Source organism: Zootoca vivipara, chromosome 12, assembly GCF_965207765.1.
Source record: "Zootoca vivipara chromosome 12, rZooViv2.hap1.1, whole genome shotgun sequence".
In the NCBI taxonomy this organism is placed as follows: Eukaryota; Metazoa; Chordata; class Lepidosauria; order Squamata; family Lacertidae; genus Zootoca; species Zootoca vivipara.
Window position 1 is genome coordinate 46,310,526 of NC_142595.1, and position 60,948 is coordinate 46,371,473.

The 60,948-nt window shown below is 41.3% G+C and overlaps 6 protein-coding genes across 6 annotated transcripts in view; all 6 read right to left on the reverse strand.

Moving 5' to 3' along the window:
* Positions 1-1,522, reverse strand: part of LOC118078077 (vomeronasal type-2 receptor 26-like) — a 9,709-nt gene extending 8,187 nt beyond the window's left edge. The window contains exons 1-2 of the mRNA XM_088654849.1: positions 1,371-1,522; positions 647-938 (exon numbers count right to left, since the gene is read on the reverse strand). Coding sequence (XP_088510975.1) covers positions 647-938; positions 1,371-1,522 — 444 coding nt within the window. The remainder of the gene's footprint in view (positions 1-646; positions 939-1,370) is intronic.
* Positions 1,523-4,159: 2,637 nt separating this feature from the next.
* LOC118078109 (vomeronasal type-2 receptor 26-like) lies at positions 4,160-13,851 on the reverse strand. Its single transcript, XM_035101834.2, has 6 exons — positions 13,652-13,851; positions 12,561-12,852; positions 10,448-11,308; positions 9,257-9,484; positions 8,402-8,528; positions 4,160-5,061 (listed from the first exon to the last, which is right to left on the reverse strand). Exons 1-6 carry the CDS (start codon positions 13,849-13,851, stop codon positions 4,160-4,162), a joined length of 2,610 nt encoding a protein of 869 aa, XP_034957725.2.
* Positions 13,852-16,260: 2,409 nt separating this feature from the next.
* On the reverse strand, positions 16,261-25,113 carry LOC118078076 (vomeronasal type-2 receptor 26-like). The gene is made up of 5 exons (XM_035101805.2): positions 24,823-25,113; positions 23,195-24,058; positions 22,240-22,467; positions 20,398-20,524; positions 16,261-17,162 (listed from the first exon to the last, which is right to left on the reverse strand). The coding sequence occupies exons 1-5, from the start codon at positions 25,111-25,113 to the stop codon at positions 16,261-16,263; spliced, it is 2,412 nt and encodes an 803-aa protein (XP_034957696.2).
* Positions 25,114-31,963: 6,850 nt separating this feature from the next.
* LOC118078079 (vomeronasal type-2 receptor 26-like) lies at positions 31,964-35,141 on the reverse strand. The gene is made up of 2 exons (XM_088654850.1): positions 35,024-35,141; positions 31,964-32,868 (listed from the first exon to the last, which is right to left on the reverse strand). Exon 2 carries the CDS (start codon positions 32,864-32,866, stop codon positions 31,964-31,966), a length of 903 nt encoding a protein of 300 aa, XP_088510976.1. The 5' UTR covers positions 32,867-32,868; positions 35,024-35,141.
* Positions 35,142-35,981: 840 nt separating this feature from the next.
* Positions 35,982-36,893, reverse strand: LOC148684113 (vomeronasal type-2 receptor 26-like). Its single transcript, XM_088654851.1, has one exon. The coding sequence runs from the start codon at positions 36,891-36,893 to the stop codon at positions 35,982-35,984; it is 912 nt and encodes a 303-aa protein (XP_088510977.1).
* Positions 36,894-51,829: 14,936 nt separating this feature from the next.
* Positions 51,830-60,601, reverse strand: LOC118078080 (vomeronasal type-2 receptor 26-like). Its single transcript, XM_088654852.1, has 6 exons — positions 60,384-60,601; positions 57,615-57,906; positions 56,046-56,903; positions 55,373-55,600; positions 54,350-54,476; positions 51,830-52,728 (listed from the first exon to the last, which is right to left on the reverse strand). The coding sequence occupies exons 1-6, from the start codon at positions 60,599-60,601 to the stop codon at positions 51,830-51,832; spliced, it is 2,622 nt and encodes an 873-aa protein (XP_088510978.1).
* Positions 60,602-60,948: the final 347 nt, after the last annotated feature.

Below are 60,948 nucleotides of genomic sequence, written 5' to 3' on the forward strand. Positions count from 1 at the left end.
GTTTATACATACATAGAATCTCCCAACTTCACTAAAAGCATATAAATATTTTGAGGCTATAGAAGTATATAAAATTATGCATGGCATAGACAAGGTGGATGAAATAATGCCTTTCCACCTCCCTCATAACACGTCAAATCTAGAACATTGAATGAAGCGGGATGTTTAAAGATTAAGGATAGGCAATACCAGTTATTCTTTTCATAGCACATGGTCAAATTACAGAATTTGTTCCAACAAGAGGGAGTGATGGCCACAAATTGTGTGGCTTTAAATGAGATTTTGAAAAATCAATTGAAAGATAACTATTACATGACTGTTAGCCATGACAATTTTTTTATCTGTCACTAGGGTTGCCAGACTCAATAGAGGACAGGACTTCTGTGCCTTTAATTGCCCTGCTCCCTTTTGAGTCTGGAAACCTTAAAGAGAAACCAGCAGACCCTTTGTTTAATTTCCAAGCAAAGGGTCTGCTGGTTTCTCTTTAAGGTTTCCAGACTCAAAGGAGAGCAGGGAAATTAAAGGCACAGAAGTCCTGTCCTCTATTGAGTCTGGCAACCCTATCTGTCACTTCCTGAAGCACGAAATCACAGTGAGAATAGAGTTGTTTGTGGAAAATTTCCAAGACACTATTCCATGATCCTACCTGTGGAATCTTGAAGAGACCTAAGATGTCTGCCATAAGGGAAGATGTCTCAAAGCCAAGTCCTCCGATGACAGCTATGAGTTTTTTATGACTGTCACATCTGTAGTTGAGGACAAATGTATGCGATTTGAAGAGCAGGTCTAGAGTGGTTCGGTAGGTCATCATGGCATCATAGTAGCTGTCGTAGATGTGGAATCCAAGTGTCGTGTTAGGCAAGATCATGGGATTTTGGTTGATCTCATTTATGGCAAATGCCAAGGAAAGAGCATGCTGGTAGAATTTTGTCACAATACTGCCAAAAGATTTATTTTACTATTTTAAAAGAGAATCATACAATTGATTAACATTTTATACCTCTGTAGGTAATCTGAGAGTGTGATAATAGTTGTTGAATATGTTTCTGAATTCTACCTTAGTACTATGCAGAGTAGTTTGATAGTTTATCTCTTGTGATGTCTGGCACTTTTGCATTTGAATATTTCCTTTTCCTCCCCCCCCCTTCACTCCTCAGTGACTCTAATGCATGCAAATAGGTGCAGGGGTGCCAGAATCTGTCACCCACACTTTCCAAAATAGAAAGCACTGTTACAACAGAGTCCATGTCTATGTTAAATTTCATGGAACGTGCAAGATTTTGCACATCCTCTGTCACTACTCTCAATTTTTGTGTGTGTGTGATTAGAGCAGGCTCAAACAATAGAAAAACGGGGAGTAAAACTCTTACGCTGAGACCTCAAACAACTTCTGAGAAGGGTGTTCATGAAAGCGAACTTCTTGGGAAGCATAAATTATCTGAGAAGTCATCCCACCAATGAAGAGGCCACCTGGCTGGTACCACTCATTTGGAACAGGGAAGGGGTCATTCATAGAGCACATGCTAGCATATATGCCAAATGTCATTGAAGGCAGGAGATATATCACCACCAACCCCAGCATTCTTGCAGAAAAGGTCCACTCTAAGATACATCTCCTCTTTATCTGTTCACTTTCTTCATCCCCATCACTTAAACAGGCAAAATTGGGTTTTGTGCACCTCTGCTAAAGTACTAATGCTTTGAATAGGTGAGAGTGGCAATGTTCCTGTTTTAAGTCTGGATACTATGAATAAAGAGGTGAAATTAACAGAGCCCAGCCTGCCTCTTGCCTCTGCTCCCAGCTCTTACTTTTACCGGGGTTACTTATAGATACTTTTTGGCCTCCTCGTTCACTGTTGTTGTTGCTATCTCCTCGAAAACGTTTGGAGCTTTGGGCAGCTGGAAAAATTATATTAATTTGAATAATTACGGAATGAGAAAATTACTTCTTCAGAGCCTGGTCTCTAAAGTGGCATTTATTTATTTTTTGTAACAAACATGTTGGTTATCTTCTTTCCAGATTCAACCAAAAGTCCCTTCTCTCCTCCCTACTGGAATGTGATGTAGCAGGTTTATATTCCAAAAGCCATTATTATTATTATTATTATTATTATTATTATTATTATTATCCTGTCCTCCCCAGTAATGCCGGGCTCAGGGCAGGTAACATCAAAATATATAAAACATTAAAATATTAAGTCAAACAATCAATTAAAATACAGCTTAAAATTAGATTAAAATCAAAATAGAATAATAATAAATTTACCAAGAGGAAAGTTGGGGCCTAGGATGAAGACACCAGTTTGGTTGGGCACATCATGTTCTGTCCAATGCTGCAGTTTCGTTTGAACAACAGAGTTCCACTAGTACAATTAAATTTCCCACCTTTAACATTCCTTCCTTCAATGCCCAATCACAGAGGGTTGGCTGTAACCCATAAAATGGGGATGAATCCTGAAATGGTCAGTACACACCACCATACACACCACTAGTGAGAAAGTGAGTCAAAGTCCTAATACCAGGTAATTTAATGGAGTCCATGGGAGAACAGTTTCCAGAGTTCCCTATCAACAGAACACCGCCTTTTATTAGGGGCATATGCAAATATTGAGCCTGCTTCCTTCATAAAGCACTCACTGTCAAAATGAAATCCTACAGACTCCTAAAGTGTCAAGATTAGTACAGTATATGATCAGTGAGGTCTTTTCTTGAGCATAGCATGAAAATGTTCTCTTGGTATCAATGGGTTGTCCTTTTGGTGGTGTTAGAAGGTATGTATTCCTCTCCACATCCCATAGGCTGAGAAGTTATTGGCTTATGTTTTGAATTTCCAACAATTTTCAAATCACGATAACATAAATGGATGGAAATGACATTTCTATTCCCTGCATCTTCTTTCCTTCTTCCTGTAGTTGCCCAGCTTCAAGTTGTTATAATCCAGTCCATGGCTATGGTGAAGCAACCTGGAGAATCTGCCCGACTGACATGCACCATGGATATTGCTGACCAGTGGTGGATGTCTTGGCTTAGGCAGGAACCTGGGAAGGCCCCTGAGTGGCTGATCAGCTATTGGAAACCATCTGTGACAAACCACTATTCTCCCACCATCCAAGGTCGCTTTACAGTCTCAAAGGATGACAATAATTTCTACATGCAAATGAAAAACCTGAAGCCAGAAGACACTGCTGTGTATTACTGTACAAGAAGAGAGACCCACTGTGAGTAACCCAAAAGCAAAAAGGTCCTGGAATTGTAGGTGTCATCTTCTCATTTTGTCCACCAGGAGGCTTCAGTGGAACTACTTAGCATAATAATGCTTAGAAGATGGGGGGGGGGGAATTAAAGTTTATTTAGAAAAGAATTGTAAGATTAGCAGTTTTTATTAAAAGATTTGGAAGTAAAAGGAGGTTGTAGAAGAGTGTTAGTCAAGTTATTATTATATATTAAGATTTAGTTAAGTGTTGCTATTGTATTGAGTTTTAAGATTTAACTAGAATAGAATTGCATTTTGAGATAAGTATAAGAGATTTACAGTATTGATAAGCCATTAAGAGTATTAACAGGTTTAGATAATCATTAAAAAGATTGGAATCAAGATTTGGAAAGTACTAAGGAAGCAATATAATGAAACACAGTTGGGAGGGAATGGAGGAAGTCGATAAAGATTCATGATAGAAGCTTGATTTGTTATTTTTTTCTTATTGTAGTGTTTGTATTTTGTTTCGCTGTGTATAATTTGTTTGTTTTTTTGTGTTGTAAGATTTGTTTTATAAAACCAATATATATGCTTATCTGTTGTATGGAACATTTCAGCCATCTGTTGTATGGAACATTTCAGCCATTCACTTCTCCTATCCGTGCATCTCATACTGTACGTTGATTCGTACATTATATCATATCTCATATATTACCAGAGGCAGTATCTCTTCAGCATGGCTTTTCAGACCCACTACTTACATTTCATAGAATCATAGAATGGTAGAGTTGGAAGGGACACCAAGGGTCATCTAGTAAAACCCACATAATTCCTGTTAATTTTTTAAGGTGAAGCAAGTAATACTTAATTTCATTTCAGTCATAGATAGATAAATAGATAAATAAATAGATAGGAAGTGTTTTTTTAAAAAATATATAAAACTAAATCAGAAAGAAATGTGTTTCAGTTCATTTTCCTCATAATTTGCTCCTTCTTGTTCAACTCAGGCCTTAACAGAATAATGTAGCATTTAGGGGAAAAGATGCAACCCAGGAGCCCAGCACTGGAAGATAATATAGAGAAGATCTCCACAGCTACCATGTCTTTTCCTTTTGTGCTGAGGTAGGTTGGGACAAAGGACAACCAGACACTGCAAAAGAGCAACATGCTGAAGGTAATAAACTTGGCTTCATTAAAACTGTCAGGTAGTTTACGGACTAGGAATGCCGCAATGAAGCTGATGATTGCCAAGAGGCCCATATAGCCCAAGACAGCATAGAAAATGGCAACTGCCCCTTCATTACATTGCACAATGATCTTTTGAGGTACTGAATACTTATCTAAATCAGGGAATGGGGGTGTGCTTAGGAGCCACACAATGCAAACACTTGCTTGAATAAAAGAACAAGAAAGTACAATTGAATAGGCCTGTCTTTTCCCCACCCACTTCCTCACCCTAGAGCCAGGTTTTGTGGCTATAAACGCTAGCGAAACCATGGCAGTTTTGGCCAAAACACAAGAAACAGCCACAGAGAAGATGATGCCAAATGCTGGTTGTCGGAGGAGGCAGGTCGCTTTCCCAGGTTGTCCAATGAATAACAATGAAGAGAGGAAGCAGAGCATAAGAGAAATGAGGAGAATGTATGTGAGGTCCCTGTTGTTAGCTTTGACAATGGGGGTATCTTTGTGCTTAATAAAAATTTGTAACACGGAAGCTGTGATGAGGGAAAAAGAAACAACAACTGAGGCTAAACAGATCCCTAAAGGTTCTTCATAGGAAAGAAATGTTATAGTTTTCGGGAGGCATCCATTTCGGTCATTGCTTGGATACTGATCTTCTGGGCATTTGAAACAGTCAGTCATATCTGGGAAATAGAAATAAGGCCCATATCAGTCCCAATTTATGTTTGCTTGCAGACAATGGTTGCATGAAAACAATCAATTACATGTATGCCACTTATATGTATGGAAGGAACATCAAGCATTTCTGCTGTGTTTAAAGCCATATAAATTCTGCATTGAGATATCCTAAAATGTATAAGCAGCCGAAACACATTAGTTCAATCACTGCTGTTTCCAAGTGGGTATGCCAAGAAGTGCTACTTGATTTGTAATGAGAAAGTGCAACCCTATTTGTATTTACTCAGAAGTTAAAGCTTACACAAGGAATTTCAATACAGACAAATATAAGGTTCCATACTTAGGCAGAAATAAACAGATGCACAAATATAAGATGGGGGGACACCTGGCTTACTAATAGTACATGTGAAAAGGATCAAGGGGGTCTTAGTAGACCACAAGTTTAACATGAGTCAACAGTGTGATGCAGCAGTAAACAAAAACTAATGCTATTCTAGGCTGCATCAACAGAAATATATTGTCCAGATCAAGAGAAGGAATAAAAAGGTAAAGGGACCCCTGACCATTAGGTCCAGTCATGACCAACTCTGGGGTTGCGCTGCTCATCTCGTGTTATTGGCCGAGGGAGCCAGTGTACAGCTTCTGGGTCATGTGGCCAGCATGACAAAGCCGCTTCTGGCGAACCAGAGCAGCCCACGGAAATGTCGTTTACCTTCCCGCTGTAGTGGTACCTTTTACCTCCTTGCACTTCAACGTGCTTTCAAACTGCTAGGTTGGGGACTTCCGGTTTGGCACCATTAGCCATCGACGGGGGATTCCTCAGTCTCCGAGGACCCCAGCAACCCAGAAGAGGGGGGGAAGTTGTGAGGGCACCGCGACCCCCCAGAGAACCCCCGGATTGAGCTTTCCGGGTGCGGAGAACTCAGCTGAGCCCCGCAGAGTCCCGTTCGCTGCCCGGAAAGTACCTTTTTGAGGTGCGCCGAGAGCAGGCTGAGCGGGATGGAGCCTTGGGAGATCGCTACCTCTGGGACGCAAAGCCCCGCGCCGGCAGCAAACTGAGCGCTAAATACCTCCAAACGAAGGACTTGTAAGTAAATTTATTATTGGAACAATAAATTGGAATAAAGTTATGGTCCTGGGAGAGGGAATTTAAAAAGGAAACGGAGGTCGTTCCCTCCCCCACCGAGAAAATACAAGCAGTGACAGAACCCGCAGCCAATTGCTGGATCGGGACTTTAAAATTCTCTAAAAAATTAAGTTGGACCCCTTCCCTGTGGGGCAGAGCCAAGGGAAGGTGATTGGAGTTTGTGGATCTCTGCAAAAGACTTTTTATATCTGGAACGAGCCCTTCGAAACCTGGGGGCAAGAGCCTGGGAACAAAGACCAGCCGCCATTGTGTTGTCACCAACAAAGCAGTTACTTACCAAAAGAACTCTTAAACTTTTAAATTAGAAGTGGAAATAACAGGAGGAAAAAGAAAACTTGGATTATAGATCAAATAAAGGACAAATCATTAAATAAAAGGATTGAGGTTAATATTGCATCGCTTTTTAGAATTAACAATGCTTGCTCCCCAGTGAAATTTGATAGACAAAACAATGAGTCTCCAACCGGACAATAACTGTATGCAACATCTACTAGATTTTAGTTCAAGAACTGGGCAAAGACATAAAGGAATATAATAGATTGACACAAAGTCTCAAAGAAGAGGTACAATTGTTTCTCCAAAAGGATACTTTAGAATTACAAGATGAGAAGGAAGATGAGCTGCAAACCACAGAACCTGAGCAACTTGTGGGAGAAGCTGTAAAGGACATTGATTCTACACAGAAGACTTCAGCTCAAGAAAAGATTCAGGACGCTGGTCTCTCAGTGGGAGAGGGAGACCAGAACCTGATCAAGGTCAACCAAACAGAGACTGTGGACTGGTACAAGATTAGACTTGGGGGAGACAAGAAGAAGAAGAATGTTAGGAAAGGGAATTGGAGACAGAGATTGGAACAGCAGAAAGAGAAGGGAAGTGAGGGAGGAGGCATGGAGTGGGCAAGAGACGGAGTGGGGTGAATATTAAAAGGAATTTTAAATAGGGGATGGATTAACTGGTATGGACAACGAACTGGTACAAAGAACTGGTCAATGTTTGCAGGGAATTGCCAATCAGGGGAAGGAGGGGGGTGTTAAAAAGTAGGGGGAATTAAATTAAAGGTGATATCTTTATGCATAATTAACTGGGAATATTTTTTAGAGAAATTAGAGGCTAAGGGGTCTTTGTAGATGGAGTATATTTCTTATTTTTCCTTTCTTTCTTTTTTTCCTTTTATAGAAAGTAAGTAGGAGGGGATATTAATTAATTATGTAATTGTTTAGATCAGAAATATGCAAATTGGGAAAACTGCAGAAGTTGGGTTTAAAATGAATTCGGGAAGGGAGGGACGGGGAAGTCGACGCTATGTTAAGGAATATTAGATAAGATTGAATATTTTTGTGTTTTGTTTTTGTGGGGTTTTTTTCCTTGTTTGCTGTTTTTTTCTATTTTTTCTTCTTTTTCTTTTTTGTGCCTTTGTTTTTTTTGTCTTTTCTTCCTTGATTAATTGACTATGAATATTAATTTGTGATAAATGTTTAAATGGAAAATCTTTAATAAAAATCATTATAAAAAAACAACAAACTGCTAGGTTGGCAGGAGCTGGGACCGAGCAACGGGAGCTCACCCCGTCGTGGGGATTTGAACCGGCGACCTTCTGATCGGCAAGCCCTAGGCTCTGTGGTTTAACTCACAGCACCACCCGCATCCCTTGCAAGAGAAGGAATAGCACCACTCTTTTTTGCCTTAGTTAGACAACCTGGAATGTTGTATCCAGTTCTAAGTGCCATAATTTAAGAAGGATGTTGATAAGCTGGAATGTGTGCAGAGGAGGGTGACCAAGATGATCAAGGTCCTGGGAACCAAGTGCCTTATGAGGAAGGGTTAAAAGAGTCTGCTATTTTGGACTAGAGAAGAAAGGATTGAGAAATGATAATATAGTCATCTTCAAATATGTGAAGGACTATCACAAGGAAGATGGAACAAGCTCGTTTTCTACTGATCCAGAACCAGAAGCAACTGATTCAAATTACAGGAAATGAGATTCCAACAGTGGAACAAACTACCTGAGAAACTGGCAGCCCCTCCTTCAATTTAGAAAATTTGGTTCAAGTACTACGATTTATTCATTTTAAAGTGAATTCTGTTTTTGCATTCAAATGCAAACTGAATCAAATATCCCCTTCCATCCCTTTATCAGCTGATAGAACAATTTGAATTATGTTGCTATGGTGAAAGTGTTGCAGATATATATCACCTACCCATCTGGTTTGAAATCTTGCCTTCTGGGCAAAAAACACAATCATAGCAGCAAAAAAACCGCACTTCCTTCTTTTTCTTCTGATAACCAGGCTGGCAATGTTCATTACACAGAGAGATGGGAAGTACCTGTCCATAAATTAGAGTTTAGGGATGGACAAGCTGGAAATAATATTGGTCAATTTCTGACGTTCAGATTAGTAAATGGAATATTCAAAATATGGCCACTGAAATAGTGACAGCCAATTGCTAGACCATGATCTATGCTTCAAAACTGGGAGCAAAGCTATGGAGATAGTTGGTATTTCAATGCTATATTTATTTGATTTTAGCAAATATTAGTAAAAGGTAAAAGTAAAGGACCCCTGACTGTTAGGTCCAGTCACGGACGACTCTGGGGTTGTGGCACTCATCTCACTGTACTGGCCTAGGGTGCTGGTGTACAGTTTCCAGGTCATGTGGCCAGCATGACTAAGCCGCTTCTGGCGAACCAGAGCAGCGCACGGAAACGCCGTTTACCTTCCCGCCGGAGCAGTACTTGCACTTTGACATGCTTTTGAACTGCTAGGTTGGCAGGAGCTGAGACCGAGCAACAGGAGCTCACCCCGTCGCAGGGATTCAAACTGCTGACCTTCTGATCGACAAGCCATAAGTTTAACCACAGCACCACCCACGTCCCTGGGAAATATTAGTAATAGGTAGCAAATATTAGAGCAGTGTCCCCCAACTTGAGGAAGACTCTCTCACAATCTGATAAGCCATAGCTGTAAGCAGCTAATAAAAGAATCACCAATACCCCTTTGGTCCATTTGGAGAGCAGAGTTGACCCCCCACTAAGGATATCCAATGATTCACACCTGATTAAAACCACTGGGCCACTCAATCTGGTCTTCGTTAATGATGAATTCTTTTCCTTCATGACCATCAGGACCCACGCTTCCAATTTTCACTCTCTGGAAGGACTTATTTGGAAATGTGATTAAGTTGTTTATGTCAAATCCACCTCCCATTTCCCTTTTAGGATTAAAAGAGATTGTTTCTCCCACTGAATTATTAAATGATATACCATGAAGAAATGGGCAGAACTAATGGAGAGACCAACAGAAAAATAAAGGGGTCAAAGGATTGCCTGCAATTCAACCAAGAGCATGTATAGCACCAAGCTATATTTTACATACTCCCTGGAAAGGTCCCTGATGTTGGGAAAGATTGAGGGCACAAGGAGAAGGGGACGGCAGAGGACGAGATGGTTGGACAGTGTTCTCGAAGCTACGAACATGAGTTTGACCAAACTGCGGGAGGCAGTGCAAGACAGGAGTGCCTGGCGTGCTATGGTCCATGGGGTCACGAAGAGTCGGACACAACTAAATGACTAAACAACAACAACAAATTATTAACTTATTAATACCTACTATGGAAGGATGGCTATTGAAATTACTGGATTTGGCCTAGATGGCAAAGTTGACATGTTTAATTAGAGAAAATTCATTGTTCCTATATATTAATGATTAGAAACCCCTTTCAGACTTTTTTTTCACAAAAAGGGAAATTAATTTGTGATACCTGCGTTTGAAGACTGGGAAAAAAGTTGGTTTATGAAAAAATAGAAGAGTTTGACATTATTCTGGGGAATGTGTTTTGCATAAGTCTAAATATAGCTAATAGATGGATAATCAGAAGGCTTTCCTTTCCCTTTTCTTCCTACCTTTCTTTTCTCTCTTTGAGATTTTAATCTAAAAATACTTGGTACTTGATGTCAACTTTTACATATAGTTCCCCCCCCCTGTTTTTCAAGCTTTAATAAAAAAACATTTCAATTTGAAAAAATAAGCTATGTTTATTACATGGTAAATGGAGAGTTTGTTTTGCATTGTAGGTGATTTAAATTCTTTTAATTCTTCAGATCTAAGAGGCAACGTAATCCCACAAAAAATTACTAATTATTTAGGTATGCAACTCAATCCCATCAGCTATTTGTGGATGAGAAAACTGCTTCTGGTCAGATCTAGAAATAATAGGTTTAAATTACTTTGGTGTGGAGACATTACCAGCCATGACTTCAGATCCTGAAGTTCAAATCTTTTCCTAGTCACCATTCCTGGGTGCTTCATTGCAGCTGTGTAAACGCCATGCAAAGCATGAGCAACAGCATAAACTGCATTATAGATACTGTAGCTGTGGCCAGACATGTGCATTTCAAACTGAGGTGTAGGCAGACTCTCCAATTTCTCTTCCCCAGTACATGTTCCATTGCCATTTGTAGACTCTTCAGGATTTGTAAATGAACAGTCAAATGCTTGCTCCCACATGTCTTTAAGAAATTCATCTTCTTCTTCCCAGTGAGGCTTGACTGTCTGAACAAATTCCTTGAATCCTAGAATATCTTTTGAGTGAACTGTAAAGGCAATTGCACCATGGAACACCTGGAGGTCCGCACTCCTCTGATAGCCTGTTAATATGAAGTCAATCTGGCTTGTGGTGATCCACACCTTTTTTAATGCATCTCCCTTGTTTTCAGGATCTTGCATAAAAATAATGGTCCTCAGCCATGCAAGTGTCATAGAGTCTCCATAGATGATCAGTGCATTGACTTTGTCATCTGTTAAATCTATGACGATGCTGGAGATTATGTCATGGAGACTGTTCAAGTCATCTAAACGGGCTATTTGTTTGATTTTGTGTGTGAAAGCTAAACAGATTCCATGCTGGGAGAACAACGATTCCAGTTTCTTGGGGGGTAAATCTGCACTGCTATCATCTGCAGCAAAGAGCCCCACCCAGGTCCACTGAAAATGCTTAAGCAAGCTGACAAGCCCTGTGTACTGAAGGACTTCATTTGGGACCATGTAGTAAAAAGAATGGACTCTACAAGTATCACTCTCCTCGGGAGGAAAGGAGCCATAGGTGAGCTAAAAGAAAATGTACAGGTAGTTATTGTTGGAGTAAAGGTAGTAAAAATGCAGCTAAGACGCTCAAATGATATATATGACTGACACCCTCCTTTGGAAATTAAACCAATGTCCAGACTTTAATATTCAGGAACTTTACTTGCATGAACTTATATTCATAGATTAATTAAAATGTAATATGTGCAGTCACAAATTTTCTCCAAGCATGGGTTCACAGTCCCTTCTTCAAACTTCCAAACAATTGTATTTTCCTCTCTTTCCAGAACTCAGCACTTTCAGCCTCTGTATCTCAATTAGACCATGCCCAAAGACACAGGTGGCTCTGTAAGGCTAAACCACAAAGCCTAGGGCTGTTTCGAATCCCAGAGATGGGGTGAGCTCCCGTTGCTTGGTCCCTGCTCCTGCCAACCTAGCAGTTCAAAAGCACGTCAAAGTGCAAGTAGGTAAATACGTACTGCTCCGGCAGGAAGGTAAACAGCATTTCCGTGGGCTGCTCTGGTTTCGCCAGAAGCGGCTTAGTCATGCTGGCCATGTGACCTGGAAGCTGTATGCCGGCTCCCTCGGTCAATAACACGAGATGAGTGCCACAACCCCAGAGTCGGTCATGACTGGACCTAATGGTCAAGGGTCCCTTTACCTTTAAAGACTTTCCATACATGACAAATGTACTGGGTTGTTTGTTCGTTTTTAACATATGAATTGTATGTAAGTGTACCATGGTGATAAAGATAATTTAATGTATGCTATCAATATTCATACTTGTGGGAATCTTTGGGTTATGGCTGAACAAACTCTACTTTGCAGAATCAATGGTCCTATATTGTTCAATAAATATTATTCACCACTATTGTTCTCAGGAAAAGGCCTAGCTTGCATCCAACCAAAATACTTCAATAGCCACAATGTGTTGATGAGATTCATGGACCACCATTTGGAAAATTCAAAGAACTGTATCATAATCATTTAGTGGTAATGAATTATATATTAGCTTTTCTTTCTAAAATGTGCAGATATAGGATATGAAGGAAGCCAGCATTCTCTTTCAGCATGTGTCTCTTTATTCAACCATTATTTGTTTAATCATTTCATTGGTTCAGTGAGAGCTGCCACCAAGTACATTGGTGGAATTTTCTCAAGGCCTGGTAATGCAACTGGAATATACCCCTCTTCCTGAGACACAAAATCACAACGACCATAACAAGGGAAGAGAGCAGTTTGTGAAAATCCCCAACACTCCATTCACAGCTCCTACCTGTGGAATCTTGAAAAGACCTAAAATGTCTGCCATGAGGGAAGAGGTATCGGAGCCACGTCCACCAATGACAGCTATGAGGTTTTTCTGTGTGGCACAATGATAGTTGAGGACAAATCTGTGTGATTTGAAGAGCAGATCTAGAGTTGTCCGATAGGTCAGTCTTCCATCATAGTAGCTGTCATAGATATGGAATCCAAGTGTGACATTGGGCAAGATCTTGGAACTTTTGTTGATCTCCTTGACAGCAAATGCCAGGGAAAGGATGTCCTGGTAGAATTTTGTCAGCACTCTGCCAACAGAATTGACATTATTATTTTGAATTATGCAATTCATAAAGTTTTGAAACTACATTTTTTGTGATTTCTGTATGTAAATCATTTAGGTTAAAATACTATCCTTTTATACATTAATGATTTTTCTGAACCAATAAATACCTCCTCAGTCCATTGCTATTTCTACTCATTAACCCTGCAAAAGCTTAATACTGTAGAAAGTGGATCAGAGTGGATCAATCTGAAATATTATTGAGCATTCTGGACCCTTCACAGATTCCTTTTTGTAAGCATGCAAAATTTTGATGGCATTAGTTCCTTTTTTATTTTATTTTGGAGCTTTCCTGCACTTATGCACATTTTTTGAAACCTTCTATTGTTGGGTTTTAACATCTTACTTTCATTTAGCTTATTTTCCCCAACACCTTCCCTATTGGGTCTAAGTCAGAGCTATTCGATACATTAGTGCATGCATACCTAAATCTTTCACTCTGCTTTCCAATATCGAAAGGTCTCCCAGGAGAACAAAGTCTCTTCCCCCCCCCTTTATATTTAGTAGAATGTGTAAGGCTTATATGAGAAAGTAGGGTTCCCTTTCTAAAGACAATGGAGCAAATTTCATGGAAAACGTAAGGGATCTAAGAAGATTTCTTCAGGAATTTGAAAAGGACAACTCTTCTACAAGGTTAGGCCAAGTCTACAGACCCTTTCCTTGAGCATCGTCATTTGTCAATAAACTGTAATTGGGGTGTGTGATATGAGGGAAACAGCAAGATGGAGCAGGAACTAGGGGGTGAGATGGGGAGTTTTCCTTACTCTGGAAAGTCATATAACTCTTCCGAAGGATTTCCTCTGAAATCCGGTTCTTCAAAATGATACAGGATCTGAGAAGTGACCCCACCAATGAGGATGCCACCTTGCTGGTACCACTCATGTGGAACAGGGAGGGCATCATTCACGGGACACCGTCCAGTATCTAATTTGCATGTCTTAAGAAAGAGAAGATAGACCACCATTCTAGATGCAAGCTGTCTTTTGTTCATTCAAAGAAGCAGCCTGACTTAAACAGGCTGAACTGAGTCGTCACCAACTACAGCAAGCAGCAAGAGAGATAGTGATGCAAGTCACTGAAAAGCAATGCTCCTAATTTAAGTCTGGCTAATATAATATCAACAAAGGGGAAACTGGTAGAGGTAAAACTGACAGAGTCCAGGCTGCAGTTTGCTCCTATTCCCAGTTCTTACACACACTGGGAGTTATTTATTTATACCTACTTCAAGCTTGCATTTTCATGGCTAGCTTGTGTCTTCTGGAAAACACCTGCAGCTGTGAAAGATAGGCAAAATTATATTAATTATAATATTTGCAGAGGGAGATAATTACTTCTCGGGAGTTTGGGCTCCAGCTTAAGCAGGAAATTTTGAAACAAACACATAAGTTATTGTGTGTGTGTATTGCAAGATATGTGATTGAGGCGGTAGTTGGTCAAGGGAGCTGTGGACTCAAAAAGTTTGAAAGCCTCTGTCCTATACCAATAATTTAGGAACCTTCACCACTTCTGACTAAGCTAGGTTTTACTCCCTGTGCAATATTTATAAAGCACACAAACCTTACCTTTAAAGTGGTTGCAAATAAACTTACCAAATGTGTCATCTTTTCCCTATTCTGGGTTAAGGGAAACTTTGGAAAGAAACTTGTTGACATTTTGGAAGTCTCTTTGAAGGGCATATTTTGAAGATCTAATGATCTATATCCCCAAATCCCAAATATATTGAGCAATCAGTTCAATACAGTAGAATTCACACTTAACAGACACTAATATTTAGGCATTTTCTTTATTATTTATTTGTTTAATAAAATGTATGTACTGCTGGAAACCTCAAAGCGGTTTACAAAAAAGATAAAACAATAGAATTATCATGGAAAAAAATACAACTATAATTTAAAACATACTGAAGGTTAAAGCAATAATAGAATGCTGCTGCAAATTAAAATGCATACAAACTTTCTAAACATCTGGGTGGGCCTGTTTAAATAAGAATATCTTCAGCAAGCAAGCACCTACCTGGAATTATTATTAATAATGATTTTAATGACACTAATAATTTTTTATTTATATCCCGCCCTTCTCGGCGGCTAACATCAGATATATAACATTGGTATATAATTAAATTACTTCCTAAAAACAGGTCATATTAAAGTCTAATTAGATGGCTTTCCTCAGGGTTAGGGTTGGGAACAGTAAGTGCTCATCGGCCCAACTGTTTACGCTGATCTTATATGGGCCTGTGAGAATGCTGGGAGACCTCTTTCATATTAGTTCTTATACAAAAAGAAAAGGGGAATCAGGCTGGGCCCTGACCAAAGGCCTGGCAGAACAACTCTGTCTTGCAGGCCCTGCAGAAAGATGTCAAATCCCGCAGGGCCCTGATCTCTTGTGGCAGAGGGTTCCACCAGGCCAGGGCCAAGGCCAAAAACAGCATGGCCCTAGTCGAGGCCAGCCTAATCTCTCTGAGGCCCAGTATCTCCAAGGTGTTATTATTTGCAGACCGCAAGGCCCTCTGTGGGGTGTACCAGGAGAGGTGGTCCCGTAGGTACGAGGGTCCTGGACCATATTATTTATGATCTTATTATTTATACCCCACCCATCTGTTCTGGGGAAGCTCCAATAGGCAGGGAGCTCCAAAGTGTTGGTGCCGACACCCTAAATGATTGAGTTCTTACAGATATAGATCTACCAACTGAAGGGGTAAGGTGGGCACATAGAGAATCACAGATTTGGAAGGGTCCCCAAGAGTTATCTAGTTCAACCCCTGCAATGCAGGAATCTCCACTAAGGTATACATAGCAGATCCAACCTCAGCTTAAAAACATTCAAGGAACGAAACCCACAACCTCCCAAGGGAGTCTCCTCCACTGTTTATCTGACTATCTGAAGAAGTGTTCATGCACACGAAAGCTCACACCAATGACAAACTTAGATGGTCTCTAAGGTGCTACTGGAAGGAATTTTTTTGTTTGTTTCTTGTACTGTCAAACAGCTGTTATTTTCAGAATGTTCTTCCTGATGTTTAGTCAGAATCTCTTTTCTTGAAGCCATTACCTTGGGTCCTACCCTCCAGAGCAGGAGAAAATAAGCTGGCTCCATCTTCCAAGTTACAGCCCTTAAAATATTGGAAGATGGCCATCATATCTCCTCTTAGTCTCCTCTTTCTCAGGGATGGTGTTTTACAACAGCGTGGCCAATGGACCAGCAGCATCCCCAATCTGTCTTTCTGGTCCACCACCAAGTACAAAACCTCTAAGCCCATCCCATTTTCTTCTAAAAAGCTATTGAACAGTAGGACAAGACAAGGTCAGGACAATGTCTGGAATCCTTTCCGTTCACAGATACTATAATAAATAAATTGAAACATAAATATATTTTAATTCATTCTCCTTGCTAGTTTCTCCCTGCTGTTCAACTCAGGCCTGAACATAATAATGTAGCATTTGGGGGAAAAGATGCAACCCAGTAGTCCAGCACTGGATGCCAAAATAGAGAAGATCTCCACAGCAACCGTGTATTTTCCTCTTGTGCTCAGGTATGTTGGAACAAACGACAACCACACACTGCAAAACAGCAACATACTGAATGTAATGAATTTGGCTTCATTAAAACTGTCAGGTAGCTTGCGGGCTAGGAATGCCACAAGGAAGCTGATGATGGCTAAGAAGCCCATGTATCCCAGAACACAGTAAAACATGGCAACAGACCCTTCATTACATTTCACAATGATTTCTTCAGTTGCTGCGTGCATGTCTAAATCAGGATATGGGGGAGAGGTTGCCAACCACACAGTACAAGTACTTGCTTGAAAAAGAGAGCAGGAAAAGACAATCCCATTAGTCAGTCTTTTCCCCACCCACTTCCTCATGCTGGACCCTGGTTTGATGGCCATGAAAGCTACTACCACTGTGACAGTTTTGGCTAACACACAAGAAACAGCCACTGAGAAGATGATGCCAAAAGTGGGTTGGCGAAGAAGGCAGATCACTTTCCCAGGTTGTCCAAGGAATAGCAAAGAAGAGAGGAAGCAGAGCAGAAGGGAGACAAGGAGAGTGTAGGTGAGGTTGCGGTTGTTAGCTTTGACAATGGGGGTATCTTTGTGCTTAATAAAAATTCCTAGTATGAAGGCTGTGACCAGGGAAAAAGAAACAGCAATTGAGACTAAGCTGAACCCTAAAGGTTCTTCATGGGAGAGAAAGCTCATTGTTTTGGAGATGCATCCATTTTTGTCCTTGCTGGGATATTGATCCCTTGGGCAACTGAAGCAGTCAGACATATCTGGAAAATAGAAATTAGATCCATTTCAGTGTTGATTTCAATTGACGTTTGGATATTTATTACTTTACCTCTTGTCCAGCACTAACTTCTACATGCTGGTCCTAGCTATGCTTGTGGCATTTTTAATTTTTTACCTGTGAGGGGCAAGGGGTATCGCAAAGCCCCTCCCCTCCTGAGTTCCAGCCCAGCCCAGAGCACGACTGAGAGCAGGGAAAGCTCCAGCTCCAGTGGGGAAACAGGAAGTGGGGTCCAAGGCTCTGGCAGGGTAGAAGAGCCAGCGTCCCAGGTGGGACAGGAAGGAGGAAAGAGGGGGGGAGACCCATCCCCCCAACTCCGGAACTTCGCAGAAAGCGTCGGGGGAAGAGGATGGGGCTCCCCAAGTTGTTATGCTGGCGCAAGACGCGCCAAAAGCCATTCGGAGGTTCTGATGAAAGCTGAAAAGATGTGTCTCTGTAAATAGCTCTACCTTTAGCACTGTAAATACGCAGCACCAATAAAAAAGATAAAATGCAGAGCGGTGGAGAGTCGTTACTCTGAAGTAGTCCCATCCGACCACTGTGACATTACCCATTAAGTTTACGTTTATTATCACCATATCACTGTGGTATTTATGTTAGTTGCATTTTTAAGCTGTCTTAAAGCATGATACTACTCTAGATTCCCTACAGATTCTCTACAGGTAAGTAATATTCGATGTGAGAGTTTAATGTTGTATACAGTTGGGGGATAAGGATAAGGGACCCAGGTGGCGCTGTGGTTAAACTACTGAGCCTAGGGCTTGCCGATCAGAAGGTCGGCGGTTCGAATCCCTGTGACGGGGTGAGCTCCCGTTGCTTGGTCCCAGCTCCTGCCAACCCAGCAGGAGCACGCCAAAGTGCAAGTAGATAAATAGGAACCGCTACAGCGGGAAGGTAAATGGCGTTTCCATGTGCTGCTCTGGTTTGCCAGAAGTGGCTCTGTCATGCTGGCCACATGACCTGGAAGCTATACGCCGGCTCCCTCGGCCAATAATGTGAGATGAGCACGGCCAATAATGTGAGATGAGCACGCAACCCCAGAGTCGGTCACGACTGGACCTAATGGTCAGGGATCCCTTTACCTTTACAGTTGGGGGATAAGAGAGAGGGAGGGAGAGAAGGGGTGGTGGAAAACTTTCATCTTTTTTAAAAATAGTATATGTGTGAGGTTTAAGGATCAGGTAAGCTTTGTGACCTGCTTAGGCATTTTCAGGTTGACGGGTTTATGTCTGGGTTTGCAGTTTAGGATAATAGGACTTGGAGCATGATGCAAGCTATCTTTGGGTCCAACTTCAGCACCCTCAAGCGTTGGGGCAGTGGGGTGGTTGTAATGCTGAAATGCTTCCTTACTCACCTTCATTGCATGACTGTAGTAATGAGGTAGGCAGAATCACTCGTCCTTGCTCTGGCAAGTGTAGTTATTGCCTGGTGTTCTCTTAACCACATTCTGCACTAATAGTTTTTCGCTTAAGTTTTTTTGGTTAAATTTAACAATGTGGCTCATTGTTTCAACTCGGCTACATTTGTCAGCATCTTTATTCATCCATTAGTCACAAGCAGGGTGTAAACTTAAGTTTATCAGAATGGTGCTTACTTCAAAGTAAATATGCACAGATCAGAGCAGAATTTGAATTCAGCAAGGAAAGGTTCTCATCCCATTCCAAGAAGAATAGTTTAATAGGTCATAAACTCACCTTGACAAAGCAGGTCCTCCCTATAGAGGAGAACATGGGTTGCGGAAGGGTCAACAAGACATCCCAGGGTTGGAGAGGCGGGTCAGTTTGGATGGCCACATGTGTGATTGGTGGGTGTGCTTTTGCTGGGGAAATTTGCATGTAGCAAATGATTGACAGCCTTAACCCTATATATGCTTAGCGAGCAGCTTTCAGTTCCACTTTTGCTGCTCGCAACAAATCTCCCGCCTGCCCTCCTCTAATTTTAGGCGTTCTTGCATTGACCTTGCTGCGCCTTTCATGGGGTCGCCTGTTTTGGATCAGGGGCCTGGTAGGAATTTTGCCACTTGGCTGATTGGCTGGTGCCAGGTGGTTTTTGCCTACTACGCTGCAATAAGTCACAACTTGTAAGGTTGGTGGTTAGGCATTGGTTCAATTGGATGGTGGAGGGGTAGGGATTTTGGCTGGGCCTGCCCCTCATGGTTGCTGCTGCCTTTAGGGGTATTCCTTTACAGGAATCCTGGGGCTCTACATGTTTGTTCGTTTCTCCCCGTTAGGGGCCAGGGCTGCGCATGAGCCTCGGGGAGAATCTGAGGGAAGAGGTAAAGGGCGTGGGCCCCTGCCCCGATCTCTCCCAGAGGGTGCTTACCTACTGGCTCCCCTACTAGGCTAGTGGGAGTCAGATCTGTCCCAGGCGGGGGACAGATGGCAAGAACCAATGCCTAAGCAACCACTCATATTCAGTTGTATTTAAATAAAGTTGTGGCCAAATTAATGCCAAAAACCTTAAACTTAAAATATTGTGTGAAGTGTGAGTTATTGGGGTGATGTCTTGGTACCTCGGCATGCAATCACTTCTGAATTTAGTCAGCTAAGGATTGATGCTTTTATTATAAGATAAGATAAGATATCTTTATTGTCATTGTCCCCTTGCGGGAACAACGAAATTACTCGGTTGCTACATCCACTCAGATAAAGCATTCCGCATAATCCAAAATTACAAAAAGCTAATTAAAAACAGTAATTATACTACAAAATGACAAGTAAAATAAGATGACTTCAAAGTCCGGGCTTTCCATTTAAGGCCAAAATTGCTCTAGAGAAGAAACTGTTCCTGAGACGGCTCGTTCTTGCCTGCATTGTTCTATATCTCCGTCCTGATGGCAGGAGCTGAAAGAAATGGTGACCAGGGTGCGTTGGATCTCTTGATATATCTAGTGCTTTTCTATGGCACCTGGTGGTGTAAATTTGTTCTAAGGTGGTTCTATTATGTTCTATTATGTTTTTAGATATGTTGTAAGCCACCCAGAGTGGCCATAGCTGCCAAGTTTTCCCTTTTCTCACGAGGAAGCCTATTCAGCATAAGGGAATTTCCCTTTAAAAAAGGGAGAACTTGGCAGCTATGAGAGTGGCTGGGGAAACCCACCCAGATGGACGGGATATAAATGATAAATTTATTATTATTATTATTATTATTATTATTATTATTATTATTATTATTATTAAGGCTGGACAATGAAAGAAATGGAATATTGCAGTACCCACCTGTCTGGTTTGAAATCTCCCCTTCTGGGCATAAAGCACAATCATAACAGCAAAACTTTTCTCCTTCCTTCTTTTTCTTCTGATTACCAGGGAGACAGTATTCATTACAAATAGACAGGGGAAGGCTCTATCCATGAACAGAATTTAGGATAGGAGTAGTTAGTAACTACTGTAAACCACTTTGAGGCTTTGTTATAATATATGTTGGCAAATAGATAGATAGATAGATAGATGATAGATAGATAGATAGATAGATAGATAGATAGATAGATAGATAGATAGATAGAATTTTGGCAACATCCACTCAAATAATTAACTAGCATTGTTTTGAAACAGGGTACAGGGTTTTCGGTGAGCAATCCTATATACAATAAGCTGATATAGAACAAACTGGTGCACATAGGTGCCTTGCTCCATTCATGAGCAGGGCTATGTCTTGTTGAGCTAGGCTAAACAAGAAAAGGGAAACAAGCCTTTAAAAGAGTGTTTTGAGTTGCCAAGCCCTTTGTTCCATCTTAGCTTACACCATCGTGCCAGGTCACAAGACTGAGTTGACCACGATTCAGATTAATCCTAACTCCCACCCTTTGTGGTCCCAACTGTCAAAAGCCTCATTTTCAAGGTTTACCCCAGGATAAGGTCCACTGTGTTTAGATCAGACAGCTGGGTCACAGGTGAGCACGGATGGGAGAGAGATGCTGATGTTTTGCCAGTTGAGTTGAGGATGGGGCATTACAGCATGTGGTGAAGCTGCACCAGAATACACCTGGCTCAGCTGGATGTCCTCTGAATCCTAACCCTACACATCCCAGCAGATCTTGCATTATGATTGCTCCCTTAGAAATGTTTGTGGTTTAAATGCAATAACTTTAATTAGGGGAAAAATCATTCCAGTAGCACCTTAGAGACCAACTAAGTTTGTCATTGGTATGAGCTTTCATGTGCATGCACACAAAAGCTTATACCAATGACAAACTTTGTTGGTCTCTAAGGTGCTACTGGAAGGAATTTTTTTATTTTTTTATTTTAATAAGGAAGTTACTACTGTAGGTAGATAAGGCTACATTTCAAAGCTGTCTCCGGCAATGTGGTGCATTTAACACTCCCGGAGAATTATACATGTCTAAAATCATGGCCTAATTTTACAGCTGCCCCTTACTTATCTAACATCACTAACGAAGCTTATAGATGGGCCTTCTCTAGAGCCCGCTTTGAGGCAATGCCCTCAGCGGTGCTGTCCGGTAAATTTATGCGGGTACCAATTCATGAGCGCCTTTGCCCTTGCATGTCTAACAAGGTAGAATCTGTGACTCACATTCTTTTATTTTGTGAATTTTATAGTGAAGAACGAGCTCAACTCATTTTACCCCTTTTATCAAAATTTACACCCTTGCAATATTATTTGGAATTTTTCCCCGAACTCTTACGAAAATTCCTTCTGAAAGATTCCTCAAGCCCAGTGTCATATGACGTGGCTAAATTCTGCACTTTAGCTATCAAGAAACGTAAATCCCTTCTATTGAATGACACATTGCAAATCCCTTTTGTGTAATTGTTTTATTTCTGGTGTTGTTATAGCTGATTTTCTTTCGTTTGGAATTATGTTATTCTGTATTGCTGGCTTTTGCTGTAATAAAAACTGAACTGAACTGGTGCATTTAAGATGTTGTGTTCCAACTCCCATCAGCTCCAAACAGCATAACCAAAAGTCATGACCAAAACCAGAGCCAAAAAGGGGCACCAAGTTCGGGAACACTACCATAATCTGATAAACCATCATTGTAGGCAGCAAAGAAAATATCCTCCACTACCCCAACACTCAGAATAGCCTAGAATCCATACCTGATTGAAACCACTATGCCAAGTGATTATGTCCTCGTCAATGGTGAACTCTTGTCCTTCGCAACCATTAGGGCCCACACGTCCAACTTTCACTCTCTGGAAGGACTTGTTTGGAAATGTGACCATGTTGGTAATGTCAAATCCACCTCCCATTTCCCTTTTAGCGTTAAAGGAGATTGCTTCTCCCGCTGAGTTGTTAAATGAAATGTCACAAAGGATTGGGTGGAGCTAATTGAAAAAAAAACAAAACAAAGCAAAACAAAACAATGTCCAGAAAATCATATCTCTTACGTTCTATGTCTAGCAGTGCATTCCTATCAGAGGCAGTCCAGTACACTACCTGTAATCCTATACATTACCCATTTAATACAATGAAGCTTAATTCTGAGTAGACATATATGAGATTGCACTCCACCAGAATATATTTCAGCATTTCAGGGGCTGCACCCCTTTCTATTCATGCTATAGCAGCTACAACTGTCAGCTGTTGCCAAGGTAAAGCTTTCCCCATATTTCCCCCCCCCCCATACTCATTGACCGAAATTGCTACAGATAGTAGAAGCGTAGCCAGAAATCCTTTGGCATTTAACTGGCAGGTTTTGCTCCTCACACAAACAAACACACTTTTTTGTTGTTGTTGGTACAGGGAACCAAAAATTTACTGCTTTAATTATTATCGGTGGAAGCTAATTGTTTATGGAACTGTCCACCAAATTCCAGGGGCCCTCATTAAGTCCTGGGTGTTGTGCCAGTGCTGTCTCAGTTTCTTCCTTACCACTGACTATTTCATCAACTATTTATGGATGATGTATTTATTAATGTAGTCTGATGTAGAACTAATATACGTGTGTGTGTGTGTGTGTGTGTGTGTGTGTGTGTGTGTGAGAGAGAGAGAGAGAGAGAGAGAGAGAGAGAGAGAGAGAGAGAGAGAGAGAGAGGTAGGTGATGAAATTACCTGCCATGGCTGCAGATCTTGAAGTTCAAATTTGTCCCACCCAGCCATTGCTCTGTGCTTGGTTCTAGCTGAGAAAACGACATGCAGTGTATGAGCTATGGCATAGACTGCATTATAGATACCATAGCTGTGGCCAGTCATGAGCATCTCAAACTGAGGACCAGGAAGACTTTCCAGCTTCTCCTTCCCAGTACATCTTTCAATGTCATTAGCTGGTCCATCGGGATCTGTAAATGAACAGTCAAACGCTTGCTCCCAGAAATCATTAACAAATCCATCTCCTTCAGTCCAGTAAGGTCTAACTTTCTGAAGATATTCCGTGAATGCTGGAACATACTGTGAGTGAATTGTAAAAGCAATTGAACCTTGGAACAACTGAAGATCCCAACCCTTTTGAGTGCCTGATAATAACAAATCAATTTGAGTTGTCATGATCCATACCTTTCTAAACGATGCACTTTCCTTACTTTCAGGATCTCGTACAAACATAATATTTCTCAGCCATACCATTGTCATAGACTCTCCGTAGATGATGAATGTTTTGGCTTTGTTATCTGTGAAATCTACATAATTGTCTGAGATGATGTCGATAATGTTGTCAATGTCATCCAAACGTGCTTCTGGTGGGATTCTTTGTGTGAAAGCCGAACAGATACCATGCTGGGAAAGTAATGGCTCCAAAGTCTTCAGAAAATATCCTCCACTCTCATCATCTACAACAAAGAGCCCCACCCAGTTCCATCTGAAATGCCTCAGTAAACTGATAATCCCCTTGTACTGGTAGGCTTCATTTGGGACCATGTTGTAGTAGGAATGGATGTGACCTGCATCACTTTCCTCCGTGGGAAAGGAGCCATAGGTGAGCTAGAAGAAAATGTACAGAAGTTGCTGAAGACTTCCTTGCAATGTTAAATGCATGGCTTTTATTTTCAGTGGATGGGACACAGGGTTGTGCTTCGAGCCCTAAAACACCTTCCCAATGGAAGGTGCTTCGAGCCCTAAAATACCTTCCCAATGGAAATAAAGACAAAGTAACACAGAATTAAATTTAAATGTTCTTGGGCAAATTTTGGCCACAACTTTATTGAAAAATACACAAGTGTGACTGGTATTGGCTTAGGCATTGGTATCAAACTATATCTGGCTCCTGACCCACAGCAGGAAGCCTGGAAGGGTAAACAACTATCAGAGGGAGCGCCATCAATGCGCATTGACTGGGCTCACCCATTTATTGAAATGCATTAGTTTGTGTCTCTAAATGATGAAGGCAACATCTTGATGGTATCCATTGGGTACCATGCTGAAAAAAGAAAGAACCAGAATTTCGCCCTCCTTCTCTGCAGCAAATGAATCATATGTGAACTCTTGCTGTTGTTTTACAAAGTGAATGGGCAGGCAGACTGGGAGCTTTCTCTGTGAAAATTTCTATATTTTATTCAAAACGTATGTGTTGGGGTAATGTCTTGGGTCGGTAAGAGTCAATGATTCAGCAAACAGAAATTTATCAACATCTGGTTAGTCTATTGGGAGATTTCTCACTCACACACATATTCTCCCCTCTATCTGAAGGACAAAATCACAATAAGGATGGCACAAGACAATACCAACACCCCATTCATACATCTTACCTGTGGTATCTTGAAGAGACCTAAAATGTTTGCCATAAGGGAAGAGGTATCAGAACCAAGTCCGCCAATGACAGCTATGACTTTTTTCTGCGTATCACAGTTGTAGTTGGGGACAAATCTATGTGATTTGAAGAGCATATCTAGAGTGGCAAGATAGGTCACTCGTGCATCATAGTAGCTGTCATGAATATGGAATCCAAGTGTAGCATTGGCCAAAATCTTGGGGTTTTCATTGATCTCATTGATGGCAAATGCCAAGGCAAGGACATGCTGGTAGAATTTTGTCACCATGCTGCCAACAGAATACATAGAACCATAGAACTGTTGAGTTGGAAGGGACCTGGAGGGTCTTCTAGTCTAGCTCCCTCCAATACAGGTCTTTGGCTTCTGACCAACAAGCATTTTCAGTAGATGGAACACAAGGCTATCAGGCAGATACATTTCTAGCCCTACCTGGAAACGGAAATGCCAAGTCTTACAGCCTTTCTGAATTCAGTATTGGTACAGCATACTCAGCAATTAAGAGCAATCCATGCTTTCCCTGAGCATTGTAATTGAATCATAGAATTGTAGAGTTGGAAGGTACATGGAGGATAATCTCGTCCAACCTCCTGCAATGCAGGAATATGCAGTTTACCCAAACTGGGATTGAACCCACAACCTTGGCATTATCAGCACCACTCTCTAACCAACTGAACTAACCACTCAGTTCAACATGTGTTTATGGCAGCATGTATGCAACGGCTAATACAATAGTTGATAACACATGAGTATGGCACAAGCAACGTGTTTGCTTGGCAAAAAAAATTGGAGATCTCATGATTACATTGACATTGCTAGCTTATTAATATGTGAATAGTGAATGCTCAGCTGTACCAGAAGCATTTTAGCACTAATGTTTGGGACAAAGACATAACATCACAAATACCTCTGTGACCTGGATATTGCCCTATCACAACACACACATTTATCTTATATATTTTTAAAAGCAAGAACAATTCTGTTAAACTATGAGATCATTCAGAGCCCTTTTAAATACCATTCTGATTGCTCAAATATGTATTACAAATTTTCCCCAACTGTGATTTTTTTTTTTTTTTGTAAAGCCTGGAAGATATAGCCAAGAGACAAAGATGCAGAAAGAAGCGAAAGGGAATTTCTTACTTTGGAAATTGAAACAAATCATTAGAAGGATGCTCATGAAAATGTCGTTCATTGAAATAGTAGATTATCTGAGAAGCCATCCCACCAATGAGGAAGCTTCCTTGCTGATTCCACTCATGTAAAACAGAAGGCTCACTCAGGTGGCATTTTATAGCATCTACTTTACATTTCAGCAGGAGCAAAAAATGTATCACCAGTAGCTGCAGCATACTGAGATCAGTCAGTCTCAGTAACTACCTGATAGAAACCGGCTAATTTTATTGTCATTGAACCTGCTACATCCCTCTAAAGACATTTAAGCCTTTCTTTTGCATCAAGAGAGATAGAAATTAATCTCTTGAATAGCTGAGAGCAGCAGAGTTCCTAAATTAAAACTGGTGAGTATGAATAAAATGGAAAATACCAAAGGTGAAGCTAACAGAGCAATGCCTGCCTCTTGCCCCTTGTCTGACGTCTTACTTGCGCTACAGGATATTTATAACAATGTCCAGTGTTGCTTCTTCCTTGTTTTCTAGTGCCTTCTGGAAAACCTCTAGGAAATTAACTGGTTAAATGAATATTATGATAATTGCAGGAGGAGATAATTACTTCTGCAAAGTCTGGGCTCCAAGCAGAGAGGCACTTTTTAAAACAAACATATTATTCACACAGCAACCACATGCCCCTTTTGCTCCTCAATAGGAAATGATGTTTGGCTCTGTGAGCAGATTATACCTCCCAACAGTTTGACTTTACCTTCAAGGGTGGACTTCTCCATTGTCTCCCAAGATGGATACCATCTATTAAACCAGTTACAAGCAAACAAAAACAACCTGTTCATATCTTGTTCTGTCTTGAGTGGTGGTGTCAACCTCACATTTCAGTCTATTACCATTCAACTGAGAAGTTTTAAAAGAATTCTAAGGGAATATATGGCAGCATTAAAATGCACACTGAGAAATTGTTTGCTGTCTATGACAGTTTCTCGGATTTCCCAATGTGCCTGTGGGCCTCAAAATGTTAATTTCTGCAAAGGATTGGCAGGTTTGGAGAGAAGCGCTAGACAACTCTGAACATTCTTTTGTGAATAATCGGTAAATGGTCTTCTATTTTTCCAGAGGGTAGAGCCTTGAAACTACTTTGTTTCATCTTTCTTACTCCTGCACCCTAACCCAGTTCATTTGTATGCTTTATACATCCAGAATAAAACAATGGTTTTATTCTAAATAAACATTACTTAAATGCAACCCTAAACACTCTTCATTTTGCAACCCTAAACACTCTTCATTTTGAAACACTGTAAATTGCACCCCACAGGTTGCAATACAGTTTGGAGTGCCAATGGACGTGCCTAAAAGTAGTCAAAGTAGTGTGTCAGCGATCACTCGTTTCTATTATTCCAAAGGGAGTGAGTATGTTCCAGCAGTCCTAAGCCCACAACTGTTATATTGGATCCCAGTATGGATAAATGCCTTCAATCAGGCTACTAAAAGGCTACTAAAAGACTTCAATCACTTTCCCCTCAAGTTTTTTTTTTAAATGTACCAAATTATGTTCCCTATGCATAAAACAAACCAAATAATTTTAATTGGGTATAAACCAATTAGCTAAGCTGCATGTCAGCTACAAGTTGGAAGTCTTCTGCTCAGTGCTGACCTCAGAAGTTGGCATTACTGCCTAGAACAGGCATCCCCAAACTCGGCCCTCCAGATGTTTTGGGACTACAACACCCATCATCCCTAGCTAACAGGACCAGTGGTCAGGGATGATGGGAGTTGTAGTCCCAAAACATCTGGAGCACTGAGTTTGGGGGTGCCTGGCCTAGAAACTTCTTCCTACTCACACTATTGTCACCAGGTAGTGGTGGAAATTGGCTCCGATGACAGAGGGAGAGTCAGTGTGTGATAATGGGGAGAGAAGCACATTGTGCTTGAGGGCCCTACAAAACATAGAACCAGTACTCCTTCCACTTTCTAACAAGACAAAAAAAAAGATTGCTGTTCGAGATTCTTTGATTCTCATGAGCGATCTTGAAACCACATTAATACTGTGTTGCCTTGGGCTGAGCAATTTATGCAAAGCCAAGCGTGCCTTTGGTTCCTATTTAAAACTCAAAACCTCCGTTTTTACACAGATCTCTTGAAATTCTGACCATTCCTGCACTATGCTGTCCGTCTTGCGAGTACTCATTGTGCTGGCTGCTTCCTTGCAATGTGAGCTGAGTTTTATCTTTTGATTCATTTTGTCACTTAAGTAGGGTTTTGTATGATTTTGGAAGGCTGTTGATCTGTTTTAACTTCTGTCCCCGTCCCCCCACTACCAGATGTCCTCTCACAGGGAGTTCTGACTCAATCAGATCCAGTACTGAAGAAACCTGGAGACTCCCATAAACTGATTTGTGCCACCACTGGGTTTGACCTTAGTAGCAGCTGGATGAACTGGGTCAGACAGATGCCTGGGAACAGACTAGAATGGCTTGTGCACTATTATGGGACAGCTTCTGGGAAGAGTTATCATTCTCCTGCCATCCGAGAGCGATTCATAGCGTCTAAGGGCGGCTCCAAATTCTATCTTCAAATGAACAACTTAAAAGCAGAAGACAGTGCCTTGTATTACTGTAAAGGAGACACAGTGAGAGGGATCTCATACAAAAACCCTTCACTGCTTGATTTTGGGAGAGAATTTCCATGAGGTGGCACCAGACAGCAAAAATTCAGGTTATTTATTTGTTTGCTTCTTTGTTTGCTTATACTCCACCTTTTTTCGCTGACAGAACTCAAGGCTGCTTACAAATACAAAGTTGTTGTTGTTGTTGTTTAGTCGTTTAGTCGTGCCCGACTCTTCGTGACCCCATGGATCACAGCATGCCAGGCACTCCTGTCTTGCACTGCCTCCCGCAGTTTGGTCAAACTCATGTTCGTAGCTTTGAGAACACTGTCCAACCTTCTCGTCCTCTGTCATTCCCTTCTCCTTGTGCCCTCAATCTTTCCCAACATCAGGGTCTTTTCCAGGGAGTCTTCTCTTCTCATGAAGTGGCCGAAGTATTGGAGCCTCAGCTTCAGGATCTGTCCTTCCAGTGAGCACTCCAGGCTGATTTCCTTAAGAATGGATAGGTTTGATCTTCTTGCAGTCCACAGGACTCTCAAGAGTCTCCTCCAGCACCATAATTCAAAAGCATCAATTCTTCAGCGATAAAAATTAGAACCAATAAAAACATGTGCCGCCTGCTCCGCCTGCACCCGCACCTGAGCCGTCCACCCCTATGCCTGAGTCCAAAAAGGTAACAAGCAAGCAAGCAAACAAACAAACAAACACGCACACACACAAATCACGGACATTTTTTAAAATGTTAAAAAAAAATCCCCCAGATGGGCCCGTTGGCCCCCCAAAAGAGGACATGTCCGGGATCTCTCAGACGTATGGCAACCTTAAATGATGAGGGGATTTTTTTTTATAGGTGTCACACTTGTATAGTTGGGGTCAATCATAAAAGATGTGAAGAGCATGTCTAGAGTTGTATGATAGATACATTCAGCTTCATAGCTGAATCTTGTCTAAGATCTTGTCTAATATCACTCTCATGTTCCTCATCTATAGATGTGGAACATGAGAGTGATATTAGACAAAATCTTTCCGTTCTCATTGATCTTGCTCATAGCAATCACTACACTGCAAACCAATAAATTTAGCCTTTCAGAAGAAATTCTTCCAATGTTTGAAATCAGCACACCTCAAAACAGTACTTTGCAGCTGTGATGATATCTTCCAGTTTCTGGTTAAGAATTTTAAGCTAATAAACAACTCCAACCTATCAGAAGACAGTATGCTAAAATACTATATATGCTTTTTCTGTGATGTCTTCATGCATCAAGTAAAGCATACTGTCTACTTGAAAACATCTGCCATAATAATTTGCTAGACTTGCTTATTAGTAAATCATTAAATTTGCATGAGAAGAGGACAATTTTCTGATGACTATGAGCTAATGACTATGAACTGATGAACTAATAAACATCTCCCACTTAGATCTATAAGTAAACAAACTTTATTCTGTGATGCTTGTCTCTAACAGTGCTTTATTTACAGGTAGGTAGCCCTGTTGGTCTGAGTCGAAACAGAATAAAAAAATTCCTTCAGTAGCACCTTAAAGACCAAGTTTTTATTTTGGTATGAGCTTTCGTGTGCATGCACACTTCATCAGATAAGTGCTTTATTTAACACAGAACATTTCAGCACTACTTTAGGATCAGCAGAGCTACAAAAATGAATGCCTTCAATTTTAGCTGCTATTGGCATCCTTTTATTTAATGTTTGCCTGCTGATGTGAGTAAAGTGGAATTGTTAGAAATGATACTAACAGAGCTCTATATACACCTCTTGCCCTACTCCCAGTTTTGACTGCACCAGGAAACAATTTCTGGGTCTGATTACGAATTGTTCACCATTACCTTCTGGAAATCCTCCAGAGTCTTGCCCACAGTGAAAACAATTATTTAGTTTTGGATATTTGCAAGGGAAATTGCTTCTTTTGAGATAATGAATGGCACTTTGGAATAAAACATGTTTGGTTTACGTCCTAGTCAGATTAGGTGCTTCAGATTTTAGGGTTGAGAATCTAGAATGGGGACTTGGCTACAAAAGTAAAGAAAAGAAAAGTTTTGAATGTGTTATAAACATGCAACACCAGACGGTGATAGAGAAAAAAAAATTATACACTTAAATGTCCGATTTATTCATAGCATCCCCACCCCCACCCCCGTGTAGATCTACCCTGAGTGTTGCTAACTGTGATGCTCCAGTTATTGCTGGACTATGACTCCGTAATTCCTGAGCATTATGATGGTGGGACTAATAGTTGGAGACGTATTATCTCATTTAGTGCAGTGTATTGCCTGTGTATTGCCTGTGTATTCCCAAGACTGAATTAAGATTGCCGGAAGAAATATCAACAACCTCAGATATGTAGATGACACAACCTTGGTGGCAGAAAGTGAGGAGGAATTAAATAACCTTTGAATGAGGGTGAAAGAGGAGAGCGCAAAATGTGGTCTGAAGCTCAACATCAAAAAAACCAAGATCATGGCCACTGGTCCCATTACCTCCTGGCAAATAGAAGGGGAAGAAATGGAGGCAGTGAGAGATTTTACTTTCTTGGGCTCCTTGATCACTGCAGATGGTGACAGCAGTCATGAAATTAGAAGACTCCTGCTTCTTGGGAGAAAAGCAATGAGAAACCTAGACAGCAACTTAAAAAGCAGAGACATTACCTTGTCTACAAAGGTCTGTATAGTTAAAGCTATGGTTTTCCCAGTAGTGATGTATGGAAGTGAGAGCTGGACCATAAAGAAGGCTGATCGCTGAAGAATTGATGCTTTTGAATTAGGGTGCTGGAGGAGACTCTTGAGAGTCCCATGGACTGCAAGAAGATCAAACCGATCCATTCTGAAGGAAATTAGCCCTGCGTGCTCACTGGAAGGACAGATTGTGAAGCTGAGGCTCCAATACTTTGGCCACCTCATGAGAAGAGAAGACTCCCTGGAAAAGACCCTAATGTTGGGAAAGATGGAAGGCACCAGGAGAAGGGGACGACAGAGGACGAGATGGTTGGACAGTGTTCTCAAAGCTACCAACATGAGTTTGACCAAACTGCGGGAGGCAGTGGAAGACAGGAGTGCCTGCCGTGCTATGGTCCATGGGGTCACGAAGAGTCGGACACAACTAAATGACTAAACAACAACAACAACAATTGCCTGCCTGTGATCGATACCTACTCCACCGTTTCTCTTCTGCTCTGACCACAAAGGTGTCACATTTTATTTGATTTAATTGTAATATTGTCTTGCTAGATAAAGGTGGTCACAAATATTAGAGCATCATTGCTTTCATTCTTCTAGAATTGCTAATAAGAGCTCATGGTAAAGGATCCAATGTTAGTTACAGTCAGAACAGACCCATTGAAAATAATAAACATAACCAATATGACATAAAATCCTTAGGTTCAATAAGTCTTTCTCTTTGTTAACTGTTCCCTGTCATTCAGCTCTGGCCTAAAAATAATAATATAGCATTTTGGGGAAAAGATACAACCAAGTAATCCAACACTGGAAGCTAAGATGGAGAAGATCTCCACAGCTACCATGTATTTCCCCTTGGTGCTCTGGTAAGTTGGAACAAAAGTCAGCCAAACACTGCAAAACAACAGCATACTGAAAGTGATGAACTTGGCTTCATTAAAAGTGTCTGGCAGCTTTCTAGCAAGGAAAGCCACAGTGAAGCTGATGATGGCCAGAAATCCCATGTAGCCCAGAACTAAATAAAACATGAGGACAGATCCTTCATTACATAATGCAATGATCTCATTGCTCTGAGAGTGCATGTCGAGATCTGGGAATGGGGGACAGGTTGCCAACCACACAACACAAATTCCTGATTGAATGAGGGTGCAAGAAAAGATAATGGAGTTGGCCAGTCTTTTCCCCACCCACTTCCTCATGCTGGATCCTGGTCTGGTGGCCATGAAAGCGACCACAACAGTGATGGTTTTAGCCATCACACAAGAAATAACCACAGAGAAGATGATGCCGAAAGCTGGTTGCCGGAGAATGCAGGTCACATTATTGGGTTGTCCAAGGAAGAGCAAAGAACAAAGGAAGCAGAGGAGGAGGGAGACAAGTAGAATGTAGCTGATGTCCCGGTTGTTGGCTTTGACGATGGGGGTGTCTTTGTTTTTAATAAAAGTTCCTAGAACCAAAGCTGTGATAAAGGAAAAGAAAGCAGCAACAGAAATTAAAATGACCCCTAAAGGCTCCTTATAAGATAGAAAAGTTAGGTGCTTTGGAAAACATTGATCTTTGTCCTTGCTTGGATACCGATCTTCTGGGCACTGGAGACAGTCATCCATATCTGAAAAAAACAGAAAGAGATCTCAATTTAGTATCAATCCACGTGAGACTTAAGAAGAATTTCCTCACTTCCTCCCAAATAATAAATGATACTTTTTTTGATTTCTGTTTCGTAGTTCCAATGTGGAGGTGTTCATGTGAATTCATCACTCATGACAATGAGAACAATGATGATGTGTCAATTTGTATACATTTCAGTTTACATGAGTGGAGGTGATTTTCCTAAATCCCAAAGAGGAATTTTTTAATTTTTTTAGTAATGGGAAATTTTTACACTTACCGTGTTTCTCATATTTTAAGGCATCACTAAAAAATAAGGCATGGCAGGATTTTGAAGACCTGGCAAAATATTAGGCATACCCCGAAAATAAGACATGCTGGTACAGTATGGCAGGGCACGCCACGCCAAGTACCGACCCAGCGGGAGCCGGCAAAGGCAGCAGCGCGCGCTTTGCCGAGCTCCAAGCCGGCGGCGGGCTGCTGCTTTTGCTGGTTCCCGCTCAGTCGGGGCTCGGCAAAGCGTGCGCTGCTGCCTTTGCCGAGCCCCGACTGAGCGGGACTGAGCGGGAACCAGCAAAGGCAGCAGCCCGCCGCCGGCTTAGAGCTCGGCAAAGCGCGCGCTGCTGCCTTTGCTGGCTCCCGCTCCGTTGGGGCTCGGCAAAGCGCACGGGAGCCGACTTCCAGTTTCCTCGCGCTCGCATCAGACGCGCTCTGCGGGAGCTCCGAGAAAAGCTCCGTGCACAAAGCCGCTGCCTAAGGGGTCTAGGGGCAACGCGAGGCTACCGTAAGTGACCCCCTAAAAGCCCTGGGGTGAACCAGGGCGAAACAATAGCCTGCAGCGAGGCTGGAGGAGAAGCCCCTGAAGCCTACATCTCCGACGAGGTGAGACGACGGGGGGGGGGGACTCGTGGCACTAGGCTAAGAGTGACCCAAGGCAAGCAAGCCTCAAAGTCCGAGGGAGCAAAGCGGGGGGATATCCAATACAATAACCCCAAAGGACAAAGACAAGCCAATAGAAAGAAAGAAAAAGGAGAGGGGGAGCGGGGGAAAAATACAGACGCTGAATTCAGCTCAGCATAATAAGCCCACCCACCCCACTTCAAGGAAGAGGCGCCGGTGGAGTTTATATCGGGGACCAGAAGGGAGAAAACAAAGGAAGCCCTTCTAGTTATACAAAAGAGGATAACGTCGGAGAGACATTGAATTTTAAACTCCAACCTCCAAATCTTGAATTAAATGGACAATACCTTTATGTGCAATTAATGAGTAATAACAGAAAAATGTAGTAGCATGCTTCTGAGCTGGGCTGGGCTGATTAACAACCAGGAAGGAAGACGACAGAGTGCATAGTATTGCAAAGCGGGAGGAGAGAGGGGAGGAGAAAGAGAGACTGACGTGAGTGAGTGATAGCGACGCCAAGAGGTGAAAGAACAGACTCACAAGGAAGGCAAACCCCAGCCCAGCGGGCTGCTGCCTTTGCTGGTTCTCGCTCAGTCGGGGCTCGGCAAAAAATAAGACATCCCCGAAAATAAGCCATAGGCTTATTTTCTTGAGTTAAAATTAATATAAGACATGTCTTAAAATATGAGAAACACGGTAAATGCATCGGCAGCATGTTCCTTCTCCATTCTAAATCCAGTTTAGAGCATCTGAGTGCAGACAATACTGAACTAGATGGACAAATATTCTTATTTGACATAAGACAGCTTCCTATATTTTTTGCTGCTATAAGAGAAATATTAGGAGGTTAATGACCCACTTTCTTCTTGAGTTGAAATGCAATTATTTTGTTAGCGTGAAAAGAAATGGGATCATGAAAGGAATTAGGAAATGCATTGGTTTTACATCAAATTTTAATAGCAAAATTATGTATAAGATAATGGAAACATAGATTCTGGCTTTAAAACACCTATATATGAAATATATATATTTCACACAAAATTATGGGAATTCATTTTTTAAAAAATCGATTGAAACATTGGTTGTTGGCATTTAGTCCATCTTGAAAGACAGTGAAAGACCCCATCCTGCAATAAAGTGTTTAGAATACCCTGAACCAGAGTCAGATACACAAACGCACCAGAGTGATGGGTAAGGATTCTGAGGGCTTTTACTGTAGTTGATTGCTATGTCAGGAGAACAGTTGTATCACCTACCCTTTTGGTCTGAAATCTTCCCATCTGGGCATAAAGCACAGTCATAACAGCAAAACTTCTCCCCCTCCTTCTTTAGTTTCCGATACCCAGATTGGCAGGAGTCACTGCAGACCGAAATGGGAATCCCCTATCCATAAATAAGAAAACAGATAGGTACAACGTAGGAAATTTATATTGCACAAAGAAGCAGAGCATTTTCAAATGTTGGTTGGAAGACAAATATATTCTATTTAATCATTCACTTCAGTTTTGTTTCCTGATTTCATTACAGAGACTCAGGGCCGGCCCTAAGGCAAGGCTGGGTGGTGCAATGTGCCAGGCCGCCAGGGGGGTGCCGCACTGCTGCGCCTGCCAGACAGCCACGCTGGGAAACGGGGCGGGGGGGGGCACCAGAGGGATCTTCGCACCACGGCGCCAGGGTGCCAGATATGCTTTAGACGGCCCTGCAGAGACTGATACATAAGGTTGTACAACAAGTAGTGTTTTAGAACTGATAGTGCAGTCAAGAATAGGGGGAACTGCAATCTGTACCTGGTTAAAACCTCTTGGCCATATAATCATGGCCTTATGAATGACGAATCCTTTTCCTTCGCTCACACTTCCAACTTTCACTCTCTGGAAGGATCTGTTTGGGAAGATGACCATGTTGGTGATATCAAATCCACCTCCCATTTCCCCATTAGCATTAAATGATATTGTTTCTCCAGCTGAGTTATTGAATGAAATCCCTTGCAGAAATGGTTGCAGCTATTTGAAAGTGGAAAAGAAACAAAGGGCGAGCATGACTCTATGGACATGAAATGCTGGTTATTTGTACATTCCTTTCCTTTCTTTTATGCTTTTTTGGCAACAAAGACCCAACCAAATGTGATAAATGGTAGATGAAGGGACCTGCATAGTGATAGAAGAAAAAATTGATTCCCCATTACAGCCACCCAATTTGAGAGGAAATATGAACCTATTTCGCCAATAATTCCGTGTAGGAAAAGCTTGGATACTCTCTGATGATTTCTACAAAACTGTTCTGGGCAAAGAATAAAAATGAAGAAGTTTTTAATTGTGAATACATTACCTGCCAAGGCTGGAGATCATGGAGTTTATGTTTTTTCCCATCAGCCATTCTTCTGTGGTGGCATCTTGATGAGATGGCCTGCAAGGCATGAGCCACAGCAAAGGCAGCATTGTAAATACTATAGCTATGGCCAGTCATGCTCATTTCAAAAACTGGATCAGGCAGGCTGTCTAACCTCTCTTCCCCAGTACATAGTCCACCTTCATCCACCAGCTCTTGGGGATTTGGAAATGAACAGACAAATGCTTGCTCCCAGAAATCCTTGAGAAAACCATCTGCCCTGGTGCTGTGGGGCTTTATGGTTTGAAGAAATTCCTGGAAGCCTGGCAGCTCTTTTGTGTGAATGCTGAAGGAGAAAGCTCCTTGGAAGAATTGTATATCAAAGCCCCTCTGAAGACCTGTTAATATGATATCAATCTGTGATGTCATAATCCACACCTTTGCAACTGATGCATTTCCTTTGTAATCAGGATGTGGGAGATAAGTAATAGTCATTAGCAACATGATAGTCAATGAACCTCCATACAGGATCAGTGTGCTAGGTTTGTCCTCCATCAAAGGTAGATAAACATTTGACAATGTATCGAGAAGTTCATCCATATCACCCATATGTGCTTGTTTGGGGATTCTTTTTGTAAAGGCTGAACAGATTCCGTTCTTGGAAAGGAATGGTTCCAGGGTCGACAAGAAATGTTCTCCACCACCATCATCCTCAGCGAAGACCCCTACCCATGTCCACCCAAAATGTACAAGTAACTGAATAATTCCCATATATTGATGGTCTTCATTTGGGACCATGCGATAAAAAGAATTGGAATGTGTTGTTTCACTCTTTCCTGGTGCAAACGAGCCATATGCGATCTAATAAAAACACATAGTATTATGAGATCATGGTAGAAATATTTCCTGTGAACTCTGTGAGAGGTAAAGAAAATGACACCTCATCCAGAATTTTTAGCTGATAATATGGCCATGTTTTTTTGAAATGTCTAGAGATGTGTATGGTTTACAGAAATGTATTTAAAACAAGGTTATGTCTATCTATTCTCCTTCCTGGGGGGAATGTGAGTGGGGGTGGGGCAACAGCATACCAGTAATAAAGTAGGGAAATAGACTTTCTAATGGACAGATATCACTCTTATGTGATTGTAACTGTGGATCACCTGAATCGTTGCACCACATATTTTTTTAGTTGCACCCTTCATTCATCGTCCAGGAGTAAGTTTCTTGCTCCATATCTAATGGGAATTGCTGATGATTCTAACGAAGCCAAACTGAGATACCTATTGAACGATGAAGAACCTTCTAGATCACTCACTGTTGCTAGATATCTGATCAGCATCCTATCTCTAAAGAAGAAAAACGGACTTCTGTATGGTTCGGACAACCCTTTTAAACCATGAATCAAAATGTGATACTAGAACTGATGACATTCTGATCAATTTACCCACCAAACGAACAGAGGGTGACATTTTATGTTGTAAAATTTTACTGTATGTTATTTTACTTTTTATCTTAATTTTGTGCAAACCCCTGATGGAAGTCACATGTAGTTCTGGGAAATGTGTTTTATGTGTGTGTGTGTTTTATGTGATGGGTCAATGGCCGTAATAAATATCATTCATTCATTCATTCATTCAATAAAGTAGGGATTAAAATGTATTACCCTCCCAACTTTGTTGGACTGATCATGTTCAGATGCCTGATTATTGTCTTCCAAAGCAACAACTCTACTCCAAATTTAAAAACAGAAAGCATAATGCTGGTGGTCAACAAAAGAGGATTAAAGACTCTTCCAAGACAAATCTTTTTTTAAAAAAATGTAGTATAAACCCAGACAATTGGAAAACAGCGGCCTGCAAGCGCTCCAACTGGAGAACAGCCTTTACCAAAGGTATCAAGAATTTTGAAGACGTTCAAACTCAGGACGAAAGAGAGAAACGTGCAAAGAGGAAGGCAAATTTGGCAAACCCTCACCATGATCAACTCCCACCTGGAAACTAATGTCTTCACTGTGGAAGGATGTGTGGATCCAGAACTGGCCGCCACAGTCACTTACAGACTCAACTGTGTGCACGGAAGACAATCTTACTTGGCTATGAATGATCACCAAAGAAGAAAACACTCTCAAACCCTACAGTCCCAGGGCAGATTACAATAAATTAAAAGAAACTGTTGTGGCTACATAAGGAGTTTACAGGTTACCTGAGATTTAAGAAGGGCATGTATAAGAAAGGGAAGAAAGGGGAAATCACAAAGGAGAAGTATACAAGGGTAGCCAAGAGTTGCAGAGGGAAACTCAGTCTGCCTAAAGCTCAGAATGAGCTCTGGCTTTCATGAGAAGTTAAAATTAATTTTAAAAAGGTTTGTTTGGCTATGTTGGAAGGAAGAGGGAGCACAAGTTAGTGGTAGGCCTATTGCGGTGAGAAGACAGAGAAATGCTATTGGGTGACAACACCTATTTTGCCTCTGTCTTCACTCAAAAGAAAAGTTGTTCCAAACCTGGTGATAACAGAATAAATTATGTCAGGGAGGATCTGCAGCCCAAGATAGGAAAAGAGGTGATAAGGCAACACCTAGTTACTTTAAATGTATTGATTTACAAGGAACAAATGTCTTCCCCAGACAGACCCAGGTAACTACCAACAGTCAGCTTCACATCAATACCAATAAAGGTCCTTGAGCAGATTAATATATTTTTTTAGAATGCCATTCAGACCTCTTCCTGCTTCTGAACCATAAAAGCAAAAGCAAACATGGTAAAAGATTAGTTTCTGCACATCCCCATGTCTCCCATACAGAGATCCTACCTGTGGAATCTTGTAGGGTCTTAAGATATCTGCGATATGGAAGGAAGCATCAGAGCTAAGTCCCCCAATGACAGTGATGAGGCTGTTACAGATGCCACACTTGTAGTTTGGGTTAAATCTGTGAGATTTGAAGAGCATGTCCAGGGTGGTACGATAGGTCATCCTAGCATCATAGTAGCTGTCATAGATGTGGAACCCAAGTGTTACATTGGGCAAGATATTCAGATTCTCATTTACCTCATTCACTGCAAACACCAAGGCAAGGACATGTTGGTGGAACTTCATCACTAAACTGGAAACAGAAGAATTTAGTGTGTCACAAGATAATTTCACCGGACCTGACATCCCACAAAAAGACTCCTTTCTGGTTTAGATTCCATGGATCTCATTAAATTTGTTACTGATGTCTACAACCTATTAAACAGCTCCCTCTTCAGATCATGCATCAAAATACTGAGATCTACGCTCTGGGTGACCAACAGGCCTATGCAGGTGTGGAAAAAAAATTAAAGCAAAATGATGCGGGACATCTGATGGGTCAGATGTTACTGGATTCCAGTTGTGTGCCGAGGCACCAAGAGGACCCCCCAATAACTCACACAGACACCATAATTTTTGTTAAGGTTTTTGGCATTAAAATTTGGCCACAACTTTTTTTTATTAAAATACAATCAATCAAATGTGAGTGGTTGCTTAGTCATTGGTTCCCAGCCATCTGTCTCCTGCCTGGGACAGATCTGACTCCCTCTAGCCTAGTAGGGGAGTCAGTAAGTAAGCACCCCCTGAGAGAGGACGGGGCAGGGGGCACAAGCCCTTCTTTGTCCTCTCTCCAGATGCTCCCCGAGGCTCATGCCTGGTCCTGACCCCTAGCGGGGATAAACAGACAAACATGTGGAGATTTGAAGCGAGCAGCAAAGAGGTAGCACAAACTGCTCCTTCAGTTTAAACCAAGCAAGGACTGTCAATCAACAAATTGCAACACGGAAAAATCCCCAGCAACAATTAAACCACCAATCAAAGCCAAATCAGACCCACCCGCAAAGTCCTGGGTCGTCTTGTTAGCCCTGCCACAACCCATGCTCTCTCCTATGGAGAGAACCTGCTTTCCTATCAAACCTATCCCAATCCCATAACCACTGGGGCAAAATTGGTTGGATTTGGAATCTGAGGGCCAAATCAGGAAGAGATGTCACATAAGGTTGCCAGAGTCATTTTTTCTCTAACCATTCCAGAAAGCACAAGATCCCAAAAAGTGTTAGAGAAGCACAATTGTATTCCTGGGTGGGGCCAATCCCAATGTGCCTTTCCTTGAACATCATCATCATTGCTATACTGTCCTTCATCTAAGGATCACAGGGTGGTCTACAATATAACTTTTTGTCACTTAAAGAAACTGTTGGTTATGCTGGTGATATGACCAGGACAATGTTATAGGGAGGAGGGGAAAGAGGAGGAGAGGGAGAAAGGTCCTTACTTTGGAAATTCATATAACTCCTGAGAAGGATGTTTTCGGAAGGATACTTCATTAAAATGGTAAATGATATGGGAAGCCATCCCACAAATGAGGAGGTCACCTCCTTGATACCATTCATGTTCTACAGGTATAGGAAGGTTAGTGGGGCACTTACTGTTACCTACTCTACATGCAATTGGAAGGAGGAGAAGCACCTTCACTAGATCTAGCATCCTGGCAGTTAAGCTTCTCTCTGCCAATACTCAATTTCACAGGGGAAAATCCACCATTGGTTTTTGAATCACCACATCTACAAAAATGCATGTCTTAAATACTGGGTGAGATTAGCAGTATTCTACTACCAGTAATTATCTGCCTAGTGATATAATGAAAGGGGATTTGTTAGAGATGAAAGTGACAGAGCCCTACTCCCGGTTTTTTTTCCACCAAAAGCCTACTAATATCTACTTTCAGGCTTGCCAAGTTATTGTTTTTCCTATTATCTGAAAAGGCTCTGGAGATTTTTCTCTCTGTGTGTGTGTGCGTATATATTTATATATGCAGTGGAGCGTGAATAATTGTAGAGGGAAGAATTCCTTCTCAGAGACCTTGAGTAGCAATTTTGGAAGCAAACATGTTTTCTTTTGTTTTAAGAAAAAGTTCTGGCTTTTCTGTTCCTAATTTTGGAGTCAGAGTCCAATAACCTCCAAAAGGCCAGAGGTTAGCCAGCCCTTGTCTAGACAACTTGGAACAACAAAGCCACACTAATTCTCGAAATGAATCACAATGTTCAGCTTCAGTTTGATCTACGGGATCAAACCTTTGCTATAAAGTATTAAAATAGCTAGTCATGGAACTGACTAAAGGAGTATTGAGTGTCTCTTTAATCCAGGCATCCCCAAACTGCGGCCCTCCAGATGTTTTGGCTTACAACTCCCATGATCCCTAGCTAACAGGATCAGTGGTCAGGGACTCAAACCAATGGCTTCAAGTTACAAGAAAGGAGATTCTGACTAAACACCTGCAAAGCACGTTCTCAAATTAGGGAGAGTGCGGGTTGTGGAAGGGTTAAAATACATCTTCTGGGTTGGGGGTGGTGTCGGATGAGAGGGAGTGTGTGTGATAGGACCATCCTGGGTTGCTGGGGGGGAAAGCATGTAGCGATTTTTGATTGACAGGGACTGACCCTTAAAGCCTCCGTGTCCAGCAGTTAGTTTCACTCTTGCAAAGTGCTTCGGATCTCCCTCCCGCCCACCGCCTTTTTCTAATGGTTTTTAGCCTGACATTGCTTTGCCTTTCATGGGGCCACTTGCTTTGCAAGGGCCCAGTACGAATTTTGCCATATGGCTGATTGGCTGTTGCCATTGGTTTTTGCCTACTGCTTAGCAAATCGTCACAACTTGTTAGGTTGGTGGTTAAAGGAAAGGGACCCCTGAGCATTAGGTCCAGTTGTGACCGACTCTGGGGTTGCGCGCTCATCTCGCATTATTGGCCGAGGGAGCCGGCATATAGCTTCCAGGTCATGTGGCCAGCATGACAAAGCCGCTTCTGGCAAACCAGAGCAGCACATGGAAACGCCGTTTACCTTCCCGCTGTAGCGGTTCCTATTTATCTACTTGCATTTTGACGTGCTTTCGAACTGCTAGGTTGGCAGGAGCTGGGACCAAGCAACGGGAGCTCACCCCGTCACAGGGATTCAAACCGCCGACCTTCTGATCAGCAAGCCCTAGGCTCAGTGGTTTAACCCACAGCGCCACCTGGGTCCCAGGTTGGTGGTTAGGCATTGGTTAATAATTCTGGTTGGTGGAGGGGTTTGGCATGGAGGTGCCTACCCCTTCATTAAAATGCTGCTCCACATAGAAGTATTCCATTAAAGGAATCCTGGGGCTCCGGGGCTCTAGTCCTTACACCCCTGCAATGCGCGGGGCTGGGGCCATTACAGAGCACGAGCCTTGGGGAGCATTTATGGTTGAGGGGAGAGTGCCTGGACACATCTACCTCCTCTCCCATGGGGTGTTTACTTACAGCTAGAGAAGTTGGAGCTGATCTGTCCCAGGCGGGGGACAAATGGATTAACCAATGCCTAAGCCCACACTCACATTTAATTGTATTTAAATAAAGCTGCGGCCAAATAAATGCGGAAAACAAACAAACAAAAATTCTGTGTGTGGTGTGAGTTATTTTTTTGGGGGGGGGATGTCTGGCAACCTCGTCACGCAAGAACTTTCTGACAATAAGAGCTGTTCAAGAGTGGAACAGTCTCTGTTGGGAGGTGGTGGACTCTCCTTACTTGGAGGCTTTTAAGCAGAGATTGGATGACCATTTGTCATGGGTGCTTTAGCTGAGTTTCCTGCATTGTAGGGGAATGGACTAGATGAGCCTTGGGGTTCCTCTCTTCAAGTCTATGTTTCTTTAATTCTATGATTTTATCTGGACTAGAAAATCAAAAGCTTGGATCTGCACATTAATTTTTTTAATGAGTAGGTATGAGAACTCTGGAGTGACTGGGGCAGGGTTCTTTTGGGGTAAGGACACAAGCGACTGGTCGATTTCTCTATCCCAGCGAGCCAAGAATTCATGGAGCGCTCTAAAGAGGAGGAGGAGGAGGAGGAGGAGGAGAAGGAGGAGGAGAAGGAGTAGGAGTAGGAGTAGGAGTTTGGATTTGATATCCCTCCTTATCACTACCTGAAGGAGTCTCAAAGCGGCAACCAATCTCCTTTCCCTTCCTCCCCCACAACAAACACTCTGTGAGGTGAGTGGGGCTGAGAGACTTCAGAGAAGTGTGACTAGCCCAAGGTCACCCAGCAGCTGCATGTGGAGGAGTGGAGACAGGAACTCGGTTCCCCAGATTATGAGTCTAGCACTCCTAACCACTACACCACACTGGTATTAGACAAGAAGCTTCTCTCTGTGTGTGCCACCAGCTTTACTCAAGGGGGCAAGAGAGATATACTGAAAAGCACAAGATATATTTATCCAACCGTACTGTCTTGTGGTTTCGGCTGTGAGGCTGCTTTCTCATCCGCTTTCTTTACATAGTCATAATTTATTTATATAACACATCTTCCACAGATACAGTTGTGCTCAGATATAGATATATGAGAGAGATAAATACAGATTTATAGGTTTATAGATATATGTCTTGAAATAATGATGCATAATAAATATCCAGCTGAGTTCTACTCACAGGAGCCCCACTGAAACAAGTGGACCTAACTTATGTTAATTAATTTAATTCGGCCTGCTCTGATTAAAGCTTAGTTTAATACTACTCATGATTAATGTAAGATAACATTAAAAATCCAAGAATTAACAGTTCATTTAACAGACATCGAAATTTAAATAAATAAACACAGGTAAAGTGAAACTACCGAAGAGCTTCACTTACAAAATTAACCTGAATGCTGATGATATTGGTATGTGCAACCACACCACCTCACCACAGTTTTATCTTTCGGTTCAAAATCTCAGAATGTCCCAACTTAATTAATTTAATTAATTATTCCAGAAGCTATTTCTAGTTTATCTTATGCAGAAGGAGCTGATGGAGCTTCCCACAATAGCTGCTGAACAGTCTCAGTGTGAGCTGAATGTGCATTTCATCATTTAAGCACAACAGTCACCTGTGTGGAACGTAGGGGCAGAGATGTGATTAGGATCCTACTACAATTGGCTGCAGTCCTTTTTATAACCAAATGCAAAAATGTTATTGGATATGCAAATGTATCAATCCATTACAGATTTGTTTAAATACCAAGTTTCCTACTTGAAATTTAGAGAACATCATGGAGACGATGTTGCCCTTAGCCACATTTCTCTTTGTCTTCTCTATCCTTAAACCTGGTCAGTTGTATTATTTGTACTTGATTGTAGCGGGAAAATGCCATCCTGCAGACTCTTTTTAACGTTTATAGCATTCTTTCCTTTTATATTTTCAAGTGCTGAGCTAGGATACCTGAGATGTTTTCCTTCTTTTCTATAGTAGTGAGAAGCATGAACAAGTGCAGTCCCATTTTCAAAATTATCGGATCGCATCATGAGAAATATTTCGCTTTGTTCAGAAAGAGGATTAAGCATTATTTAAAAGTTAAAAATGCAACAGCTTTATTATGTTTTATTATGTTTTTATATAAGAGCTGGAAGCCACCCAGTGCGGTGGGACAACCCAGTCTGATGCACAGAGTAAATAATAATAATAATAATAATAATAATAATAATAATAATTCATATTTCTTTGTTGTATACTCTTGCAGCATGTTTTAAAATTTAATGTGTTTCCCTCCCATTTCTTTCTGCCAGGATCCCCCTCTGAAATTCGACTGGTTGAGTCTGGTGAGGGAATCAGGAAGCCTGGAGAATCCCTCCAGTTGACCTGTACTGTCTCTGGTTACACCATCACTGCTGGCTATACTTGGAACTGGGTCCGCCAGCCTCCAGGGAAAGGACTGCAATGGATAGGAAGGGGATATTTCAGAAGTTCAAGATGGATCACAGAATATGGTTCAGCCTTCCAGAGCAGGATTTCCATCTCTCCTGATTCATCCAAGAATGCATATCATCTCCAGCTGAATTCCCTGACAGCTGCAGACACAGCCATGTATTACTGTGCAAGGGAACACAGTGACACAGAGCAAGTATGCCATCTGTACAAAAAGGAGAAGTTTCCTTTTTTCTGCTTCTGTTGCAAGTTCTTCCTTCAATGCACACCGCACCTCTGGCTTCTCAGACTGGAAATTACCAGGGGGTTGAGAGGGTGGAAGGAAGAATTCTGCAGTAGAAAGTTCTAGCTTCTCATCAAAGAGCATGATTTTACCAGGGCATTGAAATCACAGTGCTTTTAGGGAGAAATAATGAAGCAATGTATTGTTTTGCTTCATCTGCTCCATGTACATTTTTTTCACACATATCTTTACAATTATTTATGTATCTATTTATTTCATTAAATTTATACACAGCTTGATTGTAAACAAAACACAACACAACACCTTCAAGGAAGATTACAAAAAGAAACATATCCTTCAGATATATCCATTTTCAAAAACATTGTTTGGAAAAATGCATGGCAAATTTCAGATAAGTTTGAATTTCAAAGGAGAAATGTATTTTGGACCACATATTATTTTGGAAAGTGTGAGTTTGATAGATTTGGCTTTAAATTTGTGCTGCATTGATTTTTTTTTTTTACCTACCCCTAGCACAGAAACATTACTATCTTCACCTACGTTCTATAAAGATCTTGTGCGGCGAGTTTCATCTCCGTGCATTGTGAATCTCACACAGGTTACAGAAGGAAAATAAAATATGTAATGCAAATATGTAAAGGAAACTACTGAACATCCAGATTTTGCTGATTTTCAATTCCCATAATCTCTTTGGTTGAGTCAATCTTCACACCCTTTTCTGGAGCATCATATTACTTCTTCTTCTTCTTCTTTTATTTGATTTTTATTGAAGTTTTTATCTCTACAAAATAACAGAACGAAAGAAAGGTGTACACATATGTACATTTTAGTAGCACAAAGTATCCCACCACCACCACCGTATTACAATGGCACCTTGGGTTAAGAACTTAATTCGTTCTGCAGGTCCGTTCTTAACCTGAAACTGTTATTAACCTGAGGCACCACTTTAGCTAATGGAGCCTCCTGCTGTTGCTGTGCTGCCAGTGTGCAATTTCTGTTCTCATCCTGAAGCAAAGTTCTTAACTATTTCTGGGTTAGCAGAGTCTGTAACCTGAAGCGCCTGTAACCCGAGGTACCACTGTACTTCTATCAACTCTTCCTAGGGTCTTTGATATGAGCCAGGCTAGTTTTAGAGAGAATTTAGGAAATCTAACTTTGGAATCTCAAATAATTCTTAAGATGGGGGTTCCGTGAAGGAGGGTTCAGCAACATAATAAATTACAGGATGTGTGAAGCCATACCACCAATGAGAAAGTCACTTGGTTGATACCACTTAATGTGGAACAGTTATGGGATCATTTGTGGGGCAATTACTGGTATCTACTTCACACACATTGGGAGACACGAGAAACACCATAATTAGGTACATCATCCTGGCAATAAAACAAATTGCACTGCATTCATCAAAAACATCCGCTTAGTTTAGTTTAGAGGAAACATGGGTTTCATAGCCTGCACACTATTTAAAGTGAAACATCTCGTCTTTTCTTTAGCATCAACAGTTACAAAGAAATGTCTGCCTTGAGTATTAGCTGACTTTTCTAGCACGCTTCTTTAGTGTCTGTCTGATAACATGAGTAAAAGGGAGCTGCCAGACATGAAACTGTCAGAGCTCAACCTGCGTCTTGCCGAAGTCCCAGGTGGCACTACATCAGTGGTGTTTTTTATTCCCTTCCAGGCTTGGTTATTTCTTTCTTTTCTTTTCTGCAGTCTAGCATGAAACCTCTGGAGATTTCCCCTGATGGCAATCATAGTGATCTGAATAAATGCAGGAAACAATAATGATTTCTTCAGAGTTTGGGGCACTGAATGATTGGTACTTTGGGCAGTAATCATGTTTCGTTGCAAAGAAGAAGAAAAAGACTTCCTCATTTGTTTCTTCATGTTTTTAAAGAATTGTGCTTTTTATAGTTTTAACAGTTACCTATTTCCTTTGCAGTAAGCTGTCCTGTGGCTTGTGGGGGAGAAGGCATAAAATTAATCGGAATAAATATTGTTTGAACACTCCTGTTGTGTAGAGCAGGGACAAGGTAGGTCTAGGCCACCCAGCTAGTCAGATCTTAATCTGTCCTTAGCCTCATGGGCCAGCCCATCCTTTAATTGCATGAGGTCCTTCTAATGTCTGAGTTTTCATCCCACCCACCCATTAACTGGAGGTTTGTGATGAAAAAGAGGAAAACCTCATTCTTCTTATGGGGTTTCAATGAATATCACTTCCTACCTTGGGGAGTGCTCTTCAGCTCCATGGAACATTCAATGTTGGTGTTTCTTGGGGTTCAATGTTATCCCCTATGGTTGTTTACGTTACAGGTAGGTAGCCATGTTGGTCTGCCATAGTCAAAACAAATTTTAAAAAAAATCCTTCCAGTAGCACCTTAGAGACTAAGTAAGTTTGTCATTGGTATGAGCTTTTGTGTTAAATAAATAAACACAGGTCAAGTGAAACTACCCAAGAGCTTCACTTACAAAATTAACCTGAATGCTGATGATATTGGTATGTGCAACCATCACCATCCCACAGTTTTATGCCTTGGTTCAAAAGGTCAGAATGTCCCAACTTAGTTAATTAAATTAATTATTCCAGAAGCTAGTTCTAGTTTATCTTATGCACAAGGAGCTGATGGAGTTCCCCACAATATCTGCTGAGCAGTCTCAGTGTGAGCTTTAGAAATCAAAATTGTGTGGAAAGTAAGGGCAGAGATGTGATTAGGATCCTACTACAATTGGCTGCAGTCCTTTTTATAACCAAATGCAAAAATGTTATTGAATATGCAAATGTATCAATCTATTACAGATTTGTTTAAATACCAAGTTTCCTACTTGAAATTTAGAGAACATCATGGAGACGATGTTGCCCTTAGCCACATTTCTCTTTGTCTTCTCTATCCTTAAACCTGGTCAGTTGTATTATTTGTCCTTGATTGTAGCAGGAAAATGCCACTGCTGGCTATACTTGGAACTGGGTCCGCCAGCCTCCAGGGAAAGGTCTGCAATGGATAGGAAGGGGATATTACAGCAGTTCAACATGGATTACAGAATATGGTTCAGCCTTCCAGAGCAGGATTTCCATCTCCCTTGATTCATCTAAGAATGCATATCATCTCCAGCTTAATTCCCTGACATCTGCAGACACAGCCATGTATTACTGTGCAAGGGGACACAGTGACACAGAGCAAGTCTGCCATCTGTACAAAAAGAAGAACTTCCCCTTTTTTCTGCTTCTGCTGCAAGTTCTTCCTTCAATGCACAACTCTGTTTTTCATCCAGAAGGCATTCAAAATTACATGTTTATTGTTATATAAAAAAAATGTGTGTTCCCTGCATTCAATGAATTCACTTCTTCTTCTACCTTCCAAGGGGTAGATGGGGCTCGTCAGCCTGGGAAGGTAGCCCATCTAGGAGAAGCCCATCTCCACATGAAATTCTGAATCTCCAGAGAAATTCAGAAGGAGCCAGCAATCTGGACATTAAAATAAAACTGGGCAGACAGCAGGTCCATAAATATTAAAGCACTGCTCCTCTGGCTTATCAAATAAATTTCCGGGGTGATGATGTGGGTGAAGAGAAGAAGAGTTCTATGGCTGATAATTTCTTCAACTGGTGTATCTCACTGCTGACTATTTCTTTCTCAAGTAATTTAGATTGCTATGAATCATGCAATTGATGTCAGGAGCAAATAGGCAGTGCAGTCTTCAGTCCAAATATAATTTACAATGCTTAAAGCCACATATTTCTGTTTCTTTCTATACATAGATTGCGCGTACTAGGAGGACACATTTTGAGGGGGAAATGGAATCAAGTCAGTCTGCTTCATCAAGCAGCTTGTCCAAGCCAAAGAAAACTGCTATATCACTCTGAATGAAGTCATGGACCTCCAGCGTAATTAGGAAGGAGTTGGAGATCTGGACATTAAATAAAACTGTGCAGACATTGTATCTGCAAACATGGAAGCATCGCTCCTCTGGCTTCTCAGACTGGAAATTACCAGGGTGGTGAGAGGGTGGAAGGAAGAATTCTGCACACTATTTAAAGTGAAACATCTCATCTTTCCTTTAGCACCAACAGTTACAAAGAAATGTCTGCCTTGAATATTAGCTGACTTTTCTTGCACGCTTCTTTAGTTTCTGTCTGATAACATGAGTAAAGGGGAGCTGCCAGACTGTCAGAGCTCAACCTGCGTCTTGCCCAAGTCCCAGATGGCACTACATCAGTGGTGTTTTTAATGCCTTTCCAGGCTTAGTTATTTTTTTTCTTTTCTTTTCTGCAGCCTAGCATGAAACCTCTGGAGATTTCCCCTGATTGCAATTATAGTGATCTGAATAAATGCAGGAGACAATAATGATTTCTTCAGAGTTTGGGGCACTGAATGATTGGTACGTTTCATTGCAAAGAAGAAGAAAAGACTTCCTCGTTTGTTTCTTTATGTTTGCCTTACTTTGAAGAAAGCAGAACCAATTAATATTGAAAGGCAATAATCTATATTTGCAATCCTGAGTCCAACACTTTTTTTAAAAGATGTAGCTCCTATAATGTATATTAGGGCTAAAATGGAGGTGCATAGTCTCTCTTCAATTTTGGCACAAAAGAGAGAAACACCTTGCTCAAAGGAAAAAGGCAGCAGTGTGGTGCAACAGGTAGAGCAGCCTGTTCATAGTATAGTTTGGAGCTAAAGCTCACTTTGATGGCCTTGCACCATCTCTTGTGGGCCCAATGGACAACACAAAATTATTATAAAGATTATAAGAACAGGCTCTATCACAGCCAGCCTATCGGAGAGACATTTTCATGTGCTGACCCTATGTATACTTATTAACCCACAAGTCCCACACAGGTAGATGTGCTTTATTCCTAAGTGGAGATTGTCATTGTTGCGATCACACAAGGTCCTCGGACATTTTACGGTCGATTGACCCCTGTGCCACCACTGGTATCCCGCTGCCACCAACCAGGCACTTCCTGGTAATCACTGAGTCCCGTCAGAGTTTGAAAGTGAACATAAACTTCAGTTTATTTTGTACAGAGAACAAGCGTATGGTTTCTTAAATGGTGCTCAGACAATATATTAACTTGGTTCATCTACCGGCCTATACCTTCCTATAATTCCCTCACTCTTGTTCACAATCCAAATCAACCTCCTCCCAGTTTCCACTTAAAACTCATAGGTTGCTGTTCCTCTCAGATGCTAACTGTTTCTGACTCAGATTTGTTTTATCTCACACACTCTAACCAACCCACAGACTTCCTCGTCTCAACTCAACCCCTCAGTTCAACTCCCCAACTGAACTCTCAACTGAACTAACCCTGAATCCCCCCCCCCGGCTTGTTTTATAGCCTAACTCTTGTAAGCCAAAAAATGGATTATCTTCTGCATTAGCCAATAAAACCCAGAGACAAGAGGAATTAGGAGTCCATTTTGTTTATTGCAAAGCAATAAGGTTACAGTCGAATCTTTTCGCAAAACTGCAACTCCGCCCAAAGGTCGGGCAGGAATTTATAACATTTCAGACAAAGGATTTTGATTTAACCAATCACATAGAGCATTACATCATTTAATATTTTAATATTCATCATGATCGCATTTCATATTTAATACGTATATCATTACCTAATCTAATACGCATGCGCAATAAGCATTGCTAACTAGGCCAAGGATTGCTAGCTAGGCCTCTGATTCTCAATAAGATGTTACATTGTGAGATAGTATGCGTGTTGGGAACCTGTGTTACATGTACTATATAACAATTTGTGTTCTAGCTTATGAATTATATCTTTGTGATTTGCGTGTTAGCTGACCTTCTGTTCTGGTAAAAGAACGGCATCTTGCTAAATCATCAGTTTCTTAAAGCAACAGGTTACCATAATTCACTATTATAAGCATATTCCAGGATTTATAGGGATTTACATTATCACCTTAATTGGGGTCATTTGGGGCCCTGCTACATAACTGACTCCGCCCCCTGGGTTATTATTGGTTAAACAATTAACTCTTTCACTCTCAGCACTAGCTGCATAGGGCTCACGGCACAGTCATATTTGTCATTTAGCTCAGTTTCTACACATTTCCACATCAGTTGAAATGTGATTATTACATAGACACACACACACACACACACACACACACACACACACACACACACCTCCCCATGGAAATCCATTATTATTTTATTGTGAATTTATCCTAATATACGTATTATTGAAAAGTAATTTCCCCTAATATAATGCATGTTTTCATGTTATTTTCACTATTATATGCACTTGGAAGAAGTGCAAATTTTGAAGGATGTCTGTTTTTGATCACATACCTCTGGTTACAAACTTAATTCGTTCCGGAGGTCCGTTCTTAACCTGAAACCATTCTTCACCTGTGATACCACTTTAACTAATGGGGCCTCCTGCTGCCACTGTGCCACTAGGACACAATTTCTGTTCTCATCCTGAGGTAAACTTCTTAACCCAAGGTACTACTTCCAGGTTAGCGGAGTCTGTAACCCGAGGTGTTTGTAACACAAGGTGTTTGTAACCCAAGGTACCACTGTATTATGCTGGTTCACCTTTAAATGTTAAATAGTTTTTTTAAAAAAAAAAACCTCTTTGTAAACCTCTTTGAGGATTATTATTATTATTTACAATTGAGCCACTTATACATTTTATTAAATAAATAATCAATGCAAACTAAACTGAAGTCTTCTGCCATTTCTACTCCTATGTACATGTTGCTGGGTCCTTGTCAGCAGTGATACAGCAGGGAGGGTAACACATTGGAGGGTGTTCCACACCATCTTTAGATTCTTACAGTCTTTTTGTGATATGTTCCCTACAGTTCAGCTCAGGCCTCAGAATAATGATGTAGCATTTGGGGGCAAAGATACAACCCAGTAGTCCAGCACTGGAGGCCAAAATGGAGAAGATCTCCACAGCCACCATATATTTCCCCTTGGTGCTCACATATGCTGGGACAAAGGACAACCAAACACTGCAAAACACCAGCATGCTGAAGGTGATGAACTTGGCTTCATTAAAAGTATCTGGCAACTTCCTGGCCAGGAACGCCACGGTGAAGCTGATGATGGCCAGGAGACCTATGTAGCTCAGGACAAGATAAAACAAGGTGACAGAGCCTTCATTGCATTCTGCTACAATTTCTCCACTGAGTGAATGCATGTCGAAATCTGGAAAAGGAGGAGAGGTTCCTAACCACACCATACAAATACTAGCTTCAATAAAGGAGGAGGAAAGGACAATGGAGTTGTTCAGTCTTTTCCCTACCCACTTTCTTATGCTGGAACCTGGCCTGGTGGCCTGAAAAGCTAAAACCACAGTGATGGTTTTCGCCAACACACAAGACACAGCCACAGAGAAAATGATACCAAATGCAGATTGACGGAGAGCACAAGTCACCTTCCTTGGTTGTCCAAGAAATTGCAATGAACAGAGGAAACAGAGGAGGAGAGAAATGAGTAGAATAAATGTGAGGTCCCGGTTGTTTGCTTTGACAATGGGGGTATCTTTGTGTTTAACAAAGATTACTAGCACCAGTGCTGTGCTTATGGAAAAGATAACTGCAACCAAGACTAAGCCAATCCCTAAAGGTTCTTCATAAGACAGGAAAGTTATCATTTTGGCAATACACCCATCTCTGTCCTTGCTAGGGTATTGATCCTCTGGGCACTCGAGGCAGTCATTCATGTCTAGGTCAATATATGAAAGAGAGAAATAAAGAGAGCGGTGTCATATTTCAGTTAAGATAAAGGGGGCATTTGTTGATTAAAAAGCAATTGGAAATAAATGGAAAGAAGAGCTGGAATTGAGTTACTATCAGTTACATAAATGTAGGTAAAAATGGTAAAGGACCCTGGATGGCTACGCCCAGTCAAAGGCAACTATGGGGTTGCAGCACTGATCTCACATTCAGGCCAAGGGAGCAGGCGTTTGTCCACAGACAGCTTCCCAGATCATGTGGCCAGCATGACTAAACCACTTCTGGCACTGTTACATAAAGCAGGTTCTCCCCCTAGAGGAGAACATGGGTTGCGGAAGGTTTAACAAGACATCCCAGGGTTGGAGAGGCGGGTCAGTTTGGATGGCCACATGTGTGATTGGTGGGTGTGCTGTTGCTGGGGAAATTTGCATGTAGCAAATGATTGACAGCCTTAACCCTACATATGCTTAGTGAGCAGCTCTCAGTTCCACTTTTGCTGCTCGCAACAAATCTCACGCCTGCCCTCCTCTAATTTTAGGTGCTCTTGCATTGACCTTGCTGTGCCTCTCATGGGGTCGCCTGTTTTGGATCAGGGGCTTGGTAGGAATTTTGCCACTTGGCTGATTGGCTGGTGCCAGGTGGTTTTTGCCTACTACGCTGTAATAAGTCACAACTTGTAATGTTGGCGGTTAGGCATTGGTTCAAATTGGATGGTGGAGGGGTACGGATTTTGGCTGGGCCTGCCCCTCATGGTTGCTGCTGCCTTTAGGGGTATTCCTCTAAAGGAATCCTGGGGCTCTACATGTTTGTCCGTTTATCCCCGTTAGGGGCCAGGGCCAGGCATGAGCCTCGGGGATCATCTGAGGGATGAGGTCAAGGGCGTGGCCCCTGCCCCAATCTCTCCTAGTAAGGGAGCTTACCTACTGGCTCCCCTACTAGGCTAGTGGGAGTCAGATCTGTCCCAGGCGGGGGACAGATGGGAAGAACCAATGCCTAAGCAACCACTCACGTTCAGTTGTATTTAAATAAAGTTGTGGCCAAATTAATGCCAAAAACCTTAAACTTAAAATATTGTGTGAAGTGTGAGTTATTGGGGGGATGTCTTGGTACCCCGGCACGCAAATGTAGTAGAGATCAGTGAGGCAGTGTAGGTGGGACACTATTGTTCTCCTAGCGCACCAACACAACAGATCACTGTCTCTAACTGAGATGTGGAGGTGAGGGGCAAACCCTGATGAGTTTGGTCCAGTGTAGTGTCTCAGATTAGCTCCATCTCACCAGCCACTACTGAATATATGCCTATGGAAAATAGGGTTGTGTGTCTGACCACTAGCGCCATTTCAGTCTAGTCCCACGTGCTACTGAATATAGTATTCAACAGCTCTCTAAAATGATTCTTAGCCTGAAAATGTCTCCCACCTTTGATATCACTTGCTGACTTGTAGATGAATGCATGGATAAACTCCATTAAAAAAATATTGTGTTTAAAGAGACCCCATTCCCTAGATTTTCCATCATAAAGATACATTTATGCTACAAGAGTTAATACTTCTTAACGGGTCTCCTGGTTTTGTTCTGTAATGGAGTATCCATTGCATTGTGTCACCTACCCTTTCGGTTGGAAATCTTGCCTTCTGGGCATGGAACACAGTCATAGCAGCAGAACTTCTCGCCTTCCTTCTTTTTCTTCTGATACCCAGCATTGCAGTACTCATTACACACGGAAAGCGGACAAACCTAACCATAAACATGAAATTGTTAAAGGAAAAGTGAAATTTAATCTGTTGTTGGTGCTGTTCAACAGATGATCTACGAAGAAACAATTGCTCATATTGGTGTAACTGTACCAAGATTGAACTATAATCTGTTTTAGTATTTTAACTTTTGTATGTTTTAAAGTAGGGTTGTATTCCCCCCCTCTGCCCTTGATTTTACTGTTTTGTCTTTTGTAAACCACTTTTTTATATATATAATCAAGAGGTGTATGACTTTTATGAAATATAATAAATAAATAAAAGTTTTAGAGAAATGGCATTATGCAGGACATGTTCAAACAGAATATTTTCTGATAATGGCAGAGATTCTTTTTAATGGAGGAAAATTGTGGGTACCAGAGCAGGGGAAAGGAGCCTTGCTGAATCAATCTAAAGGCCCATCTAGTCCAGTTTCCTGTTCTCATGGTAGCCAACCAGATGTCTATAAGAAGCTTGCAAACTCCCAAATGGGGTGATCAAAGAGTGCCATACAGTCCTACTACTGATCAAAGTTGATTTTGCTATCCTGGTAAGAATCTGCCTTTTTGCACAGAAAACTTTAAATTGTTTTCACCTGTTATGAGGAATATATAAACCTAACACTTGAATGTTACATATGTGATTTACGTTCATTACAGTAGACCAAGTAAGAGGAACCAGTAGCCTTCCAGATGTTGTTGAATTACAGCTTTAATCAGCCATAGTCTACATCTCTGTCAGGGAAGATGGGAGTTGAAGGACAGCAACTACTAGAGAACCAAAGATTCCCCCATCTCTGCAACAGACTGACGCTGACAGAATGCAGCAAATTACATTTCCAGTCCCAGATCACCCATTCAGAAAAGGTAGCAGCACCAACAAATATTATAGAATTCAGACCTGATTGAAACTTTCATGCCACACAATTATATCTGCATTGAGAGCAATTTCTTTTCCTTCTGAAGCCTTGGGATAAACCATTCCAATTTTCACCCTAAGGAAGGAGATGTTCGGAAACGTGATCATGTTCACAATGTCAAATCCACCTCCCATCTCCCTATGATTAGTCAAGGACACCGTTTCTCCAGCTGAGTTGTTAAATGAAATGCCTTGGAGAAATGAGTGGATCTAATGGAAAAAGGAAAAAGACACACGGGGAACTCAACTGTTTCCATGCCAAGATTTACAAACCATTCTCAAAAACAAACAAACAAAACAAAACAATCTTAGGGAAATTCTCATATCTAGTAGTGGTAGAAGACTAGAAAAATACAACTTACCTTTTTCAGGCTTCACATATATGGGGAAATAAGGTTCCCCCAAAACACACACCGTCACTCCAACTTCTTTGTAGTTGAGAAGTTGTATCCAGTGTTAGTCATATTCAGAGACAACTCATTGAGATTACGTGACATGAGAAACTTACATTCATTAATTTTAAGGAGTCAGCTCTGTGTAGAGCTTAGTTTGACTTGAATACAACCAAGTGTACCAAATTTACCAGTGGATGATACAGTTGTTTCAATTTGCATTAATATATTCACAGCAATAGACATTTTGTAGTTAAGACTACCTGCCAAGTCTGAATATCTTGAAGCCTTTCCCCCTGTGCCATCGCTCTGAGATTGGACCTGGATGAGCCCATGCTGTGCAAAGCATGCGCCACTGCATAGACTGCATTATAAATGCTGTAGCTGTGGCCAGTCATCTGCATTTCAAAGACAGACTCAGGGAGATTCTCCACCTTTTCCTCTCCAGTACATATGCCATCCACATCCATTGGCACACTGGGGTTTGGCAATGAACAGTCAAAGGCTTGCTGCCAGAAGGCTCGGGAAAAACCATTATCTTGTGTCTTGCAAGGCTGTATATTTCGAATATATCCCCGGAACCCCAGACATTGATTTGAGTGAATTGTGAAGGAAATACTGCCCTGGAATATTTGAAAATTACTACGTGTTATTTGGCCTGTTACTGCAAAATCAATCTGGGTTGTCATAATCCACACCTTTCCAATGTATGTGTTTTCCCTATATCCAGGATCTTCCAGAGCCACTAAGGCACTTAACCACAGAATGATCATACTTTCTCCATAGACAACAAATGTTCTGACCTTGCTATCCAAAAAAGGCAAATAAATTTCGGAGGTCATATCAATCAGTTCATCAAGGGAAAGGAAGCGACCTTGGTTGGGGATTCTTTGGGTGAAGGCTGAACAGATGCCATTCTGAGAAAGCAGTGGCTCCATCGTCTGCAAGAAATGGTCTCCGCTGTCATCGCCCACAGCAAGGAGGCCAACCCATGTCCATCTAAAACTCTGTAGCACACGGATAATCCCCATATACTGGCCGGCTTCATTGGGGGCCATGCGGTAAAATGAAGCAACCTGCCTTGTTCCGGTACTTTCTGGGGCAAAGGACCCATAGGTAAGCTGAAAAAGAAATGCACAAATATTTTAGGGATGGGTTAGTAGGAATTCTTTAGTACATTGGTACCTCGGTTTACAAACACAATTGGTTCCGGAAGTCTGTACTTAACCTGAAGCGAACTTTCCTATTGAAAGTAATGGAAAGTGGATTAATCCGTTCCAGATGGGTCCGCGGAGTGCTCAACCTGAAGCGTACTTAACCCGAGGTATGAGTGTAATTGGTTCCGGAAGTCTGTACTTAACCTGAAGAGTACTTAACCTGAAGCGAACTTTCCCATTGAAAGTAATCGAAAGTGGATTAATCCGTTCCAGACAGGTCCGCGGAGTACTTAAACTGAAAATACTCAAACCGAGGCATACTTAAACCGAGGTATGACTGTATATGTGAATGTATTTTCAAGCAATGACTATTGGGCGAGGTTGACAAAAGCATGATTTAAATATGCAGGTTAATATTAGAAGTCAAGACAAGAACTCTCCAGGAGGACATAATACAATTTACCCTAGTCTATACCTCATGATCCCTTTCCCTACCACCTGTCTTGGATAAATTTGGATTTTGTTTTTTAAAACATCCCAAAATATTTTCTTAATAAATCAATCATAACTACCTGTCTTTCTGAACTGCAACACTACTGTCTTAATGCAAATCCACCTAGTTCACACTTAGTAATGGTTTGTGAACATCCCCATTTATCTACACACAATTCTTACCTGTGGAATCTTGTAGAGGTTTAAAATGTTTGCCATATGGAAAGAGATATCAGAGCTCAGGCCCCCTACGACAGCTATAAGATTTTTTTGGGATTGGCATTCATAGTTTGGGATAAATTTATGAACTTTGAAGAGCAGGTCCAGAGTGGTTCGATAGGTCATCCTTGCATCGTAGTAGCTGTCACAGATGTGGAAACCCAGTGTGATGTTTGGCAAGATTTTCATGTTTCTGTTGATCTCATTTACAGCAAATGCCAAGGCCAGGACATGCTGGTAGAACTTTGTCACTACACTGCAAAGAGAGTTACATGATATTTCCATGGAGATTACAATGCTGGTCCATTAAAATTAATGCAAACTATTTTTTTAATCAACTCATTAAATTATATCATTGTTATAATGTTAGAGAGCAAATCACCACAGATAGGAACTGCCAAGAAGCAGAAAGTGTGATCAGTGAGTAAGTGAAGAGAATAAACCACAGAATTGTATCAGTGGAGAGAGCGAAGCAGAAAAGAACATCCATTTGTACCCATTTTCATTAATGGGCAATGGGGGGGGGATTAATTAAAGTGTCATATATAGGACCCAATAAGTAATGAAATCTAGATCCATGCCTTTATTTGACTTGTTAATTTGCCCAGTTTTGACTGCTTGTATGTTTATTACTTATTCGGGTCTTTTATTAAATATTCATTTATTTATTTATAAAATATATGCAATCGCTAACATTTCTGGCAAAACAATCACAAAGCAGTTTACAGAAATGACAATATAAAATGCAATAAATGTAGTTAGTGATTGAACAGGATAAAGCTCTAATGCAAAGGGGCCTGGGTAAATAATCGTTGTTGTTGTTTTTAAAAAGTTTATTGTAGCCTTATTTTTATTTCTATTAATCTATCAAGTCATTTGTTCATGTCATTTTAGGTATTTGATTTTGGAGATATCTTCCTTTTTCATAATGATAAAAAGAACTATGGCCAGTCATAGTATTTGTCCTAATATTAGCTAGTGTCTTTCACTAAGCTTCACTGACTAGTCCAGGGGTCAGCAAACTTTTTCAGCAGGGGGCCGGTCCACTGTCCCTCAGACCTTGAGGGGGGCTGGACTATATTTTGAAAAAAAAAATGAACAAATTCCTATGCCCCACAAATAACCCAGAGATGCATTTTAAATAAAAGGACACATTCTACTCATGTAAAAACACCAGGCAGGCCCCACAAATAACCCAGAGATGCATTTTAAATAAAAAGGACTCATTCTACTCATGTAAAAACATGCTGATTCCTGGACCGTCCGCGGGCCGGATTTAGAAGGCGATTGGGCCGCACCCGGCCCCCGGGCCTTAGTTTGGGTTCCCCTAGACTAGTCTATTTTGTTGAAAAACTTGGACTCCATTAATATTGCCTTTTTCATTGGCAAGAATAATTTCCACCAACTTTTCTCTACGCCCTCCACATTGGCCAATGTCCTGCCACCTCCTCGTGGCGCCTACCCTTCACAGCCCTTTAAGACTTCATATGGATTTGCTTCCTTGTGAATTCTAATCATGCCTGCATGTCTGCCCATCGTTTATAATAAGGATCTCTTTTACACATTTGGTATCTCACTCATATGTTTTCCCCATATTAACATGTAATGCAAACTCCTCTAGAAATGAGCTTTCAAGTTCTTCTCATTGCCTTTAATTTCTCAAACAAACTAAAATGTTATTGGGCCGCTTTAAAGTCTTATCTGGCTGCAGGCAGATTCAGTACGATTTATGAAAACACTCAACAGTGCAGTTCTGTAGAAGTAAAGCTCGCTGAGTCCAGTGGTATTTATCTCAGATAAGTGAGTGAAGAACTGCATCCTGAATCCCACCTTCCCTCAAAAATAATACCTATTTGATTATGAGGAGGAAGTCTAGGCATGTTTTAAATGAGTTAAAGAGTGTAAGACTCACAAAATCACTAGTAGCTGAGAAACGTGCACTAGGGTGATGACTTTTTCATTTTCCCCCCTCAAAAATTATTTCCTGTAGCTCAAATGGATGAACTTTGGCCTATTAATGACTAAAATGATGTATATTCCATTGAAATACTTAAAAAGGTTACGCACAAACCGTTTTTAATTTTTTTGTATGCCGTTTTACCATTTCATAAAATTTTATTAACAATTCTATATATATATATATTTCGTATCAAATTTGGACACAAGACCACATTCCACAATGGGGAGTGTTCTTAGCAACATAGGGTATACAAATGTCACACCTGCACAAGGTAAAATCCCCTTTTTGGGACCTCAAAACTCAGCCAGCAGACCCTGCCGGCCATGCTGGGAAGAGAACCTACAGGAGAGGTAGCAAAACATCGTCCTCTAGCGGCGTCTATACTGTTACCGCAGCTAAAAAAAGCTTCCTTGTGTGTTTGATGACCCTATATAATGTTGTATATATGTGACTTTAAAGCTTGGGTTCAATTTTATATCTGCTTACAGTGACTTCAAAAATGGTCAAAAAACTGATAAATAAAATTTTTAAAATCATTTTGTGCATGAGGTTTTTTTTTTTTTTACCAAATCCCTTTGAAAGTAAGATTTTATCTAATCTTTAATGAAAGCTCATCAAATTATGATACAGAGAAATGAGGTTGTAAAAAAGTCATCACCCTAAGGAGCACAGACCTCAGTTTGCATACAATCTCTGAAAATTCTCGTATTAAAAATGCCCCCCCCCCAGCTCACATGGCATAGGAAGAAAAGAGAAGAAGAAGTATTCCTTACATTGGAGTATCCAAGCCCAGCTCCTGAGATGGGTGATTGTCGAAGGAAAGTTGGGGGAAAAGGTACATGATCTGAGAAGCAACTCCACCAATGAGGAGGTTCCCAGGCTGATACCACTCGTGAGGAAGAGATACGGGATCATTTACAGGGCACCTGGTAGCTTCTGCTTTGCACGCCATGTGCGGCAAATGAAGCAGCAACAGCACCACAAACAACATCTGGTGGCAGAGCTTCTCAGTAGATGCAGAGGTTGCTGTGCTTAGCAGGTGGTCTGTCATTGCCACCAACCTAAATGAAACAAGCTAAACTGGAAAACAGCCAACTCTGCTGATAAGCATGCTAAAGAGAAAGTGTATTAGCCTAAACTCTTTGGAGGTCTTTAAGCATAGGCTTGACAGGCATATGTCAGGAATGCTTTGATGGCGCTTCCTGCTTGGCAGGGGGTTGGACTGGATGGCCCTTGTGGTCTCTTCCAACTCTATGATTCTATGATTCTATGAACTCAAACAGTATTATAGAACATGTATTGTATGACAACTAAGGTACACTTTTTGAAGACTCTCCA

Bases quoted from the DNA above. Each gene is read 5' to 3' on its own strand.
- LOC148684113 (XM_088654851.1), bottom strand. From the start codon at position 36,893: ATGGTCCCAAATGAAGACCATCAATATATGGGAATTATTCAGTTACTT.
- LOC118078079 (XM_088654850.1), bottom strand. From the start codon at position 32,866: ATGGATGACTGTCTCCAGTGCCCAGAAGATCGGTATCCAAGCAAGGAC.
- LOC118078109 (XM_035101834.2), bottom strand. From the start codon at position 13,851: ATGGTGGTCTATCTTCTCTTTCTTAAGACATGCAAATTAGATACTGGA. The intron at 11,309-12,560 runs GTAGGAGCTGTG...ATTTTCTTTTAG, and splicing joins GTCTTTTCAAGATTCCACAG to CTCACCTATGGCTCCTTTCC. The intron at 9,485-10,447 runs GTAATGTCTCCA...TCTCTCCATTAG, and splicing joins AGGATCTGAAGTCATGGCTG to TTCTGCCCATTTCTTCATGG.
- LOC118078076 (XM_035101805.2), bottom strand. From the start codon at position 25,113: ATGGTGACAAAATTCTACCAGCATGTCCTTGCCTTGGCATTTGCCATC. The intron at 20,525-22,239 runs GTATGGATTCTA...GTTCATGGATAG, and splicing joins GGCATAGTGGTTTCAATCAG to AGCCTTCCCCTGTCTATTTG. The intron at 17,163-20,397 runs GTGGGTACTGCA...TCTATTTTCCAG, and splicing joins GGAGATTTCAAACCAGACAG to ATATGTCTGACTGCTTCAGT.
- LOC118078080 (XM_088654852.1), bottom strand. From the start codon at position 60,601: ATGTTGTTTGTGGTGCTGTTGCTGCTTCATTTGCCGCACATGGCGTGC. The intron at 56,904-57,614 runs GTAAGAATTGTG...TTTCTTTTTCAG, and splicing joins ACCTCTACAAGATTCCACAG to CTTACCTATGGGTCCTTTGC. The intron at 55,601-56,045 runs GTAGTCTTAACT...TTTTTCCATTAG, and splicing joins AAGATATTCAGACTTGGCAG to ATCCACTCATTTCTCCAAGG.